At 35.2% G+C, this 72,089-nt stretch overlaps 3 protein-coding genes across 4 annotated transcripts in view; all 3 read right to left on the bottom strand.

Moving 5' to 3' along the window:
• Positions 1-739: 739 nt before the first annotated feature.
• Positions 740-53,218, bottom strand: LOC142337950 (heat shock factor 2-binding protein-like). Its single transcript, XM_075387583.1, has 5 exons — positions 53,162-53,218; positions 52,583-52,750; positions 26,173-26,330; positions 23,514-23,656; positions 740-1,095 (listed from the first exon to the last, which is right to left on the bottom strand). The coding sequence occupies exons 1-5, from the start codon at positions 53,216-53,218 to the stop codon at positions 740-742; spliced, it is 882 nt and encodes a 293-aa protein (XP_075243698.1).
• Positions 53,219-65,031: 11,813 nt separating this feature from the next.
• LOC142337952 (uncharacterized) lies at positions 65,032-67,834 on the bottom strand. The gene is made up of 2 exons (XM_075387584.1): positions 67,350-67,834; positions 65,032-65,145 (listed from the first exon to the last, which is right to left on the bottom strand). Exons 1-2 carry the CDS (start codon positions 67,575-67,577, stop codon positions 65,032-65,034), a joined length of 342 nt encoding a protein of 113 aa, XP_075243699.1. The 5' UTR covers positions 67,578-67,834.
• Positions 67,835-69,335: 1,501 nt separating this feature from the next.
• LOC142337409 (anaphase-promoting complex subunit 10-like) overlaps positions 69,336-72,089 on the bottom strand; it is a 273,473-nt gene continuing 270,719 nt past the window's right edge. Inside the window, exons 5-6 of one of the 2 annotated variants that reach the window (XR_012758946.1) lie at positions 70,167-70,684; positions 69,658-69,746 (exon numbers count right to left, since the gene is read on the bottom strand). Coding sequence is in view for 1 of the 2 variants with exons in the window: in XM_075386588.1 (XP_075242703.1) it covers positions 70,502-70,684 (183 nt within the window). In the remaining variant the exon portion in view is untranslated. Of the gene's footprint in view, positions 70,685-72,089 lie in introns of both variants that reach the window. The other variant, XM_075386588.1, reaches the window with a different exon arrangement.

The raw sequence follows: 72,089 nt of genomic DNA on the forward strand, positions 1-72,089 counted from the left end.
TACAAAGATTTCTGGCACTAAAATTGTTAACATTAAAAAGTATAATAAAACAAGCTAATTAACTAATCACGTCTGAAAATAAACAAAAGACTAAGAATTAATGTTGAACAAACTTGTGATTTAGAGTACGTGAAATTTAAAATAACAAGTTTGTATGCAATTTAACATATTTTGTAAACCAAGGTCACAGATCAGTTATTGAAACCGACATCAAGATAATGTTGTTGAGTGCATAACTATTCGAACTGTGGTTTTTCATACTTTGTCCCTTGAAACGATCATTTTAGTTGGGCTCCAATTGGAGTATAATGCTACTCACATTATAAGATCAAAAAGCCTCGGTTGCGCTAAATTCGTCATAATTTTCAGTGGAAGGTCTGAACACAAGCTAAAATTTGCAATTCGGTCTGATCAGTACAAAAGTTTATATAACAGATTTGGGTAACTTTTAGAAGCCCTTTAGAAACTTTTAGTTGAGATCCCATCATACCTAAACCGAGCTCAAAACAAGGTGTGCTTCCAGGCCAAAATTACGGAGCCTGAAAATCAGTTTGAGCTTAGAGCAGTGTAGACAAGGGCCTGATTGGGGTCTGATCAAAGGTCACTCGTTCATTAACCTCAACGTGGGTATTCAGTGCAAATTACTTGAACGGTTAAATTGATGTTGTTTTTTTCAAAATAACGTCAAAAACAAAGACTAACAAGACTAAAACTTTTCATAATTCAATGACATTGCTTTTTATTGTTCATACTCGTGAGCAGTCTTTTGATCAAGATAGCTCAGCAGAGTCTCAATGACAAATGTCAGTTCTTCGTTGTGGCACGACTGTTTCACTTTTTCAAAAGTTATTTTTGGAATTGAGTTGAGAATTCGGACGTCACTGATGCAGATCGCCACAGAGTGAACCAATTTGCAGCTGTTGATTTTCAGCTCCTTGTCTATATCTTTCAGTTCCAACCAAGCAATTGTCGACATCAATAATTCTTCGAAATGTTGGGTCAGAATACCAGCGCCGTTTGGAAGCAAACTGAGGTTGAACAGAAGCATAACTCCAAAGCCTTTGGCAGTCAGAAAGTCTTGGGGCTGAAGGTAGTCTGTAAGAAAATTGAGGTTAAAAAATGATGCGCAGTTTAAATTATTGGAGCACTAAAATCCTCAATTTCAATTCTGGAATAAACAGACTAATTTCTGTGCACGCAATATAAGAGTATATTAAGATCGTGGATCGCAGCTAATGGATCTTAGGTATTGGTCATTCTAACATCAAAACAAACAATTGTAGTTAACTTTTGCTAATGTTGTCAAGTTTTTTTGGAAAATGTTTGTGATTTCTCATGTTTTTTTTCTAGCAAATAAAACATCTTTATATTTTAAATATAGGTTAGTATGCATATTGTTGCAACATAATAGTGGTTTTGAAGACGTTAGTATTGAGAAATTTTAGCGAATTTCAAGGAACGTTTTTCGAGTTGTGTTTTTAGCCCTATTTGTATCTCATATGTCAGGCAAGGTTTCCGTTGGCCTATAAATCGTTTATACTGTAGTACATGATTAGATGGATTTGATTTCAAAAATAGTATATGCTATACTAAGTTATAGTAAAAAATGCAATATTCAACTTTTATCTCTATCTCTTTATCTTTCTATCTCTGCTTGGGCCTAACGGGCTTAAGAGGATTTTTCTGAGCTGTCTTGTTATTTTCAACATAGAAAACATTGCGTTTTATAACTTTTAAAAGATTAGCAAATACAATTAATGATCTGATATTTTTTAAATCATCTTGATGAATACTTTTTCTCACTCTCACTGGGTTTAAATGATAGAAAAAATGTGTTGATAGATTACAGTACCCTGGATTTCTACGTTCTAGTTATTAAAACACGCACGGTGTACATGATCTCAAAAGTTTATTCATAGAGATGGGTATTGAGATCTAAAAAATCTTTTAGTACAATGCTTTCAAATGTTTATGACTTTCGTTCTCAATTTTTGGATATTTTTCCATGGTATTATGTTGCTTTAGGCGAAGCAAAAAATCTAATTCATTCTTCACCTTGTGTTTTTGTTCAATTTCTTGCGATACCTATAAAATTTTAAAGCAAAAATAAATATTTTATTACGCATTTTAATTGTGCTCTGCATTTAAAGTTCCAACTTCATTCTTTTCTGGATGTTGGACGGAGAATTTCAAATGCTGGCCCAGTTAGGATTTTTCAATTGGCCCATTTAGTTTCCTGCGATTTATTTTGTTATCTGACCCTGCTATGCCTTTTATTGCAAGTTAAGTTGTTTTCACACAATTGTTTGATGCATTTGACATTTTCAAGCCAAGGTTTTCTCTCACAATAGATGCAGAGAAGAAAAAATTGTCCATTAAAACTTAAATTGACATAAAAAAAACGAACGTTTTCGAACATTTCGTTCATTTTCAGGTTTTAAAATCAAATAAAATCATTTACAAAGTATATAAACCAGTTTTTGACTGTAACTTTAAGAAATGAGTTAAAAAAACGAATTTTTGAAATTATTTACAGTTAAAAGCACATTCACAACAATTTATTTACACTTATTACAATAAAATTACTTCAATCTTTATTCCGGAGTTCTTGAAAGAAACCGGGTGCATTGTTTTCTATTCCTGAAAGAGTTTTTACTTTCATTCCTATCTGTTGTTATTTTTTACTTGTTGGGGTTGACGAAATTTCGAATCAACCTGTACCAGAATAATTTTTGAATTTCGAAAGTCAAAATTTTTTGCATTTGAACTAATACTTCAATGTCAATTCCCACCCCCGGGACTCGTCATGCGTATTTAATTGCCGTTTCAGCTTTTTGATATAGATCGCGTCTATTGTCATTAGTTTTTCAACCCCGCGACATGCATCTAGGAGCTCCCATTCAATACAATGCGCTGTACCACAACATTCAACGAGGTGCTGTCCCACAGGGATTCCTTCTTTTGATGCTCCGAAATTCTAGTAGTAACATGTCGGCTGGTTTGGCCAACATAGATGGAACTGCATCCATTACATGTAACTTTATATACTACATGGGATTTCAGATTCTTATCAAAAGTTGATTTTAGGGTGGGCAAGCAAGTTCTTAGTTTTCTCACAATAGAATTTAAAATGCGATTTTAAAAGTAAATAAAACAAAGATCTTGTAGCCCTCCTTTAATTCAGCTGCTTTCCTTCACAAGCAAACAAAAGCAATAAATGTCTGAAAAACAATTATGTAACAAAAAGAATTTGTAGCGCAGGAAAGCTTCAATTTAAGGAAACACGGACGAAGAAAATATTCACATTGGATTCCACAATAACAGAAATTATAGAATTTTATTGTTTTTAATTTTAGAAATCAGATGGTTAAAATTAAATTTCAATGCAGAAGGTATATGACAAAACTATACAGAAAACTTAATAAAAGGATTTTTAAAAAATTACTCAAAATGTCATGCAATTCGGTTTTTTCAATATAATTTTCAATTTTTCGAAATAAATCCGATAAAACAATTTACTCAATCGGTCTAATTTAGACTTAACAAGACCAAACTGAAGCAATGAAAACCGCTTAAGCTAATAATTTCAAATGGAAATCCTCAACGTCCATCTTAAACCTTTATTTGGCTGAAAGGTTCTATTTTCAAACAGCTGTAAAAATGGGTAAAAACATCAAAGATAATCCAAAAGAACCAATGCATTCGTTCATTTTGCAAATATCTTTACTTAATTGCACTTTACTTCTTGATTGCATCTACCGCAGCAACGGCTGAACTTTATTTCTTGTTTGTTTTCTGTAGTTGAATTCGTTGGAACGTTTTGTGCCACGGATCTTGTTTTCTGTCTTGTTTTCAAAAAGATAGGCAGAAGTGAAGAAGAAAGACTCAAACAGGCTTGTGAGCAGCACTCACGGTTCATTATTCTACGTTTTTGACACAAAGTAATTAATTTTGCATTAATTTTATTTTCGATATTTTGTAGTATGAATTTGAAGCAACACCAAATTTGACTATTATAAACAACAGAAAATTTGTAATTTACTTTTTACAATACATTACTACGGTAAAAATAGCATGAAAAAAAGTTGTGCTGTGAGAGTAGTAGATAAAACAGGGAAACCAGCCACCAGCAAAATTTGTTCCTTTTCTCCTAACGCTAATCGCGCACGTCGAATGGAACAAATTTTACTGCTTGCTGGTTTCCCTGTTTTATCTACTACTACATATTCACTCTAGGTCTAACATTAAAATATGAAGTGTTTTAATTCTAGAAAAAAAATATACAACTCACCAAAATTTTTGTTTTATTTCCTAACACTAATCACAGGAAATTAACCAACACTAAAATTTGTTCCTAACATCAATAGCAGAGCATGACCGAAGGTCTATCCATGAAGTGGTTGGGGAAGGGCAAGCCTTGTTTCACCAACCAAGACCGAAGGTTCTTCCACCAATGGCAGAGCATGACCAAAGGTCTATCCATCAATAAAAAACTACATGACAGATAAATTAATATTATACTTATAAACATGCTCCTTGAATTGATTTCTAGTATGGCCATATCTGTATCTATGAAGATAAATACACAATCTACACTTAGCATTTCTAAATCTATAGTAAGAAATATGTTTATTAACCCCACACATACAACATGTTAAATATAAATTCTTATCATTATAATGTTTTCCTAAATGTTCAATATAATCCTTTACTTTGACTACATTCTCACATATATAACAAGAATATTCTAATTCTTTACAATTATCACAACACTCTTTCCAAGGCTTATTTTTACACTTATCACACTTCATTTTTTACTTTCGAAAAATTATTTTTTTTATAATTTTCCCTAATAAAATACACCATGTCTCGTTCAACTAACAGTAATGTAAACCTTTGTGATATATGTGATTTATCCTTTGGTTCAAGGAAGGATTTTCTCAAACACACTTTAACAAACCAGCACCAGAAAAGAGCTAGGGATATTATTATGGATCTTGATGAAGCTGAAACTAAAACTAAGCCTAAAGCCGAAGATGGTAATATATACTCTAAAATTAGGTATGAGTGTAAAGAATGTCATGAAGAATTTAGGAATAAAATAGCTCTAACTACTCACTCATATAGTCATAATCGTAAGTATCTAGAAAACACAGAAGACTTTGATATAAACTCCAGTCAGAACATGAAAGAATTTTATATTACTGATAAAGGAGGGAATTACATTAAAGATATAGATGAAGCAACTAATTACTCTTTAGAAGAAATTAAAAACTGCTATCAGTTTCGTAGAGTTAAGAGTTTTAAATATAAGATTACAGTCGAGTGTGATTATAAGAAGAGAACCAAAGAAGACGTTAAGATTGCAAAAAATATTTTTCAATACTGACTATATTAATACGCAATTTATGAAAATGGAGACTTCACTCAATGGCTAAACTTCGAAAAGGAAATATATGAAGGTTATGGTTATGATTTCGAGTTTCTTGGAATAAGAAGTATTCAGTTGAACATTGAACCAACTAAAGCATCTATTGGTACCCATATAGATTTACCAGCTGATCTCAAAAACTCTAAAAAGCTCTAAATCGATATTGAATATACGAAGTTATAAATACAATTGCTTGCAACTAACTATTACTGCTTGGCTATATCCTGCCACGCACCATACAACTCGAGAAAGTAAATATGTAGATAAACTTATTGAGCCAAGACAAAAACATGAAGATGACTTCGGATATATATTAAGAATACAGAAATTATATAATATTAATATTTGGTTATACACACCTTGTGGTGGTGGTAAAGTGGAATTGTTTAAACCAGTGGATGACCTTAATAAAGATAGAAAAGATGTAAGAATACTAGTTTGGAGTAATGGACAAATAGAACACTGTGCTCTAATTAAAAACATAGAAACCTTGTTAGATCGACCAAATAGAATGAATCACAAATTCTATTACTGTGATAGATGTACATATTGGTTTGATTCAAAAATTAAATATGACAAACATGAATGCAACAACTCATTCAAACCAGAGATTGTTTGTCCTAAGAAAAAACATATTACTTTTATAAATGAACACAAACGTCAGAATATAAAAAATAATATAACTGCCGATATAGAATGTTGCATTGTTGAAGTCTCAACTAATGATAGTAAATATGTAATAGCTGAACATATTCCAATAGCTGTGGGTTACACCTGGCAAGGTAACTTCAAGCACTACTTCGGTCTTGATTGTATCAAAAGATTTGCTAGAGATCTGTTAGAAATTGAAACAGAAAATAATTTCAAACACAATGAAAAGATGATATTCACAGAAGATAAATTATACCCTGAAACTAATAACACTTGTCATATCTGCAGCAAAACATGTATTAATCCGCGAAGCGGTTACACCGATAAAGTAAGAGATCATTGTCATGAAACTGGTAAATATAGAGGACCAGCATGTAAGATATGTAATCTGAGGTATAAACAACAAAACTTCATTCCTGTAATATTCCATAATGGCTCTGGCTATGACTTCAACTTACTATACAGTGAACTCTTCAAACAGAATAATGATAAAAGAAAAGTAGATAACATACCACTAGCTGCTGGTAAGTCTAAGATGTTTAGCATTGGTTGTCTCAAATTCTTAGATAGTTATAACTTCTTAGCTATGCCTCTAGATCAAATGGCAAAGATATATGGATGTAAAACTAAAACATTATATCCATATGAATACTTTGGTTTAGACTCCTGGGGAACCACGACAAAGTCGTATAAAAATCTTATAGGTAATCTAAAAATAGAAGACTTCAAATCCTCACTACATAATAAATTACCAACACAAGAAGAAGTAGATAACTTTAATAAAGAAAACAGTCATAAAACTGGTAAAGATCTAACTATAGAGTATTTACAGAATGATGTGGAAATATTAGACTATTGCATGAATGAATATGTTAAATTAAGTATGAAAGAATTCAAGCTCAACCCACTACATTACGTTAGTCTCCCAGGTTATAGTTTTGATTGTTGGTTAATGTCAAGTGGTGTTACACTAGATACATTGCAAGATAAACAAATGTTAGATGATTTTGTTGGAGCAAAGAGAGGTGGTATATGTGGAATAATGGGTGATAGATATATTAATAATCGGCGAAGGTCCATATGGTACATAGACGCAAACAACCTATATGGTTATGCAATGATGCAAAAGTTACCTTATAAGGATTTTGAGTTTATTACTACTACTACTCTAGATCCACGAAGTGGTTACACCAATCCGCCAAGCGGGTTCCTCGATGTAATATTGAATACTCCAGATGATAGTGATCATGGTTATTATATAGTTTGTGATATTGATTATACTAATGAATGTAAAGATAGAACAGAACAACTAGCACTAATGCCTAATAAGAGAAAGATAAATGATAATGAATTAGGTTACAAGGAAAGAGATGGGAGCGAAGCAAGATCCGCGAAGCGGTTACACCGATCAGAGAAATTAATCTTAGATCAACACAACAAAACAGAATATATGGTTCATTATAGGATGTTAAAGTTCTATGTTAAGATGGGAGTAAAAGTAACAAAAAAACATAGAGTAATTAAATTTAAACAAGACTACATATGTAGAGATTATATACAAAACAATACTAACAAAAGAGCAACAGCTAAAACTGAAGCAGAAAAGGATGTAAGGAAATTAATGAATAACTCACTATATGGAAGAATGTGTATGAATCCTCTGCATTTCTTTCAAAGCAAGTTCTTGCATGATGAAGAAAAAATAATGCAAAGTGTAAGTAAACCAACATTTAAGAATATAACTAGATATAGAGATTATTGTCAAATAGAATATATAAAGAAAAAAATAGAATATAGCTCACCTGTATATGTGGGAGTAACAATACTCGAACTAAGCAAATTTCACATGTATGATGTATTCTATAATATTCTACATCCATCCCTCAAAGATCTAACACTTCACTATATGGATACAGACAGTTTTGTATTAAGTTATAGTGAAGGTAAAGTTAGTGATGAGCATATGGATCTATCCAATCTCGAAAAACCAATCAAGACAAATAATAAAGTCCCCGGCAAGTTTAAGCACGAGCTTGGGAGTAGGATTATTGAGGAATTTATAGTCTTAACACCTAAGACTTATAGTTTGGTTACCCACGGGAACAGCCCGTTTAAAGATAGCCCAAAGAATACTAAAGAAAAAGGAATAAAGAAGCATAATAATGCTAAACATGAAGAGTATTATGATGCATTAATGAATAATATACAGAGAACAGTAGATGAATGTAGAATACAAAAAGTTGGTAATAACATGACAACAACAAAAACAACTAAGATTAGTTTAAATATATTTGATGATAAAAGGTTTCATGTAAATAACATTAAAAGCTATCCTCACGATGAGAATCTATATCTATTCAAAAGAGATCTAGTAAATAAAATCTGTGCAGCAGATTTAAATTTAAACAAAGACCTACTTATCTGTGAAACAGCTTCGCTGATAAATAATATTAAAGAGCTAACCATTGATGATGATAGAAAGTTAATCCTCGCTGCAATTACACTATATAATGATTTATTATAATTATAAAAAATGACTAAACTAGATAAACTTATAGAATTGAACAATCTAGAAAAACAAAACAGAAGAAATAGATTAGACGATAAATTAAAACAACAAGAGTATTATGGTGAAATAGAAGAGTTATTTGATCCTTTAACTAAAACACTAAATGCAAACAATGAACAGAATCTAGCATTAAGTGAACAAACATTAAGAGCAATAGATTGGCAAAATCAAGAGTTAGATAAACAAACTAAGATGATCAGTGAAACTGCTTCGCAGATTGGTGAAACTGCTTCCAAGATCGAGCAAGTTGGTTCCCAGTTTAATGAAGCTTTAATGAAGTCCAATGGCAAAGCTGTAGAGGAAGCTCGAGATAAACCAGGAATGTTAGTAGATAAAGACACAGCTCAAATTATTAATTTGATGTCAGTTCAATCTAATCCCCAATTAAAGTTAAAGTTCGGAAATTTAGATATTGGTGAATTTGAAATGAATGGTGTTAAACTAATTTACCAAGAAAATTCATTTATAGTTAAGGATAATATATATGAGTTGTCAGATGAACTTATAAACTTTCTTACTAACCCTAATATAAAACATGGTGAAATCGAGGAAGATGAAAACAAAATAAAAAGGTTTTTAAAGGATATTAGATATGATTTAGGAAAAGGGGATAAGAAAAGTGCTAGATATAGAACAATAAAACGTATAATGGGGGCAAAAGATGATGTATATGGTAGGGGACTAAATAGCAACCCAAATAATTTAATCTACGAAGCAGGTTCCCTGATAGAAAGACTAGAATTATTAATACTAGAAACAAAAGCTGGTCATGATGGGTTATATGACGAAATGCTAGATATATCTAAGCAACTTTTATCTATGAATATTATTAATCAAGAACAACTAGATAATTTTGTTTTTAACTATGGTAAATGAATAATGATGGAACAACAACAACTCCTAGCTAAAGAAGTATTTAGTCCTCAAATAACAAAGTTTAGAAGAGAAAGAATAATACCATTATATAAAGATGAAACATGGTCAGCTGATTTAATTGATAAGTCATCTTTAAGTAAATACAATAATAATTATAAGTTTATATTAACAGTTATAGATATATTCAAAAAATATGCATGGGCTATTCCATTAAAGAATAAATCTGGTTTATCTATAACTAATGGTTTTAAAATAGTATTAAGTGAAAGTCCACAGGGTGGCTCTGAAAGTAGAAAACCAGAAAAGTTATGGGTAGATAAAGGTAGTGAGTTTTATAATAAAACATTTGAATCTTTACTTAAAGAATATGAAACGAAAATATATTCTACTTATAGTGATTTAAAAGCTGTGTTTATAGAGAGATTCAATAGAACATTATTACACATAATAAATAAACCAATGTTCATCAATGGTGATGGTAATTGGGTAAATATATTAAATGATGCAGTCTTAACATATAACAATAGCATTCATTCAACAATTAATATGACACCAGTTGATGCTTCTAATAATCCTGATAAGGTTAAATACACTTTTAATTTTAAGAATATTAAGCCAAAACTTAAAGTTGGTGATTATGTTAGAAATGCAGATAAACGTAATATCTTCTCTAAAGGTTACACTTCTAATTGGAATAGAGAACTGTTTAAAGTTAATGAAGTTCTAAAAACACAACCACCAACATATAAAATAGAATATACTAATGGAGAGATAATAGAAGGTAAATATTACGAACAGGAACTATTAAAATCAAAGTTTGACTTTGAATCTAATAATAAAGTTTTGGAAACATTAAATATAGACCTGCGGTCAGCTACGAAGTAGATATTTCTTAATATAAATAATGACAAGAAACAGATTCAATCAGGCTAAAAATCAATCAGGGAACTCACTTCTCGGATCAACAAACTACCTAACACTAAGTAAGGCTCGTGGGTTATTCCTAGAAGATAATGATAATATTGACATGAAGGATACCTATAAAATTACAAATGTTCATCCTCCAATAGAAGAAAAGGATGTTGTTAATAAAGAGTATTGTGACAATAACTTATTATCCTCTTCTAATAAAATTGATATTTTAAGTAAAAACATAACTGAGCTAAGAAAAGGTGATTTTGATAAAGTTACAACTAAAACATTACAACTAAATGAAACACAAGTTAATGAAAATCTAATTAAAGAATTCATTAAATCAGCAAATGAAGTCACAAATGTTGTTAACTTTTGTAATAAAGTTGCTGCTGATACTATCTCTAAATATAATCAATTAAAACAAGAGATTGATAATAATAAGTTTAATCAGAATATTACCAACATACATTTAGATGATATGTTTACTAATGGTCTAAGGGAAATGAAAGAATACAATAAATCTCTTAGAGGTGTTATAGTACAATATATAATTTCTATACTTTTACGAAGTAAGTTACTTGATAATAAAGAGCAAGATAGACTTGAGATGCATTATGGATTTAAACAAGAAGATATAACGAAAGAAATAGAAAGTTTTTTTACTAATGAAAATGAGTCAGCCAACAGCACCGAGTGAGAGCTTACTGTATCCAGATTTATCATCAGTATCGGAACGGTTGATGCGCGAAGCTGCTGCTGTCAATGAACAGCAGATAAATGAAAAGATTCAAGCTAATAATAAATTTAACAACAATATTAACATTATAAAAGATATTAGAAATTATTATGAAACTGAAACTAATAATTATGATAAGAAGTTAAGTAGATATAAAAATTATATTAATGTGGCTGAGATAACAGAAATACTATTATCATCAATTGCAACAACGGCAACAACAACATCAGTTGCATTAACAGGTATAGGATTACCTTATTCTATACCCACAGCTTTTGCTACAGCAACTGTTTGTGGTTCATTATCAAAAACAATTAATACTAAAATAAGAAATAAAATTATAAAGTATTCACAAATGTATATTCTAGCTAAACAGTTTAGTGATAAATTTAATAAACTATATACTAAATCAATGAATGATAATAAAATAGATAATGATGAATATAATGAATTAGTCAAGGTATATGAGGATTATAAGAAGAACAAGAAAAATAAATTAAGTGTTTTTTTAAACTAAAGTTATTAGTGTTTAGTAATAACAATGTCTTTAGTAATAATAATATTAGTATAAATATATACCGATAATCATAATCATAAACATAAACATAAATATAATCATAATCAAATAACTATCTTTTCTTTGTACCTAAGTATAAACCTCTTCCTTTTTGTACTACCTTTATACCTTCACCAGTAGTTGCAAATTTAATTAAATCAGGTGTGGCTGATAAAGCAGCTCTAGGGTTTCTAGATGCCGCTGCAGTTCCTATTTTACTTGCAATCTCTAATGCTCTTATTGGATTATTAGCAACTTTCTTTCCAAAGTTAACTGTAGCTCTACCAACACTTTTAAAGAAATCTTTCAATCCCTCTGCTTCTATTGTTGCATCAGATACTGTCATTGATTTATTCCTTCCACATTTAGTGCAGGATCCTCTTAACATTTTAGTACCTTTTGGTGTAATAGCTCCTCTTATGTTATTAGTGCCACTATAATGTCTGCCACCAACACAATATGAATTGGTTTTGAACTTATTTAAAAGACTCATTTCTATATATAAAAAATAATGGAAGTTAAAAAGTATAATCCTTTTGTTGTTATGAAAAAGTCTACGGGTTTCACCCGCGAGCGAAGCTCGAAGACTAAGCCTAAGACAAAGCCTAAGACTGAGTCTATGCCTACGGGCTCTGCCCGCGAGCGAAGCTCGAAGACTAAACTTGAAGCTAGAGGCTTATGGCGTAGCATGGACGGAGTCCTATCTTTAGAGAATAAAAAGAAATTAGATACTATTTATGCTAAAGGTTTTGTTAAGACTAGTAGGAAATAATGATAAGGACTTTAATTATAATTATATCTATGATATGATATCAACCATCTTATTACCATCACTACTAACACTAATAACCTTTCTAGTTAATACTAATGCATGACATATAACATCGGCAACTGCAGCACTAAATTTAAAATTAAGTTGTATTGGTTGTGGACCTATATGATCACTTTGATATCTAGTATCAAATACATATATTCTATAACTACTTTTGAATGTTCTATGATTTATATACGGTTTTATATTATATGGTAGCCCATTATAATCTTTATTAAAGCTAACAATCTCTTTAAAAGCCTCATTATAATTATTAGTGCCATAATTAATATTCATTCTATCTTCGGGATAAAACTCACTACCAATCTTACAATAACATTCAGTAACATTCATTATATGAAAGGTACTTGCATCATGAGTTTGTTCATTAACATTATTATTTTCAAAACCAACTATTATATATTGTGGTCTTTCCATACCACTTTCCATACCTAGATCAAACAAGAAATTAGTAGCATTAGGTACGTTCTTATAAAATGTTTTTCTTTCATAATAACCGAAGTCTATATTATTCTTTTTATTTAATCCTTTCTGTACAATAATTCTATTATCATTACTAGGATCAATACTAGGCACACACCATGATATATCTCTAATTTCTATATTACCATCATTAGCTACTGCATCAGCACCAGCATTAATTCTATATAGAGCTCTATCATTATTATTTCTTTTTAATATTAGTTTAAATCCTAAACCATATATAATCTTTTTTAAATCATTCACAAAACCAAATAGATCACTCATCTTAACCATCATATACATATGACCTCGTTAGGCAGCAGCATGATCACCTTTAAGTTGACTATCTCTATTACCTTGATTTCTAACAAAACCACTCTCATATTCATCATCAGTACTAGTTAATAACTTATACATCAATAGATTAGGATGACAATGATCTATATATTCAATGGTCCTACCACCACTAGTTTCAAGTTTAACTGAACTAAACAATGCCATCATACCATAATTAACTAATCTAATATTAGCATTATTAGCAAATACACCCCCAGCATCATCTGATACAACAAACTCTATCTCTAGATATGAATCGTGTATATTTAAATGATTCTCTTCTCTATTGAGTATAATATTAATGTTAGTATTGATTGTATTCATTGTTGCCAGATTATTTGGTTTATACTTTATAATCTTACTTTTGTGTATATCCTTACTATAACCATAAGTTGTATCCAAATTAAAATTCATTTTTATTAGATAAAAAATGACTGATAACTTAATCTTATGGGAACTACAAAAGATACATGATGCTTTAACTAAAACTAAAGAAGAACACACACTTAACTTTAGAATGATAAAAACAACAGAAAAGTTTAACTTTAGTGAACCTATACTTAATAAAACAAAATTAGGTTTAATTAGATTATCAGTTTATAACTCAGTGTTTAATGTGAATAGAAGGAATAATCAATTTTTATATGCTAGTACGGTTATAGATGGTAATAGTGAAGCATGGGCGAAGCCCCATGATGATGTGGCAGAACCTCTTATATCTAACAATAACAATAACACTGAATCTAACATTACATCTGTTCTTAATTATAATTATAAAGGAATCCCATTGTTATATTCAACTATTACACCAGGTGCATATGAATTATATGAAATAGCAGAATTAATAAAAGAAGAAACTGATGGTAATGTTATAATAGAACCTGATAAGAACACAATGAAATGTATAATGGAAATCAAACAAGGAGCACTTAGTTTTGATGTAGAGAACTCAATAGCCTCATTACTAGGATTTAGAAAAATAGTATATAAACAAGGTAAATATACATCTCAAAAGATTATTGATATTATGGGTTTTAGTAATATTAACATTCATTGTAATGTGATATCTGGAGTTAAAGATAATGGTAAAGATACAGATATACTATATACTTTTAATCTAACTGAACCACCAGGTTACTTGATAAATATTATACCAACTAATATCTTATATCAAAATGTAACTAAAGATAGAATAGAATATATAGAGTTTCATATTAAAGATGAGCATGGAAGACCTATAGACTTTAATGGTGATGTATTAAGTTTTACTTTACATCTGGTGTAACCAGCAACAACTTCGTTGATCTAATATAGTTAGCAGACCGAAGGTCTGTTTGATTTAGTTACAGACTTAGACTTAGACTTTAATTAGACTTAGGCTTAGACATAGTCATCTGCGAAGCAGTTCCTGATAGATTTAGACTTAGACTTAGACTTATCTGCGAAGCAGGTTCCCTGATTGGTGTAACCACTTCGTGGATACTTAAACTAAACTACAAAACTCTCCGATCCCAATTAATTCTTAGTTTACCATTAATATTTTTATTTTTAGTTATATCAATGACAATGTAATTATAAGGCTCTTTCCATACCTTATTACATATATTAGCAAAATCATTATAACTAAGTTCCACATTATTAAAGAAATCTTGATATATAGATATGAGGGCTTTACCTCTCTGTTCAAATAAAATAAATAGATTACAGTTCTCTCTAACACTCTGCCTATCCAGAGAGAACAGGTTTTGATTAAGATATATCATATTACAATTATTATGTCTACCCCTACAAAAGTATTCATTAATAACTGGTTCTTTGGCTCTAACATCATCGAATATCATTAGTTTCTTTAAGTCTTTGGGTAGTTTATCAGGAGATGGTAAATCTTTTATATCTTTAATAAATTCAACATCTGCTTTTGGGTTTATTCTTTCTATACCATGGTACTGATCACCAGTAGGTCCAATGATATATAGCTTATCAAAGTATATACTAGCTAGAATTAATTTTTTCAATAAGAATGTCTTACCACATTCACTAGGACCAGATATTATACATCTAAATTTATCTGGGAATGCGGCTTCAGTAATTATATCATCATCATTTAACCATGAATATAGATCATCATTTATATTAATGGCAATAGGACTTGTTTGGATTATATTACTTCTTGGTGGTGATATATCCAGATTAGGACTACTTCGCGGATTATAACTACCCCCTTGATTATAACTACTTCTCTGATAGATAGTCTCATCATTATAATTATCATAAACATTGACATTATCATTATCATTATCATTAGCATTAACATTATCATTATCATTATCATTATCATTATCATTAAACTTAACATTATCATTATCATTAACTTTATCGTTATCATTAATTTTATCGTTATCATTAACTTTATCATCTGTGAAGCAGGTTGGCATGCCACGGACGGAGTCCGTTCCCTGATTATCATTAACTTTATCATTATCATTAACTTTATCATTACAACCCAAACGGAAACACTCATTATACATTCCTGGATATTTACATTGATTAACTAGAATATTCAATGCATTGTTAATTCTAAATCCTCTATCAATAAGATAGATCATGTATAAGCAATAAGCCCCACAATAAGATTCATCATATTGTTGTATTCTTTCATTAGAGCCTAGATTGACATACTCTTCTAAGAATAATGGAGGAGTTTCTATACCAAAACTATCAAAGTAATACACTGGACCACCTTCTCTTCTTATAACTAAAACCCAATGTGTACCTTCAGTTGGATGTGAATTTACAATAATGTTGGAGTTGGGTTCACTTACGTTATTTGGAGTTTGATCTCTCATTACAATTTCAATTGGTGTTAGACTTATATCATTACCTATATCTTTTAGTCTGATATCACTCATAGCACTATTATCAATATTAAATTTATTATTGAATTCCTCAAAAGTTAGGATAAGCATTTTCTTATAAATAATATTAATGTTTAATTATAACTCTAATTATAAGTCTAAATATAACTCCAATTATAGTCTAATTATAAGTCTAATTATGGCTAAGCATCGGTGGAACCGTTACACGGATGGTCGAAGACCCATAAGTCTAATTATAAGTCTATATTTATCTATGTTTTCATTTATAAAAATGGAGACAGGTAGCGTGGTTATAATTGTTATTTTCTTAATTATATTTTGTTTTATAGTATATGATTCAATACCGAGTAAATATGCAAAACTAGAAGAAAGCTTTGGTGGATTTATGAATAGGAGTCTAGTTAGATTTGAATATGAAAAGTCACCATTACACACTATTGTCTATGGTGGAACTGGTACGGGTAAAACATATTTTGTTAGACAATACTTAAAATTATACTCAGTCCAAAATCAAGATCCGCGAAGTGGTTACACCGATCAGGATCAAAATCAAAATCAAGATCAAAATCAAGATCAAAACCAAGATCAAAATCAAGATCAAAATCAAGATCAAAATCAAGATCAAAATCAAAATCAAGATCAAAATCAAGATCAAAATCAAGATCAAAATCTGCGAAGCAGTTTGGTAAACCACGAACAAAGTTCGTTCACTGATCAACCAAAAAATATAATTATAGTGTGTAAAGATGACAGAGACTGGATAAATCCCGAGACTAATAAGTTTTATACTGGATTTAATAAATGTGATATGAATATGATCACAAAAAACAATATGCAAAAATTTCGAAATTGTGTAATAGTACTTGATGATATGGGTGATAAGTTAAATAAGGATATAGGTTATTATTTTACTGAAGGTAGACATTATAATATTCAAATGATTGTAATGTGTCATAAACCAGCTCAAATAAATAATACAGCAAGAATGAGTTGTGATACTATTTATTTAACAACTTATAATGGACCTGACCTATTTAAAAACTTTAATGAGATATATAAATGTGAACATGACTTCAATAAAATAGTTAGTGAATTAAAAAGTAACTATTATAATTGTACAGATGGAATGTCAGATGAACTTCGTTATGGTATAATTAAGTATAATAAGAAAGAAAATACTTTTATTATTATTAATACTAATAGAACAATGATATATGATTCAAGAGTTGGTTTCCTTGATTTAAAAGCTCTCAGTTTAAAAGATGAGTTAGGAAGAGAAGATATAAATAAACTTATAGCATATATGAAACCACTCATGATAAATGCAACAGATAGAAATGTTATTAGTCATGATAATTATCAGTTTTATTTTAATAAACTTCTTACATTAAAAGGTATTAAAATACAGAATGATGTTTTAACTCAGGAAGTGGTTAAAGCAAATGGTCTTCGATTATTTTCAACTATTTTAGGTATTATAAGTTCAGGTTTAATGATATATAATTTCATGAGTCCTGATATAACAGTAAGAAATGCCGGACATGTGGCAACTGCAGCGAGTACTATGTTGAATAGAACAAGTACATTATTGAACTATGGATTTGGCAGAAATCAAGATCAAGATCAAGATCTGGAACATGAAAGGGAATATACAGATGGAGAAACATGGTCGAAGACCCATCAGCGAAGCAGTTACATTCATAAATATACTGGGATTTTAAATAAAGAGGGACGAGAGAATTTAAACAGTCTATATGTATATAATGAAGAATTTAGAAATGAAATTATAAATTATGTTAAAAACAAAATGCAATTAAACCTTGAAGCTATTTTAGATAAGAGATGTAAAACTAATATACTCAATACGTTAGGAAATAAATATTTAGCAGAGTGTATCAAATCTAAAGATAATACTAAAGATGTAATTGAAATCTTGGGTAAATATGTTGAGTGTAATTGAAATCAGTGAACGAGCTTTGTTCGTGGTTCTCCAACGAACTTTGTTCGTGGTTTACCAAACATTTTCGCAGATTTGACCAATTATAAATGGTTATAAAATGTTTAGAGTGTAACTATAAATGTGGAAACATTGCTTGTTTAAAATATCATTACGAATCATGTCATAAAGATAAAATTGATAAATGTATATGTGGTAATATAACAATAAGTGCTATTTGTGCTAATGATTTTTCTCCATGGGGTTGTTCTTTAAAAAATGAATCTAGCTCTAGTTCTGGTTCTGGTTCTAGCTCAAGTTCTAGCTCTAGCTCTAACTCTAGTTCTGATTCTGGTTCTAGCTCTAGTTCTGGTTCTGATTCTAGTTATAACACTAGTTCTAACTCAGACCCTAACCCTAACTATAACTCAGTCCCTAACCTTAACCCTAACCCTAATCCTAACCCTAACCCTAATCCTAACCCTAACTATAACTCAGAAGTTTTAATCAGTGAAAGGGACGAAGTCCTTGGTACCCCAACTGCCCCGCAGATCCACGAAGTGGTTACACCAATCAGAGAAGCTGTTCCACAGATCAGAAATTGTAATAAATGTAATTATATAAAACCACTAACTGATTTTGATGAGAGTAAGTATACATGTAGAAGTTGTACTTCAGCTAAAGTTAATTGTCCATATTGTGCTTCTATTGTGAGATATGATGGGATACGAGCCCATGTAAAGAAACAGCATCCAGGTGTAGAATTAACTAAAGGATTTAGTAGAAATCTAACTGAAAAACAAAGTTCTAGAACTGAAAGTACTTTAGCCATTAGACAAAATGAAGAAGATTGCTCATGTAAATATTATGATTTTGTATTATTTCTTATTAATAATGGAATAAATATAGAAAAAGTAAAAGAAAATATAAATTTATTAAAAAGTATAGATAATTTGAAATAAAAGTATAAAAAATATAAAAATTTATAAAAATTTATAAAAAGAGGGAATCACTCCTTAAGAGTGAAAAAGAGCAATATTTTCTACTGGGGGATCACTCCGAATAAGAGTGAATCGCTCTTAAAGAGTGAAATGTAAATTTTGCTTTGATTTTTTAATTTTTTTATCTTATTTTTAATTTAAATTAATTTCTGATTAATTATTGACCCAATATAGAGAGAATATAGAGAGAATATTCAAGAAGACATTGAAAAAAAAAAACACTTATCACTGTGTTTCCATCGATCTCAGTGTTTTTGACTGTATACCCATCACAGTGTGTCCCATATACAGTCTCACAGCAGGGATCATCCTTTTTAAGAACTGTGAATTTGGTTTTTTTTTGTTTTTTTTTTATCTCACTTAGTTTTTTTTTCATCAGAATCCTGAAAGGCGGCATCGCCTATCGGGGGACGTTCACTGGAGTCAGTGAGGAAGGAACCCCAAACCTTCCGTTTGCTAAAGCAACTTAACTAGACTCGATGATTTAACCACTACGCCAAGTGAGACAGGAAGTTTTAGTTTTAGATTGGTTAAAAATTGATTAGGGGAATATATGAAAATTTTAATTATTTTAATATTTTCATTTTTTGTTCAAGTTTTTTTCGCAATTTGGTTTTACGTGCTTCGTAGTTTTATACTAGTACTGGGATACGTCCACCGGAGTCGGTGGGGATAGAACCCGAACTATCCGTCTGATAATGGTTAATTACCAGCTTAACTCTGTACTAGTGGTTTGCACTAAATGAGACAAGAATTGATAGTTTTTAATTGTATAAGAAGTGAATATAGAGTGAATATACAGTAGTAGATAAAACAGGGAAACCAGCAAGCAGTAAAATTTGTTCCATTCGACGTGCGCGATTAGCGTTAGGAGAAAAGGAACAAATTTTGCTGGTGGCTGGTTTCCCTGTTTTATCTACTACTTGTGAGAAATTAAATATGAATCAATATGTTTTGAAAACTAAGTACAGCAGTAAAAGTAGAGAAACAACAACACTGATCCATTGCGCTAAGAGCAGACAAATTAGCGCAAAATGATCAAAAAACAACTGCTACGATTAGCACTGTAAAAGTCAGTTCTGAAAGAACATGTTAACAATTGTTGTTCTTGTTTTCAAAAAAATGAAAAAGTAGAGCAGTTACAAAAACAATAGAAAAGCTAAGGAATTGTAGAATCCAATTAAGAGTAATTTCAAAAATTAAAAGAACGCTTAATCTTCTTAGGTTGTTCTGATTTTTTTGATTGTTCTACAGTTTTACATGTTCTAACAAATTCTAATAACTAATACGGTGATACTTAATGGATAGTAGAAAACCTGATATTAGTAACCCTATTAGTCAGAACCCTGAACGTCTTATGGCAAGCGAATGAACGAGAACTTTAGATCATGCAGACCTAAAAAACTGAAATGCGCAAAAGCCAATACAGTCAAGCGAAAATGTTGCATAAAAAGACGAACACTTTTACAATAAATGCTTCCAACTTCGTTCGACATCAAATAAAAATAAAGCAAATAATTGAATGCTGATTTGGCACTGAAGGAACGTTGCAAGGGAAAACAAATTAATGAAAGGTTTCCAAGAAAAATTTTAAGATGGCTTTTAGTAAATGACTATTACATGTCTCTGATTCTTATTGTTCTGTTACAGTTACTGTTGAAAAGAACTTCTCTAAAAAAATCGCTGATTTAAGTAGCTTATCAAGCTCCAACAAGAATCGTCAAGACAGAGTCAGACACTTTTCAACACCGAAATCATTTAAACGCAATATTCAGAGCATATAAAATTGGGCATATAGAACACGTATAGAAAAAGTAAGCATTATGCAAATAGCTAACTTCATAGAGAGCTAGTGTTCCCTTTTTTGTTTAAAGTTTTTATCCAGCATCATTCGCATTGCAGCTTGACCATAAATATCTTCAAAATCGCTTGAAGTTATCAGATCAAAGCAGAGAAATTATTGAAAACAGTGACAACTGCGAGTCGTTGCGTCAGAAACATTTTTCACGTTGAACATTAATTAAGATTCATTACTTCTGACAATTGAACCCACCATACCATATAAGCCCTCAACTGCATACTAGTGTCCATAACAACCTCTTCATTCAAAGAGCTTTTTAAAAATTTTTTGGGTTATGCTAATATGATGACAATTTACTTCAACATATGAAATTAAGCAGAAAAAACTGAGCCATTTTAAAATTTTGACGCTCAATTCAAGATCACTTACACCATCGAATTGAATCGGAATTATACATTCAAACTCAATTAGCAGAGTCAGAAGTCATCTTAAGTGATGTTAGTCAAGTAGGATGTAAAATCTTAGATGTCAGTCAAGTGCTAGTTGAATAATTAAGAAAAATGAAGTCAACAACAAAAATTCATTTGCTGAGAAACAAAAATTAAAAAGAAAATGAGAAAGTAGCTGCTTTAAGCATTTGAAGTTAAAATAATTTGTATACTTTGTGAATACTGAGCTTAGATTCATTAAAAATACAATTCTGGAAAAAAGTTTTTCTCACTGGTTCGTTGAGAATTAGACTTAGGAACGCAAAGTTCTTGTGTTTTAATGTTGTTTGCGTTTGGGGGTTCAAGATCTAAGGATCTGATAGTACCGACCATCATTCTAGTGCTCGCCGACCATTTCGGTTTCTAGCCGACGCCCTCCCGACCTATATGAAGTGTTTAATTTACCGAAATTCACTACTGAAATTCACTAATTTACTGATATTCACCTACGAATACAAATGATTAGAATATGTTTTCTCACTGCCGGTTGAGAAATTTACTTTAGACAGTTGATCAATTGCTCATGTGTTTAGTATTTTGTTTTTTGATCGTTTGTTTTCCGACTAAAACTTCTATGCATCTTTCCATTTTTTTCCATTTTTTTGAATCTTGAAGGAAGGCATTTTCAATCGGTCCCCTAAAAACTTTGCACTCAGTACATACTCAGCTCATACTCAAATAAAATTAACAAAGTACTTGAAAACGTTTTCCTATCAGTTCAGTTATAATTTGATGGTAATAAATATTTCCAACAGTTTCTCCGAAAATTTTTATGCTGTTGCTTTGCTTGTTGAAAAACTTATAGTAGATGGTTTCTCAGCTCAGTTTACAAAACATGTATTAGGAGTCAGTTGGGAGCGGGTGGGAGGAGTTCAAACCATTTACAAGCACCCCTAACAATTTGAAATTTTGTCACCTCAACAGCTTCGGTGAATCGCATACCTCAAAACTAATAACTCTAAGAGAATTGCTCAGTAAATTAATGCCCTCTGGGTTTTACCTGTTTCTCCTTTTTTCAGGACAAAAAGTCAAATGGTCAGTCAAAAAAAACTATCAGGCGAAAGAAGAATTGTCGGCAGTATCAAATATCGTTATCAATCGTTATTAAATTATAGCGGTAGAATACCACAAACGACTCGACAATTCGTGCAACAAAATCACTGAAACTAACCTTACCTAAGTGAGAAATATCAACGAGAAGAAATTAGAAAAGCTAATTGCCTAATGAAATTGTAGAAAGTGCCTGAAAAAACGCGTATACAATTTTTAGCTTAGGAATGTGGTGGCGGGGGGTTGGTGGGAGCTGCTGGGGAAGGGGTCGGCGGGGCGATGAGGGTGGGAGTCCTCGGGCAGGTAGGTGGGTTGATAGGTAGGTTTGAGTTAATTTAGGTAAGTTGGTGGGTAGGTAGAAGGGGGTAGGTAAGGGGGGGGTAGGTGGACGTGGGGGAAGATAGGATAGGTGAGGGTTTCTGTAGGTGGGATTTCTTGGAGGGACTATTTCAGGAATGAAACTTCTGAAAAGGTCCCTTCGACCTTAAAAATTACCACCAGTTCCTCAGTCTATTCATTAGAAACTAAGCTCCTGTTAAGCTCTACGTCAACGTTCTAAAATAAAAGTCAATGTTAGAAAACAAAGACATCGAATTCAGGTCAAACAAATTTGCTTCAGCTTAGAAAACCCTGTAGAAAACCAATATCCCTCTTCGGGTCGTTAAAAGACCAGCAGGACTAATATAATTGCTGCAACCTTTCGTGCTATATCGTACTGCACGTGCTATTTTATACATAGTAATGTGCTGTATGGCAACACAATTTGTAAGTAGGGGCTTAAAATACACTTTAAGCGTCCACTAACAAATTAGAAGGCGAAACAGAATATATTCGAGAATCTTTAAAATCTTACAGGATTTGTTCAAACAATCCTGGTTCAGACTTGATTTTGACTTCGGGTAACCTTCAACGTGTAATTCTGATCAGTATCTTTGGGGACTTTTTAGAATCTGGATAACTAGGGCATTTTACTAATCTTCTAAGATGAAGGACTCACCGACTAACTGGACAACAGCTTGAATCAGTTTGGCAATGTCTTTGTTAGACATTAGCTCCGCTCTGCCAGTCTCCCGTGCTGCTATGTTGGTTAGGCATCCTACCAAGCTAGTAACGAAGCGAGATTCGTCACTTGAATCATTTCTGTAATAACAAGTATCATAGAGTACTTTCAGCGCCCCAACTACAGATAAACTACTGTAAATAAGCATGTACACGTGGGGGTTTGCAAATAATCTGTTCTGCTCAAAAAAAGTTCTCCGTGGAAATTATCTCAATCAAACGTCTGTCAATATTATCCAGATCTCTACAAAGACAAAACGCGTTGCCTCCAAAGCCCAATCGAGTTGCCAAATGTATCCAATATAAGGCTCCAGACCAATGTGACCTCTGATCAGACCATTTCCGACCAAAGTGAGCTCTAATAAAACTCGACTGAGAAATTGTCCAAAATTTTCTGTGACTATGGCGCAGACTGTTTTCAAGACACTGTTCAGACATGCATACGCAAAAAATGTCTGATAAGATCAAACGTTTTTGCTACATGAGCCAATGCAATCAAGATCAATAATCAACTCGTGGATTTGTACCGATAAACTATAAACCTCCATGATCAGACTCTCGTGTGATGCAAGTACGCTCAACGTGCGCTTTATTATCAGACTCTATTCAGACAATTTTCCAGTCAAACGGGGTCTGATCAGAGGTCGCCTTTGTGGGGTACATAAAAACTAAACTTCGTTAATAACCACTAAAAGTATAAGAATAGTTATGAATTTTTGATAAATACAGTGAGAACAAATTACAGCTAGTCCTAAGGTTCCTGTAAATAACTACTCCGGACGTATTGATCTCGAACGACAGTCGAAGGGTTCACTGTGCTTGCAGCTAACTTAAGCACATGTTGGCTAGCCTCAGGGGCGAGGAGTAAAAGCGAGGGAAGGGGCAAGGGGTAATGGGAGGGGCTTAAATAGTAGGAGAAGTAGTCCAACATCTTCATCACAGAATTAAAATCCACCCCCCTCAACCATTCATCAGCAACTTCGGTTAACCGTAGACCTAGAGCCTACTAAAATTCCCAGAAAGCTGCTAAGACTCTTAATGCCCTCAGGTTCTGCCAGTTTATCTCGATATTGGAAACAGAAATATAACTTAAATCTCTCAAGCGAGCAAAAGAATGTTGTCGAATGTTCTAACTAAAGAATGAAAAAAAACAGTCACGTGGAACCTTTGCATTACTAAAATACACTCATGTTTACCATAATTGTCTCAAATTCTCGAGAAAAATTAAAAATTGAGCTACCAATGCCAATTAACTTTTTGAGGTAATTAACTGTTTTGAAGCTGGTTTCCACTTTAACTTGCATATTGACTAATCAGTTTTAAGAACTCACGTATAATTGAGGGCAAAACATTTTCAATCGTGATAATTTGTTCAGTTGTAATAGTTTCACAACAATTCCAACGGCCGCTTGAACATGGCCATGGTTCGTGAGTCATGGACGCAGGCCGTAATCTCATGTCAGGTTGAAGGCAACACTTAATTTTAGGCGATGACAATCAAGATATTTTTCAATCTAAGCTTCATTTTTTCCCATATATTGTCCATTTTTATTTTTTTACTGACAGATGCGGTTTGTGTTGAGATTCAACAGTACAGCAGCACTGTGATCAGAACACCACTGAGTCTGTTGGGGTTGATCAAAACCAAGGCGTCCAGATGCTGGCAACTGCCAGTCACCTCATGAACAGATTTCGAATCACTGTAGATCAAGACGTCATTATGCAAAGCTGTCTAAGTTCAACTATTCGTAAAAAACATAAATTAATGGCATAGTCAATAATTTTTTTTCTACACTTGAGTTTTCTTTTCATTAGCAACACTTTTAGAAGAGACTTCGTTAGTTGAATGAATGATTGAAAACGTCAATTTTCGTGAAATGAATATATTATATCAATATTGAGAGATTTCTTCAAGTTCAAAATCATTCTCTGATCAGACTAGTTTGAACGCACTTTAGTCTAATAAGATCCAACTTCGAGCGCACTTTAGTCTGATCCGAGGTGGTTTCGAGCGCACTTTAATCTGATCATAGGAAGTTTCGAGCGTGCTTCAGTCTGATCACAGGCGATTTCGAGCGGACTTCAGTCTGATCAGAGGAGCATTCGAACGCACACTAGTCTGTCTAATCAGGGAGTGACTTTCGAGCGCAGAAGTCTGAGCAGAGCCGGATTCGAGCGCACAAGTCTGATCAGAGGTGGATTCGAGCGCACATTAATCTGATCAGGGGTGACTTTCGAGCTCACAAGTCTGATCAGAGGAAGTTTTCGAGCGCACTTTAAGCGCACACGGAGCTTCGAGCGCATGATAGTCTAATCAGAGGACAATTCAGTCTGGGTCGGTCTGATCAGAGGTCGCATTTGTCGGGGGGTGGTCTGATCAGAGGCCATTTCGGTCTGGAACTCAATCTGGGCAGCCACCCACTTTTGTATCTTACACAATGCACGGTGAAATTGGACTACCTACTTATACTTAATCCTCTCAATTGGCCGGTGAGTCGTGTCCAATTTCATTGAAAATGGCCACGACTCTTCATTTCGGTTCTTCATTCCAAATCTTGGCTAAATGCACGGGAAAGGAACGTCTGAGAGCTAGCTACCTGGGATCAAGTTTCCTCGGAAATTGTACTCCGCTGAAGGAAGTTGAAGCAGTGAGTGGGGGCGACACAAATTTTCCAATCACTTTGCCTGACAAATTGACCAATTCGCTGAGATCAGAGCCACAGAGAGATTCAAGTGCATCGTCACTCTTCAAAGTCTAGAAGGTAAACAATTACTTCTCGATTTAAGTTTTACAGCCACTACTTTTCAACTAATGAATTGATTTAGAAACCTCATGGGAAAACGTCTCACCTAATGTTAAATTCTTGAATAAAAAAAACTGGAATATCAAAAATAAAACTGAAATGAATACATTTATAATTTTCTATTTGACTAAGTGTTGACTTTACTGGGAAATCAAATAACTGTTTTCACTCAATTCGTGAAAATTAATATGCCTGTCATGTACGTATATTCAGTTTTTTGTTTACCGCTTGAATAAACTTCTTTCAAGAAAAAATAATAAAGAATCAAATCGTGACGTAAGTAGTGATGTGTCTTTCTGGGCAAACTACGGGGGGGGGGGCATAAGTGTCTTCCCGTGAACACTACGGGGGGGGGGACACAAGTGTCTTCCTGGGCAAACTACAGGGTGGGACACTTTGAAATTCTTTCTCCTTATTTCCCCTGCCATGCATGAAACTAATCTTAGGAAACCATTTTCCCTCCACTTGCGCGACTGGTTTGCCGCTCTGGGCTTGAAGCCATTTTAACTACCACCGCTTTGAAAGTTAATTCGTCATATGTCTGCGCCAGGGTACTTTAATCTTGTTTTGGTCTGGGCCCATTTCAAAATTTTACCCACAGTTATACAGAACCTACACACCCAATACCAGAATACGAATTCCAAATGCCACCAAGGCGAAAACGTTGCTTGTTGGACTGCTTTCTGTGTCGCTCCAAATTTTTAAATTCTAAAGATCTTTTTTACTCATTTTGAAGAAATACACCCCAACAATTTTAGATATCAATGTGAAAACTGCAATCAGAAAAATTGGCGTTTAATTGACACACGATACCACCAGTGTGAAAATTCAGCAGTTATTGCGCCCCCTCTAATTATCCAAAACCCTGTTTTAAGGTGCAGAATTTGTTTCAAAGTTTTTACCCAGCAAATTGGTTTGACTAACCATGTTAAAAGTCATTCCCCCAGGGAAATTATTCTTAGTCGTCGTGGAATCCCGATAAAACGGCGTTAGAGAAACCTTTTATTTTGTCTGCTTTTTATAATAAAGTTTCAATTTTTACATTAATTTGTATTTAGTTTATATGAATGCTTTTTATAATTTATCCATGCACTTCAACTACAACTAAATGTAAGTTATCAGTTATCTTCACTGCTTGAATTGTATAATACTAGACGTCTGCGTTTTGGTGTTGGTTCTATTATAAGACTATTACTTGAAGATAAATCAGACATATCACTATTATTGCTTGCCTCGCTTTCAAGTGCTTCCAATTCTAGAAAAGAATTGTCAAGGGCTGGCGGGGAAATTGCGTAGGGTTCATTCCAGTCAACAATATCTTGATCAAGCTCACTTTCTGAATAATCGGGCTGATTGAATCCTGGATCGGGGGGAGAAAAAATATTGTTTTCAGATATCACATTTTCCGGGGTTGGTTGTGAAATTGAATCCAAGTCGCTTTCGTTTTCTGACTCCCAATCCCAATCATTTAATATAACATTGTGAAATGCAAATTCTCTAATATTTTTATGTCCAAATGGTAGGGAGTTTATTGGGTCAAGGTAAAACCGCTTGTCACAGTAGGCCGAAAGCGCAACTCTGTTTTGTTCCAGTGTCATCAACTCATGTTTCTCTGATTTGATGGTCACATTTTTGACGCGGACAATTTCCCCGCTGTTCAATACTCTCTTGAAGACCTCGTGCTTTAGTTGTTTTTGCCCCTCGTGTGTTATTCCCTTTGCACTTTTCTTCTGACAGTCTGAAAGAACATTACAATCAATCCATTTTCTATTTCAATCTATGTGCTTTCCTAATCTAGGTTTCAATGTTCCTGTTATATTAAAAAGACGTTTCCATGAATTTGGTTAGTTTCAAAACTGGAATTTGCTTTAATAAGATATAATGTTACACATACCCTTCGTTTGTATTGAATACATTTTGGGTTTCAAGCCACAGAACTCTTCCATTACCACCCCTGCCAGTTCGTCTTTGAATTTGAGAGTTACCATATGATTTTCTGTGTTGTACAATGTGTTATCAGAAGGGTAGTTGGAGAAATCGAATTCTGTGTTGACTTCTGCTCGTGCTAGCTCCTCATACAAGTCATCACAATCAACAGCATAGGTAAGTGAGTCCGTATCAGAGTATAAAAGTTCACACTTGAACCACTGTTTCATATTCTCGTAGTGAAATCGAAACATGAATGCTTTTGAAAGATCCAGAATTGAAGCACCAACTATAGTAGGTTTCACCCAGTTGATTTTCGTTTTTCTTGTAGTCACGACTGCCATGTTTTCATCAAAAAATTTAAAGGATTTCATGTTAAACTTATCTGTGTGGTTGAGGAGAGCTCGTTCATCTCGGACCAGGAAAGCGTTAACTCGATTCCGCATGCTTTCACAACACTTTCCAAAAGCAGAGTTGTTCATGAGTTTGAAGAAGTTTTCAGCAATTTTGCTGGTTGCTGCTTGCCGCAATCTTGTGTTCAGTTCGATATACTTTGCCATCCACTTTGATTGTCTGAACTTGAGCACCTTGTGCAGTTTTGAAACTTTAAGGCCGTTTCGTTCATAAATCTTCAACGTTACATAGTGTAGTGTATAATCCTTCTTATCATAGAGTGTTTGAAGCAGTTTGTTGCACTTTGAAACTTTTGGGAGATGATATTCTTCCAAAAGGTCCAACTGGTAACTACCCAACCAAATGCTGTCCACAGGTTCTCGGGTGGGTGCCATTGGAAAATCTTGGTGAGCATCGTGAATTGAGTCGGGGTAGTCCAAGTCGACGCAGACGATATATCCAAATTCAGCGTCGTCTGGAGTTTGCAAAATTTGTTCAATCGTCACTTCTGTGTCCGTCTGGAAGGAATTGAGTGGCAAGCAGAAATCCTTCATGATCCCACCATAGAGGTTATTAGCATCTATGGTGAGACCATATGTTGATTTTTGCGTGTCATCAAAACGTTCCAGATATTTGTTGTTTGGCGTGAACAGTCTTTTTGTGTATACCGAGGACATACCCCCTCGCAACAATTCTTCTGCTATATCAAGATGGTTGCGATCTGTGAGAAGTTCCAGGTCGGGTTGACATATCTTCAGAAAGGCATCGCCCGCTAAGTGTGGTGCTGATAGATATTGAGCACAGTCCAAACTGTACGAGTCCAGACAGACTGCTCGTAGCCGCTCAAACCAACAGGCGAGCTGTAGGGTGTCGACTGTCAAGTACAGATCGTGATATTCACCCATGTTTCTACAATCAAATTTTTCGAAGATCAGCTTTGCTTTTTCGTAGTCAGCTTCCGTTATTGTCACTTTTCCTGATTTGAGTTTGTCGACCCAGCACTTCTTAGGCGGCAATTTTTTTAGCTTGAATTTTCTGAAGGTGTCCATGTAGGAGTAGGGGTAGAATCCTTTACCGTGCAGTAGTTTCACATCATTTTGGTCACAGTTTTCAAAATGGTTATCGAGTATATCGAAACTGTCTTTATGCAAAGACTGAACTAGTTTATCTAAAGACGACTGCATGAAGCGAAGAGAATCGATAAAGCGAAGTTCTTCGTATATGGGAATGACGTTTTGGATTTTTATTCACTATATCTTTGATCCAAACTTTAAAGCTAAAACTGATATAATTCTCATCAGTTTGAGGTATTATTGAAAATTTATTGTTAGGGTTGCAGTGATGAAGACTCTTTACAACATGATACAAGTCATATCCTGACAAATTGTGTGCGATTATGGGGACGAAGCTCTGTGTTCTGCGCTGTAGGTTACACTTTGAGTGAGCCCAGCCAAGAAACTGATTTGAGAAATGGCAGTGATCCAAGACTTTTTCGTTGTCCGCAGAGAAACTAGTTTCGCATATCCAACAGTGAGTCGCAAGCTCTTTTGCTTGTCCAACTGCTCCTGTGAAGTACCTGTGTTTTTGCTTTTTCTCGTAGATATCTTTTGCCAGTGTCTCCATTTGCTTCACAAAGACTTGCATGCAATCTTCACCTCTGTACAGATGGAAGAACTCCAAATTTGGACTTCCATGTGAAATGGCTACATAACAGTAACCGCTCGGAATGTGTTTGTCCAACACACGAGTCCCTGAAGTCTGTGGGTTTTGTTCAACTGATGATACCGGAACAATGATTGACTCTAGGTCAAAATAGGCAACCAGTGGAAGAGCTGTTTTTACTTGAAATTTTTTGAAAGCGAGACTGTTGCTGTCTGGCTTAGGTAGCAGAACTTGACAAGTTTCGAATTGATAGCAAAGTTTTTCGTGTTTTTGAAGCGTTTCGTTGTTCGCGCAAACATGAAAACAGTTGCGACAGATTTTTGCGCGTGCATCAATCTGTCGCCCTTGCACTTTTCGAACTAAGTTTACCAGGTCCGTTATCAGCACGAGTGATAACGTTCACCATCAGTTATCAGTAGGAGATCAACGACAAAATCAGAGTTGTGCTTTGAAATGCGGAAAGGATACAAACTTTTCTTTTCGTATCGAAAAACGTTCACTTTTACATCATTACATCTTTCAAACGCGCTTATTTTGTCAATTGGCATCGGCATCGGGAAATCTCCTACTGCTTGATGATTTAGAGGGTTTGAGCGAGCGTATGTTGCTGGGTTTGTTTTTTTGCTGTACCGATCCCCAGGTTGCGTGAGGGGGCAACTTTTCCCCTGCAAATGGTAGGCAGTCGTGAAACAATACAAGAAACAGTTTGGATCGTTAAAGTTTCGGATATTGAGCAGGCATTTTAGAGCGCTAAGTTCAGTTGGAAGTGCTATATAGGTTGATCCCCGAATAGGGTTGAATTTTACAAATCGAATTTCGAGTTTTTCTACCTTTTCAATAATCCAACCACTTCCACTTGTGGCATACATTGAAACCACAATGACAATATGCTGCACGGACTCAAAGAACTGTTCTTCGGAGAGACCATCCGTGTACACAATTTGCATTTCAGCGTTAGCGTAAATTGTTACGTGTTTTTCTTCTTCATTAATCCCCTTAGTGAAAGTAATGATTAGAGAAAGTTGAACTTTCTGAGGACCTTCAAGGGTCTTTTGACGTACAAGTTCATTGATGTGATATCTCGATGAGTTCATGAAAGACAAAACGTCAGTGTGATCATTACCTTCAATCTCGTAGATCTCCAGAGCACCTCGAATTGCCGACTGTACTGGTACTGCTTGGTTATTGCTTTGACCTCTGTTCCAAACAGGCAATCCGTGAGCACTCTTCAGATGTTGATGAAAGTTACTCTGGTTGTTGAAAACCAGAGTGCAGTAGGCACACTGATTTTGGACTTCTCCACCGTGCTCCCGTCGGGTGTGTTGGTCCATTATCAGAATGTTGTGAGTCTCAAAACCACAAGTGCTACACTCCAAGGCTGGGAATTCTGGTTGAACTCCATGAACGCGCTGTTTGTGTCTTCGAAGGCTTCTTTTGTCGGCCAGTTCCTTTGCGCAAATTTCACACGGTTGGGTCATTTTTGAGTTTTTCAAATTTTTTCTTTCGAAAATTCAACTGACAGCTTTACTGAGAAAACGACTGAGCAAATGAAGTCAAATTGTAACAACAGTTAACTGGTACAATTATAGGGAGTGTTAGTTGGTTGAAAGTTGTGTTTTACACGAGAACAATTTCCCTTTGAGGGTGTGCTTGCACTTTGACACAATTTGCCAGGTTTGGAACGCAATTCTTGGTAGGAGTGTAGGTCAACTTTAACCCATGTTAACTTTTGACCAATAAGCGGTGTGTTCCTGTTTCAGAACTACTCATTTCCATTATTTCCATGAATGGTAAAAGGTTATTGTGTAGTTTTAGTTATATCTGTTATCTACCACAACTGAAACATAGCTAACTTAGTATACCTACAATATTCTCTTTTCTGTCGGGAAATAGTTCAAGTGTTCAAAATACTCTTCTACAAAAGTTGTTTTAAACTTTCTCTACTCTTCGAGGGTTGTATCGAAATTCCGTTCTATTTTCAACCTTATTATCAGTTTTCACTTTTAGGTTTCTGGAATACTTGGCAGTATTCTTATACTATTGACTAAAATTGTTCTAGACTGCTATTATCAGCGTGTTTTATGTGAACATAATGTAATTCCATGAAAGACACTCTGTCTTATCATTGTGCAAAAGTAAATTGTAGCTATATATAAGACAAAGATAGGTCGAAAGCAATTGAAATTAAGGATTTGATATTTACCACTAGTACTGATAACATATTTACCAAATGTGATTTGGTGAAAACCATAAATGTGGTTGTGGAATAACTAAATGCATTCTATTTAAAGAAAATGAACTTCTTTAGTGCCTAAAAAACCTTTTTTCTACTATATGATGAATAAAATAAAAGTTTTTTGTAATTACTTAAGTAGTGAGATTTTTGCACTTTTACAGAATTCCTACATATGGAAATTGACTTTTCACCATTTAAAAACCTTTTTTTACCCTATGGTTAGTAAAATAAAAGTTTTTTGTAACAACTTATGTAGTGAGATTTTTGCACTTTTACAGAATTCCTACATATGATAATTGACTTTTTACCATTTAAAAACCTTTTTTTTACTCTATGTTTAGTAAAATAAAAGTTTTTTGTAACTACTTAAGTAGTGAGATTTTTGCACTTTTACAGAATTCCTACATATGAAAATTGACTTTTTTCCATTTAAAAACCTTTTTTTACCCTATGGTTAGTAAAATAAAAGTTTTTTGTAACTACTTAAGTAGTGAGATTTTTGCACTTTTACAGAATTCCTACATATGAAAATTGACTTTTTACCATTTAAAAACCTTTTTTTACCCTATGGTTAGTAAAATAAAACTTTTTTGTAACTACTTAAGTAGTGAGATTTTTGAACTTTTACAGAATTCCTACATATGAAAATTGACTTTTTACCATTTAAAAACCTTTTTTTTACCCTATGGTTAGTAAAATAAAACTTTTTTATAACTACTTATGTAGTGAGATTTTTGAACTTTTACAGAATTCCTACATATAAAAATTAACTTTTTACCATTTAAAAACTTTTTTTTACCCTATGGTTAGTAAAATAAAAGTTTTTTGTAACTACTTATGTAGTGAGAATTTTGCACTTTTACAGAATTCCTACATATGAAAATTGACTTTTTACCATTTAAAAACTTTTATTTACCCTATGGTTAGTAAAATAAAAGCTTTTTGTAACTACTTATGTAGTGAGAATTTTGCACTTTTACAGAATTCCTACATATGAAAATTGACTTTTTACCATTTAAAAACCTTTTTTTACCCTATGGTTAGTAAAATAAAACTTTTTTGTAACTACTTAAGTAGTGAGATTTTTGCACTTTTACAGAATTCCTACATATGAAAATTGACTTTTTACCATTTAAAAACCTTTTTTTTACCCTATGGTTAGTAAAATAAAAGTTTTTTTGTAACTACTTAAGTAGTGAGAATTTTGCAGTTTTACAGAATTCCTACATATGAAAATTGACTTTTAACCATTTGAAAACCTTTTTTACCCTATGGTGGATAAAATAAAAACTTTTTTGTAACTACTTAAGTAGTGACAGTTTTGCACTTTTACAGAATTCCTTCATATGAAAATTGACTTTTTACCGTTTCAGAATCTTTCTTTCTTCAATATGTGTCTTAAACAGAACTTTGCTTGCTTGCTGTGTTTTTATGTTGACATGTGAGATTTTCTTCCAACTTTCACTAGCTAACATTTTGACGGAATACTTTTTTGGTTCTGCCTTCTCTTTCTCGTTTTATTCTCCAAACAAAAAAAGAGATATTATGATTTTCAATTAAAATTACAATTGCAACTTAATATTTTTTTTACACAATCACACCCAAAAAATATTATTAAAGCACACACTTTATTTATTTACAGATTCATAGAAATGGTGACAGTTTAAAAAGTTTCAGTTCTCAGAGTTTAGTTTAGTCCTCAAATATATCTATAAGTGGTGTTCGATTGGCACGTTTTTTCTGTGGAGCATTGCATACTTTGGGAGTCTCTGAATTCAAGGGTGTTGTGTTGGTTGAGGTTCTGTACGTTTCAAAGGATACTGTAGCATTCTCTGCACTCTGCGTTGGTGTCACAAAAGTTGTCTCTGAAAGAAGAGAACTATCGAAATTCGGTTCGAACTGCTCGGTTGACCCCATATTCCAAGACATTTTGTCCATGATTGAAGCGATGACTGTTTTTCGTTTTGTATCTGTTGTTTCCGGCGTAACAATGGGGCTTGGTTCGTTTGTTGCCGGTGATCCAATTGGTGAAGTAGCTGGTGAAGTTGGCGAAGGTTGAATTCCCCAAAGTTGAGCCAGTTCTTCAATTGCCTGGAATTGGCCGAGTTGATTCTCAAAAATAGGCACACAGTCGCAATCGTATCGGTACAAAAGTCTCTTTGTGTCTGGAGAAAGTGTGTCAATGTCATAGGGGAAAAGTAGGGGCATTTTCCGAGGAACACTGTATCCTCCAGCTGTTAGCACAGTTTTCGTGCCATTGTCTTCTGTAGATACGTATTTATCTGGTAGTGTTGCAACAAAATTCACGAACATTTTTGGTATGATGCAATGTTCAATTGATCTCCAACAGCCTTTTTCGCTATTTTTCTTCTGCTGTATAAAAACGATGTAGTTTTCGTATTGAGTGTGATACACAATACTGCGCTCCCAAGAATCTTCAGACTCGCAAAGAATGTGGTAAGACATTATTTGTAAAGCTTTTTTACAGTTTGTTCTCTTGAAAATGGAGCAGATTTGAACAACTATAGTCTTGAATTTAAAACGAATAAATAAAATCCGGCAAATACCAACATTAGCAACACTTGTGTGTGAAATTTGTTGAATACTTAACACACCCAGGTCAAGGGTTGTAACTGCAATTGTGAATGTTTACTCTACATGAACTTGTCTGTGTTATAGTTTTATGTTTTTGTAACTAGTTGCAAAGTGTATAAGAAAGTCTTATCTACACAGACTTAAACACAATAGTATTCAGTTTTATTATGTTGATATGTATACTAGCGTTTATAATGTATGCAATAGCCAGAAGTTTACAGCCAGTTTTGTTTAGTATAGACTGTGTTATATCAAAGGCCTAAAGCCTTCTATCAAACGCTTGCTGTGTAATTGTGAGTTCTTTCTTATCTATGGACACACCCAGAGGTCACATTTGTTTTCCATTAAATTGTACTAGTTCCTGCTCTATGTTGAGTAATATTATCCAAATATAAACTTTATTACCAACGCAATAACACAGTTTAAGTGAGGGTCACGAGTTTTCTCTTACATTTTGACAAAATTGCCAAGTTTTATAACCTAGACTTACATTCAAAATCAAATCAGAAGCTTAAATGTTAACCAAGAGCGCTCTTATCAGTAGTAAGCAATTAAAGTGTTGTTTGTGTTTTGTGTGTTAAAGGTACTTGTAAATAATAATCATTTCCGAAAATTTTTTCAAAACAGGTAGTTTGACACAGTTTGAGTACACAATTCTTGAAAATGCCATTTACTGCTGATAAGGACGCAGAGTTTGGAGACGTGTATTTTGAAATCTCTAGAACAGAGAAAAGATTGATACGCGCAACAGTGAAGTCTTATGAAAATACGGGTGCCTATGTATTTCTCAAGCTATTTAAAAAAGTTGACAAGGAATATGAACTTCAACAACGAATTACTCTAACTTTAGATGAGTTTGAGCTGTAGGTACAGCTACTGAAAACGACCAAGCTAACAAAGCTCCAGCAGCGAAAAGACGTAAAACTAAAAAAGACGACGAGCACGACAATTCAGACTAATTATAATATATTAGAAAATGGTGGAAGCGATGTATGAGCGTTCTCCGGGTTTCTTCAAGCAGTTTCGGAAAAACTTTAAATATTTCATATCGGAAGAAAAACCTAATTTTTCTTCTCTCAAGAACTTTGCCTTTTGCATGCATTTTGAGAGTGTCCACTGTGATTATAACCCTACTAATCATTACCATGTTCTTATCGACGTGTCGGAGTTCTCAGCAGACTTTCTCAAACAAACAAAACCGTGTTCAGTTCCGTGTCTTTTTACAACTTTCAAGTATCTGTTCTCGTCTTCGGATACACTGGAGGCAAAGGGAGATGTTTTTCAAAAACTCTTGCTGGCAGTGGAGTACAACAAAAACAATTTCAACGGATTCTCAAAAGCAGACACTACTGCTTCCATTCAAAAGCGTATGCCAATTTTTACGAAAAACGTCACAAACAAATTTCAACAACCTGACTGCTTATACCGAAACTTTGCTGGACACAAAAGTTTGGAATTAAATGCATCAAAGCAAAAAAATCAACCAATTCAAACTGATCAACTAACAACTGAAACTCTGAAAAGATTTCAATCGATTCTCTCTGGACCGCATGTTGGTGCTTTTTGTCAAGTAATGGATATTTTTATTAGTGGATATGGAAAGTTGGAAATTGATTCTGATGTTCTGTGTGTTCGTTTCCTTTATGAAGAAAAAATTAAATTTTGAAAAAAAAATTTATTTTCAATATAGGTTAGTAATGTTAGAACATCATATGAAGCGCAAAACGAAGCAAATCAATATCACTCATTTTTACAAGTTTTTGTCCACTGAAAAAAATATGAGCAATATAAATACAAAATAAGCCACACAAAATTGAGTTTTGTTTCTGTATAGGTTGGTTTCTCAGTAATTCATATACGGTATTAACATTAAAGTTTGAGACTATTCTGCTCTGCAAGTGTTTGTATGACGATAGAGTTTGGCCTAAGGGATCTGCAAAAATAATTTTTTGATCTTTTTGGCAGAGAAGAATCCAATGGGTTCCAATTGACGCAGACGTTGAATTATTGACTATAATGAAGCTGTTGTCGGTTAAGTTGGTTGGAAAATTATCAGCCGCATAAACTCCACGCAATTTGTATTTGAGTTCCGAACATCTCTGAATTAGAGAGTTCAAGTTGTCTTCGTCCATTAGTTTGTTAAAATATGGTTCTTTGAAACTTTCCGCGCCGAATCAATATAAATGGTACTTGCTTTTTCCCCAATAATGAATATTTCTACATTATGAGCTAAGGCAGCAGAAAACTTTAGGTCAATTGATACAGAACAATTTGTAAGTTCAGGGTGAATAAAATCGTGAGACGCCTGCTGAGTACTCGTCAGATCGAAAACCATAATAAAATGATTTGGGTAGTCTTCTAGACTGATTCCATGTCCATTGTCGATATAGGCTAGATCTGACATAGTGTTAAAGTAAACACCTTTTGAATCATCAGTTGAAATAGGACTATCAGCAACGGGAAGACCATTACGGTAAATGCAAATTTGTTCCAAATTGATTTTTCTATAGTGAAATGGGTTAAGCAGCTTGCTTCCGAGGAAAGCTTCGTTCGTGTTTAAGCAAATGGCGAGTCTTCTAATGGGTTCTCTGCCAAAAACATCCTCTTGCTTCCAGCTCTGCAAACCGGCAGAAGCTAGAAAAGTTTTTGTAATCGTTTCTAGGTAAGGATAGGATGCTGGACTGGACAGCAGGGTCTTTTCTATTGCTGACACAACATCATCGTTCAGCGTCATTTTCCGTACATATAAGTTAGCTTCTGTAATTTTTATTTTGTAGGATTTTGCAGCGTCATCTGAAATTAAAGAAAAATCGTCAATTGATCGCCGAAAAGAGATTCGGAGTGTTACACCACCACTGAGAAGATGTCGATCACAGGTAAAGAAATCAACCGCCACCTTTCCGTAAAATGTACACTCAGCAGATGCTCTGACTAAAGTTTTTCGTCTGGTGATTTCGGATGCTGCAATTCCCCCGGGGTTTGCTTCATAAGAATAGCCTTGACATGCCAACCACGTGCTTTTGGCATCTTTATTGTGAGAAAACCCGGTTTCGATGAAACTTTTGTGGGCATAGTTACCATTGGCACTTGAAATTTTCAAACCGTTAGCAGATACTGTACAATCGGAAAAAAGTGAATGTAGGACATTGTTACAAAAGTATGGCGCGTCTGTTTTAGTCACATCTGCAGCAGCAGTGTTGTCATATTTCAAATCAGCATCAGAAGACTGTACAATCTTGCACTTGATTTCAAGAAAAATTTTTTGGAGATCAATGAAATTGTTGCGGTCTCCTGCAACTTCAAACTCTAGCATTGGTCCATTAGGGCTGTAAACCGGTCCCAATTTCTGACAAAAACTTCCATCAAATGTAACAAGGAGAGCTGGTTTCTCGAATAAATCTAACGAACTATGCGTTGCTTCGGCTGGTAACATATTACCGATCATCTTTTACTTTGGCGAAGAAGTCCGACCGACTTCTTTTGGGTACTCTTTTTCGTGAAATGGTGGTTTTGCGTTTGGTTGTTTTCCTTGGTCCAGCGCGTAAGCGTTTTGAATTCCTTCTCATTCTTCTCGTTCGTCGCATTCGGAGGGCTAAAGATCCACCTGTTTGTTTTTTCACTGTGTTTGATATGGCGTTCTTTAGAGCTTGCTTTGGTGATTTCTTTTTACCGATAACATCCATCAACTCAGGGACGCTTTGTTGCAACAGTTCTTTTCCGATGCGTTTAGCTGCTGGCAAAACAAACTTCCGAGCAAGTGGCAGTGCAACACGTCCAATACCGCTAGCTAATGCTCCAAAACCACTACCTCTTTGTCTATAGTGACCGGAAAAGTGAGGCAATGATGATGCTTGGTTTGCGTAGTAGGAATCCATTTATTCACCAAATTTTTTAAATTGTAGTGTTAAAATAACTTTACCAGTCCCCGAAAAGGGAACTAACTGTCGCGTTTCAGTTCGTAGCTCAACTGATATTGATTGAATGGTGTTCGAAAGTAGTTTTTTGTAGTCTAAATTTGTGAAAACTATCCGGTGAGTGGGCTCCAACTCACAAACGCTACCGTTTTTCAAACGCTGTTTTGAATCAATGACTCTTAACAATGGTGCTTTCGCATCACCCACATACTGATATTCAATAATGTTTGTGTAAATAAAAATTAAATGCTTTCCAGCGCAAAGGTCTGCTGGAAAATCACCATAATAGGCTTTCGTATCATCATTTTTCATTAATCGGTTCGCTGTTGTGGGAATCATTTTGTATCCAATATGAATTCCGTAACCATCTGGAATACCTTTAAAGCCAATTATACTGGGTATTTCTTGACTTGGAAAGGTAATTCTCTCGTATTTACCAAAAATCATTTCTTATTTCCCACTGCTTTTGATTTCTCGGAAAGAGAAGTTAGGCAGTCCAACTGTTCTCTTGATAGTTGCTAAAAGTTGAGCAACTGTATCATAAGTGCCAGCCATAAACGCTAATTTTTCTCCATTGTAGGGTCGTGAAATGACGTTGGATCCAGTTGCGCGATTTTGTGATTCCTCATATCCCCTGAGACTGAACGCAACCAAATCTCCATTAACTATGTGTTCAATTTTTGTTGGAAAAATGATTTCACTCAGAGCCACTCTCCAGTCTCCTGTGAGATTAATTTCATCATTGAAAAAATTTCTAAAATTTGCTAAAGTGTTTTCCTGGAAAATGTCCATCGAAGCAGATGATATAACGTGTACTGTGAACTCATCCTCAAAACGGTTACTACTCATTTTGATTTGGAGATTCTCGTACTAGTTGTAATTCTGGCTGGTAAAACTTGCCCTGGATAATTTCTTTATTAGAATCAATAAGAGAATATGTAGGTGGATTAAGCGTCGGAATAACGGCAATTTCAAAAACTTCGTCAGTGAAAGATTGCTTGTATCCTTTTCGGAAAGTTTTTTCCTTTTTAACGATTCGAACAAAGTCACCCACGTAAAGTTTTGGTTTTTGACTGCGACGTGTCTCCACTGTTAATGATACAAGTCTTGGTACATCTTTTTTGGTAACTTTGTTAGGAGCAAGTTTGGTGACACGATTAACACGGGAGTTGATAGTTTTTGATCCAAATTGTTAATATAAGAATACGTCCATTTTTCCTTCAAATATCGGTAAATAATATTTTTAAGTGGCCTGATGTTTCTTTCTGCAAACGCAGACTTCTTTTCGCTGAAAGTACTATACAAATGAATTCCTCGTTTTTTGCAGAGTGTTTTGAAAGCTCCCAAAAACTCAGTGCCATCATCCACCCAAACTTTTTGTGGTTGCTTGTGTTTGATCATGTTTCGGAAGGCCTTTGCGGTTTCTGTTGCATTTTTTGTTTTCAACGGTTCAACACGTAGATACCTCGAGAGGCAGTCAACTGCTACGAGCAAATATTTAACATCACCATTGTATTTTGCAAGTTTATCAACATGAGCTAAATCTAAAGACCAGATTTCATTCAGATCGTTGACGATTACTTTTAATCGCGGAAAATTCAACCGCTGTGCACGATATTTTGTGAAGGATGGTTTTGTTTCCAAATACATTTTGACTTTTGTCATTGGCAGTTTGCTGAAATCTTTTAATCGCTTTCAACTTCCGAATGATGCTGGACCTTTAGAATAGAGTCTATCCAGTAGTTTCACATCTTTAATAGTTAGACCATTTTTTTCCTTTCGTCTCCTGCTCTGTCTTTTTGTTTGTTTGATTTTTTGGTTCTGCAGTTTTTGATCCGGAGGCTTTACTTTGACTTCCACTGCTCTGTTCGCTTCTTTGTTGTTTTTCTGATTCTCCTTGAATTTGTTTGGTTTCCTCTTCTTTCTCCTCATCGCTGTAAACTTCTTTGAGAACTTTTTTAGCATGAGTGGTGGATACCAAGTGCGGGGGTATCTTGAGTTTGTGTAAAATATTTGTGTACACGGCTAGGTCAACTTTCTTTGTCGGCTGTTGCAAATTGTACAAAAAAGTTGACACTTTAACTCTCATAGGTTTGTCCTCAATATGAAGGAAACCACTCGGGTCCTCAATGGAAACTGTTTCTGAACTTAATATCTTGTTTAGGATGATTTCCGCTCTTTGGATTTTGCTTTCTTCCATTAATTCTACTTCTGACATTATAGAGTCAAAGTCTGATTGTCTTTTTTTCAATGAGGGCTCAATTTCGCCATCATCGCTAAAGAAAGACTGTACACTTTCACTTCCATCATCCAATTCACTTTTTAAATCAACACTACTTGTTCTTCTTCTTTTGCGCTTGTTCACGATATTAGTTTTATTAGTTTCCTGTTCAATCGCCTCTTTGCTTTCAAAATCGGTTGGGTTGTTTCGTTGGAGGAGTGACAATTGAGCAGCTTTCTGTTTATAAATGGGATTATCTAAAATTTCTGTCCTAGTCGGTTGTCTTGACACAAACATTCTTTTTGGTATCAAGACAAACTCTTCCGCATGCATTGCTACTTCTTCAAGTAAAGGTAACAAGAGAGACTTATGCTTCGAAGTAGATGTAAATTTTTTACCAATAGCTGACGCTTTTTCCTCAAACTTGTCTCTTTGGAAAGAAAATGTCGGAATGATGTTTCGTAGTTTTCAAGTAAACTTTTATCTGTGGGCACGTTTCCATTTATAACATTGAGAAAGCATTCACAGAGAAATTTTATAAATTTATTTGATGATTTTTTGATGAATTTTTTTAGCATGCTTTCCGGCATTTCGAGCATTCGCCTCAGCATACATATCTCTTTCTCTCTCATTTGTGAGGTGGGTAATTACAGCTTTGGAAGATGGCAGATAGAAAATTGTTGGCCCCGGTGGTACAATATTTGAACAATAACGTAGTGAGTCGGTTGTTTTTGGGTCTAAATCAATCAAAATGTGTCCGAATGGTTGTTTTGTTGCAAGATCATAGCTGTCTTTTAAAAAGTTTGTGTTATTGAGTTGTTTTCCAATATAACTTATCTGCTGTATATCTCTGGGAGATTTGAACAAAATGATGTGTGTTGTGTTGAGATCAATTGTTCGAGACCATTTACTCTGTTGAAACAAATTATGCTTAACATAGATAACACTGATTTTTTTGTGGCGTCCAGCTGTTGCAAGTTTTGAAAACTCCTTGTCATTGAAAATTTTCTCGCAAGAATCGTCAAAGACGAGCAAACAGTTTTCCAACTGTGAAATGAATTCAAATCCCGAGAATTTGGTAAAATAAATGTTCAAGTTACGCTCCATCGTTTGAAATTTTGGTTGATCATGTTGATAGAAATAGTATATTGACTTGAAATTAGGGAAAAACGTATTCTTAAGAAGCATTTGAAAACTAATTTAGGTCTTTCCACAACCTGAAGGACCACAGACTGCCATGAAGAGACGATCACTCGTTGACATTATTTTATTCATAACTTAGGATTTGGAAGTGCGTATCCAACTGTGCACGATAGCAATGAAAACCAAAATGTTGATTCTTCACAATCGAGGTGGAAGAAAACTAATTTGGTCAGTGAAACTACAATAAGAAAAACTATTATCGAAACTTGTGTAAAATAAACTACCTCAGAGCGCGGTAATCTAGAATTGCAAAACCTCCAAGACCGTCTCTCTTGGTTTTGATCATCAAAAACCAAGTCAGTGATTCCTGCTCCTCCACTGCCAGCGCAATCTTATTGATCTCCTGATTGACTCATTTTGAAAGCAAATGATTTTCAAAAATGAATTTAATTCAAAAATTCTGTTAGTTTATTATTTAGTTAGTTCACCAACCATTAAAAATTCGTATGTAATAAATTCAGAGTTTTTGTCTTCCTTCTTATATTTTACTTTATAGTTCGCTTGGAATCCGTAGTCATTGCCATAGTAGACAATTGACTCCACCTTTCCTTCTCTGACTACCTCTTTGATTTCATCGGGGAGACTCTCATCGTCCAGGGGTACTGGTACTGGCACTGGATACTCGGGCGTAGGTAAAGGGGTTAGTTTCAGTTTTTTCATTTTCTCTTGTAAAGACATGATACATTTGAAAGTACTCCAGCAGTGAAAGATATTTCTTTAATGTTTCAATTTCAGTAGTATTACAAAGTATTTGCTGCTTCCTCAGTATAGTTTGTCCACGAGAATCAATTTTTTCTTCTTTCAGAAAAGTCACTGTCAACTGGTTATCACTCGCAATGCAACTGCATACTGTCAAATTTGGAGATAAATTCACTTGAAGAACTGAAGGAGTTGCTTTCTCCACACGACGACTCATTGGTTGGTAGTGTTATCCAATAAAAGTACACCTGTGCCTTTCTCTTTGCGCAATGCTTTTTCTTTTGTTTGAATGGTAGTATAGATGAATTAAGTGAACAAGTCAAGTGCTCTACTGGAGTGAAGATTTCTTCAATTTTTGGACATAGCAATGTTTCTAAATTTGTGACGTCTTTTTGAAGGAGTTTTTGCAATGTCTCCGTCTTCTCCTTCCCCTTTGCGTAGAATTTAGCAGTAGGAAAACGAATCTTGATTGCTATAAATATTTGTGATAGAAACCAGTAAGGGTAGCTGCCGCTGTCCCACGAAATACCATGCAAAGGCTTCGATACCCACTGATGCGATTTCCTCTCACTTGAGGACAACGAGTTGAAGGAAATTGGAGGAAGAAAAAGAACCGTGTCTGAGTAGTTGTTTGAACAAATAGATAATTCTTTTATAATGAATCCACTCTTTTTGTGTCGAAAACCTTCAAAATCTATAACAACAATCTCCGGACTCAACATTCCTGCAAACTGAATAAGTTACGTTTAAAAGTTTTCACGAACATGCAGAAGAATAAACCTGTCAGGTGACCAACGTAAGCGTTTGTGATTGGACAAGGCAAAACGTAAGAGTATCCTGGACCCTTTTGGCTATACTCTGCAATAAATCCAGAGGCATCATGAAGAATTGCATGTAAGCGAAGCACTTTAAATGATTTCAAATAAGTATCCAGTGAAGAGTTATCTATTCCAATGATCCCACCATAAGGCCTCAGTTTTAGTGCAATTTCGAGGTTAACATCAGGGTCCAAGTGCAAGCAGGTTGCCAAAAAGTAAAGAAATCTTTCATTATGCTCTGGATAGTCTGTTTTTATTAAATTATAGATTTCATGAATGGTTTTTAAATCTACCGTCGCGATAGTTGTCATGCTGTTTTTGAGCAAGCATTATAGACAAATGAAAATTAGGCGACTTTTGCAGGGTATGATAGTTACTTTTTTTTTGTTTGTGTCTACATGACAGCTCCTTTTCCCCCAAGGTTTTTAAAGTTCTTCCTGGTTGGTTTCCTTAAACTGATTTTTTTTTAAAATGCAAGTGTCCCCCCTCCCCTCCTTAAGACTCAGAGAAAAACAAAGAAAAAATCTAAGTGTCCCCCCTGTAGTTTGACCGGGAAGACACTTGTGTCCCACCCTGTAGTTTGCCCAGGAAGACACTTGTGTCCCCCCCCCTGTAGTTTGACCGGGAAGACACTTGTGTCCCCCCCTGTAGTGTTCACGGGAAGACACTTATGTCCCCCCCCCCGTAGTTTGCCCAGACCAAAACAAGATTAAAGTACCCTGGCGCAGACATATGACGAATCAACTTTCAAAGCGGTGGTAGTTAAAATGGCTTCAAGCCCAAAGCGGCAAACCAGTCACGCAAGTGGAGGGAAAATGGTTTCCTAAGATTAGTTTCATGCATGGCAGGGGAAATAAGGAGAAAGAATTTCAAAGTGTCCCACCCTGTAGTTTGCCCAGGAAGACACTTGTGTCCCCCCCGTAGTGTTCACGGGAAGACACTTATGTCCCCCCCCCCGTAGTTTGCCCAGAAAGACACATCACTACTGACGTAAGGTAAGAGCAATGTGTTCTTGAGACCAAGGATTTATTCAATATTCTAGATTCAGTGTCTGTTGACTCATCAAGACTCACTATCAAAGTTTAACAAGAAGCTTGTTCTAATATTAGTCCCTATCATTTTATTACATTAAAACTTTCACATAAAAAGTTTTTTATTTTTCCAAAAAACTTGCAAGCAAAAAATTCGATTAACTTAAAATATAAGCTCATCGAAATTGAAGAATTTTAAAAAGGTTGAATATTATCTAATCTATGGCATGGTTTAACTGACTTAGGTTGCTAGATATAGTGACTTTACAGTTATATCAACAAGACGCCCCAATAAAACCCTGAAGTTTGTCAAAAAGATCGATTAGCTGTCAGAGAAATGGTTCACCACTTTAAAAACGCTCTATAGTTAGACATATATCTAATACTTGAAGAGATGATACAGGTGTTCGAATTAGTACCAAAAACATTGAACCCGGTAACTAAGACAATTAAGAATAAGTTTCATACACCAGAAGTCCAAAGCTTGTCTTTATATTTTCATCTCCATATTTCTTTCCTATTGATTTCAATTTCTGATACTAACTCGTTTAGTTTTTGATTGTTCTGTTGAGCCACGGTTTTCCAAAGCAAACAGAGTAGGAAAGATCAAAACTACCCAGGTTTGTTTAGGTGCGCGACCCCAGACCGCACTGATCAGACCATTTCCCAGACTTTACCACCTGATCAGACCTTACAGCGACCCAAACGTCTCTGATCAGACCATCATGCGACCCAAAACATTCTGATCAGACTATTGTGCGACCCAAAAATTTCGTACAACTTTTGTGCTACACAAACATTTGTGCGACTTTAGTGAGACCAACGCTAACTCTGATCAGACCATGCTTCAAACTTTGCCCTATGATCAGACCACTCCCGAATACATGTTATAATTAGATGGAAATTGCTTAAATTATTCAATTCAAACGTATAATACTCAAATTTGAATAAGATAGTATATCATGTTAAAGTCAGGACAAATTTAATTGATAAAATTATAAACAAAAAATGATTCTGAAGTGCTTGCAATTTTTATTTTGAGTCATCAAAAACAGTGGTAATAAAACTGCAGTCAAATAAATAGAGTCAGTTATTGCTCTGATCTCAGATTTTGAGGCAACTTATGTCCTTTAGCCCAATTGTTGTCCATGATGATAAAAATTTTAACAGTACCTCAAAGTGTGATAGGAAAGCCTCAAGCAAGTACTTCACTTTGAGTAGGAACGTCCTTTGAGAGTGAGTTTTTCATAAAAAGAGATTTTTCACTAAAAGTTGCCTAAGATTTAAAAAACTGACTTTTTCAATTACCTTTCTCACTTACCTTTTTCTCTTAACCTTAGTCTTCAGAAGTTCTCTTGATTCCAATTCTTTCATAGCATAAGCTTTTTCAGTAGTTTTTTTTAAAGTTGCTCTCTCCCTTACTGAAGAGCCCTTAGTCTTCTTAACAGGGTTAACTACAAAATTTGTTATTGGAAAAAATAGTCCGGATCTAGCCTCTAGAGAACAATTGAAAAATCAGATCCTCATTGAGGCTGATTCTTAACATGAGCTAAATTGACAGACTTTTATCTGAGGCCAAAATGACAATAGAATAATCAACGCAAGATGAAAGCGACTTTACTGAAGTGGGGAATAAAAGGAAATGATTCAGAAAACAATGGCCAACCCCTATCAACAACGTAAGACCTATGATTGTTCTAATTGATCCGAGACCCTCACAAAAACAGTTTGCAAGAGCAATCAAGTCGAACTTTCCAGCAGTCAAGATGAAGCAAATCATAGAACTGAAGAACGAAACCGATTTCATTATTCAACCAGAGGACCTTTATTCAAGAGAATACCTAATGCTGTCATTAAACCTAAAGCAGGCCTAAATGCTAAAGTGAATGCCAGGAACACACTTCCTAAGCCTACAACTAAACCAAGTTTTGTCATTGCAAACGTTCACAGCATGAAAAAAGATGAGGTAAAAGAAGAACTCCTAAATAACAACGGAAAGAATGCCACCAAAGTGTCAAGAATAGCAAGTCGAGCAACTAGCCGACCAACAAAACTAATAAGTGTGATTGAGGAATCAAACAATCAAGTCAACGCAGCACGAAATCATGGCTTCAAAATAGGCTGGCAGCTACACCAATGCGAAGCAAGCCGAGAACCACCACATGTAATGCTATGTTTCAAATGTCAATAATTAGTCCAACTCCGCAAGGGAATGCAGTAATGCAATTCAATGTCTTCGCTGCTCTCAAGATCACAGTATTAAAGAATGCACTGTTGCAAAAGAACCGAGGCACAGTTTACCGAGGCTGTCCAGCATATCAGCACAAGTTAGCAGAGGCCTCGAAAAAGATAAATGAGAATAAATTCTCAGCCGTAGCTGAAAAAATGAAACCTCACGCAAACACTGAGCTAACGCCATCGATTGAAAAAATTGCTGTTCTAGTAGCTGAAGATTTGAGCAAAATACGAAAAGTTCTTCTTAACACTATGTTCTACAGTGACATAATAAATATTGTCTCCAACAGCGCCTCACGCATCCTCAATGATAAAATTGATGGCCAAAGAATACATGACAGCATTAAAAGCGCAAATACGGCTCGTGATATTTCAATTCAGTCAAACAACCTACCAAACAGCCAAAACTTTTCGCAAAATGGATAAGCTCAAAATTTTGCAATGCAACTGTCGCTGCCTACCATAACACCAAAAAAGCTATCTCAATTTTTTCAGCAGAAGACAAAGATGTAATTTGCTTGAATGAAGTTAAGAAGTGGAAGAAATCAACCCCTCCCAACAACTACATCGTTGCAACGGAAACATCGCTCATCATGGCTCTGCTATCTAAGTGAAAAACATGACTGCTTTCAAGCAAACAGAAAAAGTAGAAAAAGAAACCGATAGCAATGGGCGAACACTAGAAACACTAAAACTTTGCATTAAGTTGCCCTTTTTTGATGATTTTTGGATAATAACTGTTCACAATTACCCTGGAAAGCCACTGTCAACCAAGAAAATTTTTTCAGGAAAGTTGGAAAATGTCTTCGTTTGAGGCGACTTCAATGCTCCCCAACAAGAACTAAACTGCTCCTATTAATCTGAAAATGGAGAAAAGCTTCCAAAATATAATGACGAGGGCACTTTTAAGCTACTGAACAACGGTTATCACAACTGTCAGTAATTTGATGGAAAATGAAAAAACATGTTAGATCTGCACTTTTGCGATAATTCACTCTTTACGCATTTTAACGATTTTCAAGTATCAGAAGATCTAGGCAGTGATCACAAAATTACAATTTCCACAATGAAACTAAGAAAAGGCAAAATTTTCAGCTAAACTCGAAAATGAACTGCAGACAGTTTAGAGAAAACGCGCAAAAATTTAACAGATCATCAAATCTCTGGCCTGCGACGTATCCAAAAAAGGATGAATTAAATCAGTTCAGCAGCAATTTGGTTGAATTAATACACAAATCTCGAAGAGTCCTGCATCAACAAGAAAGGTTTCCCCTACAGTGTTGAAACACAAAAACTGATAAAACTGAAGAGAAGAAGGCAAAAAGAGCTCAAAATTGCTGTTAGCGATCACTGTAGTTCTCTAAAAACGGAGAAAAACTACCTACAGAAAGAAACTAAACGATCAATGAGGCGGCCAGAACAAGAGCAAAGGTCTTGGAAAGTGCCTGTGATAAGGGTAGCAAAGGTTTCTGGAAAGCGATAAAAAGAACTAACCAATGAAAACGAGCCCAAAAAAACAGCATAATACCCAATTATTCTACAAAGATTGCGCGGCGGTCACAGACAGAGAAAAATGAAATTTTCATACAGCTGCTAAAAGACACAATGAAAAATCACGAAACAAAATCATCAATATTTTCTGAACTTTGCGACAATGTTCAGAATGAAACCAAAGCAAAACTAAATACAAATGTAGATTTTGAACAGCTTGCCATTGTGGTTACAACAAAGAAGGAGTTTGATGAAATCTCAAAAGAGTCGAGAAAAAAATGCCCTGGGCCGGATAAGATTTGCTATAAACTCCTAAAAGAGTTGCCTAAGAAATTTTAAAGCCCTTGCCTGTCTCCTCATATCTAGCTCCATTAATAACTGGTATATTCCAGTTAACTGGAAAGAATCCCAGATTAAAATGATAGCAAAACAAGACAAAGACCGGTCGAAGTTCAAAAACTACCGACCCAATAGCCTTACAAATTGCATAGCCAAAATATGTGAAACTGTTAAGAAAAACATTGTAATGGAACATTGTGAAAGTCAAAATACATTCGGCGAGACTCAGAGTGCTTATAGGAAACACCGCTGCACCACAGACAACCTCATTAAACTCAATAAGCCCGTCAATGAAATCTTCCAGTGGTCTGAAATGGTTGGTTTCGTATGCTTGGATGTCGAAAAAGCGTTCGATGTATGGCGTTTAGGACTTGTTCACAAATTAAATTCGATTGGGCTGAATATTTAAATCATAAGGTGGATTAATTCATTTTTATCGCAACGGAACCTTTTCGTGAAGATAAAATTTACTGTCAGTGATAGTTTCAAACCGCCAGCTGGAGTACCTAAAGGGAGCGTGTAATTGCTCCTATCCTCTTTCTCGCATACGTCAGTCGTTTGCCTCAAACAAAAGCCCACATCTCACAGTTCGCTGTTGACTTTACTCTAATATAGGTCACGATCCGCTGAATTAATTCCAAAACGTCTCCAATCATCACTGAACAGTCTAATTGATTGGTGTGACTCACTGAAAATTAAAATAAACCAAAAAAACTCAATACCTGATATTAAAAAAAGCCTCAAAGAAAGAACCGTCTCTTGAACTCAACATATCAATTCAAAAGACACAATCGATAAAATTTTTGGGTATCACTTTCACTCCACGACTCAAGTGGAATGAACATTGCAAAGATTTAGTACGAAGAGCGAACAACCGGCTATTTCAAATCTGGAAGCTTAGTAATCTAAACGTTAACGAAGAAAGTTTAATTTTAGTTTACAAATCTCGGATCCGACCCCTATTTCTGTACTCAATTGCTTGCTGGCTGGATCATTCACACGCACTTGTCAATTAAATACAAAACGTGCAAAACCGAGCTCAACGAATTTGCCTTTGAAAACTGAGTTGGCACCAGGTTCAAAAGCTCTACGCAGAGGCAAACATGAAGTCAGTCAGGGAATTTCAAATAAAATTGGCAACTGGTATATTCAAAAGGCAATAAAACTTAACATACTGTCTGTATCTGAGCTGATAAATAACAAACGATAGTTACCCCTCAACTCTTGAAAAAGCACTTCTGACCATCTCCAATACAAAACCTTGTAGCCGCATACACCAAAGACTAAGCGCTAAAATGACAGCTTAAAATAAAGGATCAATCCCAGATTAATCCCGGAAATTCAATATCACCGACCATAGTCTTTCAAACAACAGAAAAGGGCTCAATGACAGGAAGAAAGGAAGAACTGAGAGCACAAAAATAAAATCTAATGAAGCAGTGAAAAAACCAATCACAACAACAAACTGGAAAACCGAGAGAGATAAATAGATAGTTCAAATGAAACACTGGCAGTCAGATCGTTACCGAATGGCACAGGGGCGAAGAGAACAAAAATGTTTGAATAAAGTACACACAACTACGGTTCCAGTCCAACTCCAGCATCTTTATATTTATTTCCTTTTATTATCCATTACAATTGCAACAAATTTCAAACGTCTTGAAGAGGAGGAAAAGGGCACAGTGGTCAACAAAGCGTTGAAGAATTAACTGAAGAACGAACATTTTTTTCTCCCGACTGCGGTTCGAGTCCAACTCAATTACTATATAAAAGAAACACAACATGAAAAGCAACTGAATAATTAGAGGTCATAGGAGTATTCGGCCAGCCGCTCGTCTAGTCAATTCGGCGCTGAACAGCTGTCATTAATGTATTTATGAGTAAGAAATGACCAACTGTTGCGCTTTCTGTTTATGCCTTTCATTTCTACCTTCTTATTATTTTACTATTTTCCTCAACTTTCCACTTAGTTAAAATAAAACACCTGTCAGATCAAAAACAAACAAAAACATTCACTATTGTACTGTGCATGGTGTGGTTTCATGGTTTAGGTTAGCGTGGCATTTTTAACAATTTTTTAATATTGTCAACTTTAATTTAAGGCTTTTTCAAGTCAGAAACAACGCTTTTTTTTAATATACATCTCCCTCTCTTTATTAAACTTAAGTTTCTGTCGTCTCCTCAATATTTTTCGACATCGAAGCAGGATTATCCGAGAACATCACCAGCGATCTAAGGCCCAGCTATAATTGCATCAGGCGGAGAGTTAATACATATGAAAGAAAAGCTGAACCTTTTCAGCGTTGTACATGACACTTAGCGCGGCTTGCTAATACAACATCACAACTGGGAGCTTCAGTTCGAAACCGTTCAAATCAGTTTGCCTATCTCAATTTTAAAATTTGCGACGATTTTAAAAATGAAAGAACAAACCTTTCACACGAAAAACTTACACCTATATAATTGCAGTGAACTATCAACTAGAAGAAACAGATCATCAACACAAGTGGGTTCGAGTCCCACCCACGGCCATTCAACTTTAAATATTTCACCATTGGATTTTAGTTTTTTTACCATACTTACCTGAAGAATTTGTCCTTCGCCTTTAACACAATTTCCACGAAGCTAGCCAAGGAAACGATATATTATCATTTTTAAACGTCAAGTTCAGCCAGCGCAAGTCCTCTACGGTACTTGAAGTGGCTGAGTGCATCCGAAGCAGAGGAAGTCTTTTACTACAGTTAGAACAATCAGTTTTATTAAGAACTTCTCAAACTCAATTTTATAAACTCAAACTCTTCTTTCTGTGTATATAACTTCTTTCACCTCTGGTTGTACATAAATTGTATTGTATATAAGGTCAGACTTTGAGGCAACTTATGTCCACACTTTAGTCTTTGATCAGACCGTAGTGCGATCATTGCGCAGACTTTAGTGCGACTCCAGCGTTTTCCAGACCATGTTATTTGGGTCGAACCACGCGACCGGTGTGCGACCCAATTGGTCTAATCAGAGCGGTCAAGGGTCGCGCACCTAAAACTGGGTCTTGACCCGTAGTTTGTTTACTTAATCATGGGAAACTTTAAATCTTTGGATATAGAAAATTTTGAGTGATCAAGACAATACCACCGATTTGATTACTTGTTTGTTCCAAGATATCGGTTATCAAATTATCGGACGCCTGTCTAGTCAGAATACCACTCGAACATTGACCGATTTCCAAATAAAATTTTTAAGATTACCTATCATGATAACGCTAATAACTTCCGGCATAAAAAATGATTGGTAGTGATATATCACGAGTTTCTCCATTGAAAGTATCGAATTACTCGAATTTTCAATCACATCACCAGCCGAATCAATATAAAAAACACTTGGTGCATAACTATTTTATCTCGTCTGCGCTGATCAATAACCCTATTTTTCTGAACTGGACTAACGTTCCACAGTATGTTTGCAAAGGTGAATCCAATTTGGTACGCTGGCCTGTCTGCATCTGAAAGTTGTGCTTGTAAATTGTACACTTCCCAGCAAAGGTTTCTTCTTTCACTTCTCAGGCACTGGATTGTACTCTCGCTCTCGGAGAGACGACTATGTAGCTCATTGATCTATGTCAAATCATTACGATTCATTACAGAATTTCGATGATTAATTTGAGATTAATGCTTGCATCTCAAATTGGAGAGCATTTTTCCCACTCGATGTTTGCCTTTTAAAATGATCACTCGATATTTACCTTTTAAATTCGATATTTAGTTTAACATTGTTTCAACTGGCGTTGAATATTAGCGGTTGTTCATTGTCCACTGTACATCAAACTTTGAACGACAGACTTCAGAAAAAACGCACATGAAACAAAGTTCTCATTGAAGACATTATGGGTATTGTTATGAAACCAAATTTCCAAATTGTTTCCATTCTGATAAAGGTGAAAACCAGTATTTCGAAACTCCAATTTATTGGAATATTTTTAGCAACGTTTACATTCGAGTACGAAGATAGCAACGCATTAAGCTTGCATCGATGACAGCTACAAGTGGTTCAGACGGCGACGGCAAGAGATCTTTATCGCTCATTTTAATGGGAATAGTCTAACTTTATACTTAACATCAAAGCCGGTCACAATTCAGCACAAAACCGTACAAAAACCGAAAATCATTATGTATAAACACGCCTTAATTGATATGTTCAATGCTTAGTGTAGAATTTTGTACTTTGCTTAGGCTGACTAGCTGGGGGACTGACTAGCGCCCAAAACTCATTGAAAGAGGCGTTTTGATGGCGTTCGGACTTCTATTGGAGGGTTCTTTTATCCCCACGCTGATCTTGTCGGCTGTAAGAAACTCTAGTTGGAATAAAGAATTGATTCGAGTAATCAAATAACATGAAATGAAAGAACAGGAAATGTAAAAGATCACAAAACTAAATCAAAATCCGAGCCGAGATTTATTATAAAAGACGGTTCACAACTTCAACTTTGTAATCAAATTCACAACTAAAGAGCTACTATTCTCTATCAAAACAGAATTTCTCAGCACATGAAGTACTCCAAATTGCTCTCAATTAAGCCGCTTGATCTAACAGCGGTTCTCCGTTGTTCTCTTTTTATCGAGTCAGTTCAACTCTCTCGATAATGTCTTCGTTATTACAACTTCTCTACAGGTCAACTTCGAAGCGACAGCTCTGTTGCGGTACTCTTTTGGTGATGTTATTCAACAAATTACAAGAAAGTTCAAACGAAAGAATCTGTTCACTTCGCATTATGTACCGCATTAATTATGACTCTCTTACGTAAAGTTTTTCATGACTTCAAAAGAACAATTGAATGATCTGAACGCCTTCTTTATACATTGCTAAGTAAAACAAAAGCAGTATCAGACTTAAGACGATACCAATTAATCAATCGTCAACCACTCAATTCAAGAAATTAGCCTTTTTTGGAAGTTTGAAGTCCCCTCACAGTAACTATAATTCTCTAAAAGTGACAACGAGGGAACTTGCCCCGTGGAATGTACTAACTCCCTACCCAATTTGATCAGGCTAAGGTAAAGACCTATCTGTAACTAATTTTAAAATCTTGATCCACATCAGAAAATCAAAACTGCACTCGTTTAAATTCTAAAACATCCTGTTTTTGTTCTATAAATGTCTGATTTGTCAAATGGCATTGAATCGCAAGCCAACAGTCTTACTACTAACTTGTTGATGAATGATTTTTGAAATTCAAGTTCTATAACTTGCAATTGCGACACTTTTGTGAGAAAAATAGGGTTTCCCAAACTATGCACTCCTCCCTTCTACACTATTATTCCCCCAAGTGATTGCTACGAAACCGTTTGATCTCATTCTCCAACCTTGTTTAATCCTAATGATATTTCGTTTGTTTATTCTCAGTATTACATTCCTATTATCAACCGCTTTCGTTGCAAACACATCTTTTCCATTATTAGTTCCACAACACCCCGCATTGAACATGTTCACCTACCGTAAGCCTGGTAAACTAGTTTGTGAACCATCGATAACTACAAATAATCAGCAGAACTACTACTCCAGCACTTTTAACAAATTACAACAACTTAAATTGAATCACAAAATCTAAGCACTACTATTGAAATTATTAAACGAATTATATAGACTAGTCTTTTCTCTGAAAGTACTAAACACATAACAAACAAGCTAAACACCAAAAACTCCACGACAATTTCTTTTAAATCTTATCTGAGTTAAAAGAGCTAGTTGGACCGACAACCTTTTCCATCATTTACCCTGGCCATCCAGTCAAAAATTCTCCTTCAAACATATCACATAACTCGAATTCAATAACTCATGGTTCAACCCACCTTTCTAATAAAATGTCAAGGTTAGTTACATACAACTAGCTTGCTCTACACGAAAAATTAAAATACAAACATCAGAAAGTTCCTGTACGCAAGCACTGCTTTCCTTTTTCTTTTTCACAACTTCAGGTTTTCGGATGTTTTGAAATCAATAATACGTTTTTATGACCACCATCATCAATGCTCAATCCAATTCAACCTGGTTGTAACTTAGACCACTATTAGTTAATGACTAAACATCGGAATTCAAATAAAACATAAAAAAGACCAGCTTGATAAGAAGTGACCATCATGAAGTAAAGTTACTCAACTTTACTCAGCATTTTTCAAATCGTTTTCTTCGTCGATGCTTGAAGGGATGGCCATCCATCTCTTCGCTGGACCATCTTCTCCCGTCAGGTGGTCTCCTTCTCCAGTGCCATCTCATTGTCAGCTTCAGCTTCGTCAATCTCTCCTTCCCAATTGTCTCAAGCCACATCGATCCTCTCAGCATCGTGTTCCGAGCACCGTTGGGCCAGACTTCACTTTGACTGGTCTCCTCCCTTCTGTGTACCGAACTCGTTGCATTGATCAACAGGTACTGCAAATCTACCAACGAATGAAACTCCTGCTGTCTGTTCCAATCTTCATCCCTCCACGATAAGATGAAGCAGTGCTTCGAACTCTTACCGCTTTGTATGATTCCGTATGCAACTTTCGGCTTGATCAACTTAATACCAGAGTCTAGCATTGCTGGAAAAAATGAATTTCAAACTTCGTTTGTACCGTCCTCACCTTCTGTTACATTAGTACTGTGAATCAGCTGATGGCTTAAACTTCTAACTTGACTTCCTAGCCACTTTGTTTGCTCATCAGTTGCTAAGTCCTCCGTTGAACAGCAAGACTCACTCGCTTCGGCTAACACCTGACAACTCCTGGATCTCGAGTCCTCACTACATGAGCCGCTGACTGCTCACTGCGACATAAGTCGGCCTCCATTCTGTCTTTCCCCACTCTCAGATGTCGCTTTCTGACACCGCTTTCAAAATTTCTGCTTCAAATAGCTTTTTGTGTACTGAATTCCCAAAACCAACCCTCTTCCGCCTAGCCGTTCTCCGATGTCCTACATTTCGTCCTTGATTTGACCATTGAAAGGAAAATTTTTCTCTTAAGCCTATTTGGATTTTCATGAAACACTGCTCCAAGGTCTCATAATTTCCTCAACCAAAGAAACTTAAGCTGTTCTCCAGTTGTTATGTTAAGTTAAGACACTCAGGTTTTCTCCAAAAATTGAGGTAGTCGATAAAATCTTGTTTACTTGGGCGTCCGATTTGCGCTCACTATCACTCTCTCGCATCGGGACAGTCCCTTCCATTCGCATATTCTGGCCAAGGGTCTTCAACTCCAGACAGGTTTTTTTCCAGTCTGGCCCGAAGCTCATGTGATTAAGCACGACTGGTTCTCAAGACCCAATGTACGATGATAGCTTCTCTGTAAATCTTGACACTCCTCCGATTCAAGCCTGCAGGCCTCTATTACTCCCTTATTGTGAACAGCTATTTTCATTACGTCATTAACTGAACAAACATCAAATCGTTCTATTACTTTAGGGAAACTGGGGAGTTGATCCCGCTCTCTGGTGGAAATCTCTACACATATACCCTCAATAGGAGTGTCGATGAGTTTTGCCATTCGAACTCTGCGACTTTGCCTTAGGGCAGCACTTGTAATCTGCAACCACCAGATCTGTTCCATGTGTGTACCACTGAAACCACTGAAGTGCAGTTATGAGGAACTTGAGCACAGTCAGCTTTAGACGTGTGTGATACTGTTAAATCATAAGATCTGAAAGTGCACTGAATTATTAATTGTCCTTATATCATTTAAGTTTACGTTTAACCTCCATGTCATTCACTTAGGTAAAGTTTTATTTCCGACTATGAAGTCAGTATTCAGATGTGTTCACACTCCCCACTTTTGTTATTAGTATCATTTTCATTCTTTTATCAGTTGATCTTAAATTCAGTTGCTTGTCAATCTCTCCTGTTTTGAATTGAGTGTAGTTTGTGTTGGAATCGAGTCGGCATTCCACATCGTTAGAATAGAGTTACATTTGTAACGCTATTGCTTAGTAGTAGTAAAGGCTGTAATCGCAAGCTACACAAAATACGGTGGATTCGCACCACGAATCCAACTCTACTAAAGAAGACAAGCATTCGTCACTCAATTGCATACTTCCAAAGTAAGAGGTAGCGTATGGCGCAGTCAGCTCCAAAAGAACGAGCCTTTCTGGGGATAGAACCATTTTGGGAATGGCCAACACTGGAACCCCCTTTGAGATGAGAGCGTTGGAGAAAAATTCTTAAGTTGGCAATACTCGCAAAAGAGGGTATTTCAAATGATATACTACGTGAGGCACCTTCCGATAAGGTCACTTTTCCCCCTGAACCAATCTATGCCCATTTATGAAGAAGATGTGTACAACAGCACGGCCTAAAGTGAGAGAGATCGCAGAATTCGCAATTAACAACTTAAAAATGTATGGCTCAACAAATGCCAGAAAATTGAGGCAGCAGGTATATTGTGCGGGATAGATCGCGAAAGTTCTGTGATACCAAAGCTGTCTCACTAACAAATCTCAGTCTTGGCACGGAGTGTCGTCGGATCTTTGGTTCCCAAGAACCAACGATACAGATTAACAAAATTTCGACATAGGACATTTGGGATAGTTTGGATGACGTCCTCACTAAGCAAAGAAACATAAAATTTGACCGTTATACAATTCTAACACGAAAACAACTCAAAGGAGAGCCAGTCGAGAAGCTTTACAGATGCCCTCGAGAACTATCTCTGAACTGTGACCTTGGTAGCAATGAGGAATCCATAATTCGAGACGTTATTATTGCCAACATGCAAGATGGAGAAACACAGAGAACTACTGAAAGAAGCGAGGTCGGCCGAGAAAGCGTTGGAAGTGGCAACATACATTGATATGGGTATTCAAAATCATTTGAAAATATCGGGAACAGTTGCATATACTGCCTCAAAACAAATCGCAAACACCTCTATTAACAGTATTCAAAACTCCTGGAATAGACACGGATCGACAACGAATAATTACATGAAACCTACAATTTGCCCTAATTGTGGTTGCGCTTGGTCGGCCAGTAATCGTTAGAACTGTCCAGCGCGTGGAAAGAACTGCTAACATTGTGCGATTGCAGACCACTTTGCCAAAGTCTGTCAAAAGTCGAACTTTCAAATGAAACCAAAACCACGTGTAAACAATGTTGATGACAACTCTTCTCAAGCTGCTACCATTGGTACATCTGCAACGGTAGGGGAACAAGTGAATCAAGTTGAGGCTATGATGCAAAAACATAGTATATATGATGCTAACTATGACTCTGATTATAACGATTTCGACGGCAACTGTGTAGCTGTAATCTCTGATAGTGACAACATTAGGGAAGTGGAGCCGTTAATCATGCATATTCGATTTGGAAACACTGAGACAAAAGCATTAGTGGATTCGGGGAGCGTTTGCACTGTCATTAGCAACAGTCTAGTAAACGCGGTGGTATTGAATTGTCAAGAAAGCTACAGGGTACAATCTCCGGAAAATCACGACCTCAAAAGTTTCTCGAATTAATTAGTCAAGACTATTGGTATAATCAATACGTCGGTGAAATGCAACGATTGGGACGCTAAAAATGTTATCGTCAGGTTCTTTGATGATGGTCACAGACCAATAGTTGGGCGAGATTTGTTCCCACAACTCAGACTTTCACTTACGCAAACTAAACAAGTATTAAACATCAATCAAAATCAATGTTTAATAAAGAAACAAAAAGCTCTTGACTTTCCTGGCCTAATCTCTAGAATCGGTAAATCATTAAAACACACAGTTAAATCTACATTTCACAAACATTTTGCACCAACCCATGAAAAAGGGCGACGAGTCCCTATTAATCTCCAAACCTCAGTAAAAGCAGAAATTAAAAAATTTTAGACGAAAAAAAATAAATACCAAATGCTAATATTGATAACTTAATTGACACGATACAATAAAATTTAAATACAAATGATTCACATGAAACAGCTTATTTCTTAACATTGGATTTGAAATACGCATATAGTCAACTAAAATTAGAACCGGAAACCTCCCACCATTGCAACTTTAACATAGTTAGTGGCGAGATTAGTAAAGGCACATACAGGTTTAATACAGGATTTTCAGGGTTAACTGACAGGCCGGCAGCATTTCGAAAAGTAAAGGATTACACCTTAGTTGGACTAATTATTACCAATTGTTTTTTAGACGACATCATTCTTGTTACTCATTGTTGTTACTCATTGTTTTCGTGGCTCAAAGGAAGACCACTTAAAGTTAGTCTACAAAGGTCTTCAAAAACTAGATGAAGATAATTTGAGAATAAACCGACCCAAATGTCACTTCGCTAAAACAGAAACAGAATGGTTAGGTTATAAATTTACTCAATCCGTAATCGCACCACTCGATACTAAAACATAAGCAATACTAAACTTAACAACACCGAAAAATTTAAAGCAATTACAATCAATTTTGGGATCCGTATATTATCTAGGCAAATTCATACCTAATTCGTCACAACTATGTCATCCTCTTCAGGCACTTCTTAAAAAAATAGTGAACTCATTTGGACTAATGAACTTAAATTTCATTTTCAACACAAAGGAAAAAGTAGCAACCGCCACGGAAAACACACATTAAAACCCACACCTGGATACCCGAATCAAACGCGATGCCTCTAGAGCTGGATTAGGGGCTGCATTAGATCAACGTTCAGCAACAGGTTGACATAGTCGCATTCAAGTCCCGATTCCTTAATTCAAACGAAGAACGCTGTAGTGTAAACGAACTAGAATTATTAGGAGTAGTATGGTCCATTGAATATTTTAAATATTATCTATTTGAAAAATCATTCACTATATTACTGATCATCGAGCATTACCATCAACCATGAAAGAACATAGATCTAACAAATCTTAAAATAGTCGTCTAACCCATTGGATAGATCGCCTATTACCCTTTGATTTTAATATTGAATATAAACCAGGCGGGAAAATGGGGCTGGTAGATTTCATTTCTCGCCAACCAAATCAAAAAGCAAAAATTACAAACAAATATAATGAGGAATTTGCGGTGGCCACAATTACCCGCAATCGTGACGCGATTGCATCAATTTATATTAATTCCACACCACAGAACTGTCAATCACAGCACTTTAACAGCGTAAATCAAACACATTCCACACTTGCCTCAATTGCTCAGCAAACAAACAATTCCAAATTGCCTTCTGCCTTAAACTTTCGAACAAATCAGTTGCTTCTCAACACCAGTGTAAACGATTCACTTTTCCACTCTGATAACAGTTTCAACATGAGTGCATCTAATAATACCCCGCAAACTCCATCAGCATCTACAACTGGCCGGGTCACATTCCAATCAACTCCCAATTCAGGGGTGAACTCCCCTCACTCGCCAAATGAAGGCCCTGCATTTCAAATCTGGAACTTTCAAAGGAGGAGGATATTGAAAACAACCTCACACAACTCTTTACAAAAAAATTTCTTGCTGCGGTGACGAGCAAAGACGCGGTGCTAAAAGAGGTCAGGGATTGCATTCTCCAAGTAGACGAGCAAAGATGCAAGGACATAAACCAATACCTCCACTCATACTGGAGAGATCTACACGTCCGTTCGGGAGGTGTTTGCATTGACTGAAGAGTGGTCATCCCGAACTCGATCCCAGACGCGGTACTTGAGTCACAACGTCTGACTCACCCAGGAAGTTGGGGGCATGATCACCCTCGGAGAGTATGCATTTTGGCCTTATATGCAACAGGAAATTCTAAAAAAGGCTGCAAAGTGCAAACCATGTACTGAGATTGGTAAGAACCTTAAATCCATAATACCGGCGTCGAAATGACAGCGTCTAGTAAATTTCTCCGAACCTAATGATGAAATTGAAATAGACTTGGGTGGACCAATTACAAGTGAAAAACAACAAGATATACTTTTTTTGTCATTTATATATCGTTTTTCTAATTATCCAACAGTAGAAATCTTTGATAAAGCAAACGTAATGTAGTCAAATTCTTAAACGATCATATTCAAACACATGGAGTTCGTAGAAATATTAGAGTAGATCAAGAACGCTGTCTAATAGGAAATAAAGTTCAAAACTTCAGCAAACAAAATAATATTAACAATATTACAGCGCCTGCTAACAATCACAGAGCGATTTGATTAGTGAAGCGTTTGATACAAACAATTAAAAGACGACTAAGCTGCATGAAAATAGAAAAAATACATTCACAATTAAAGATGCAATAATGTCAATAGTGTATCAGTTACGTATATGCAAACAAAAGACAACAAATATAACACCTTTCCAAGCACACTTTGGAAGAAAACCAAATACACAACTTAGTAATATAAGTACAACCCCAAAAAGCATCAAACCTTCCTTATGAAAATATTCCAGATCTTTATTTAGACGCAGACACAGTCACAGTAAAGGATTGTCTCGACGATAACGGTTAGGTGACAGGGGAACGCAGCAGCATCCTATTTGAGGAGGCCATAACGAAAACCCAAGTGGATGCGGGCCGGCGATAAAATGGTGGGAAGTACAAAGCGGTATGCCGTTTCAGTCTTCAGCCAAAGCTCTCTAACCCAAAACCCCGAAAGGAAAGATCATTAGAGCTGAAGCTGTCTAGAAAGGTGTCGAAGAGATCAAAACGAGATTTACGAGGTCTCTGGAACACATTGGCGCCTGGAAAAAAGGTTTACGTACGTCACCAACAACAACAACGGTATTTAAAGAACCAGGTGTTCCTGAAGTAAAGGTCTGCAACAGCCACATTACAGTACAGTACACTCGAAAGGATTGAAGAAAAAGTATAGAGGCGACATCAAGATCCGGCATAGTAAGAAGAACAATACGTCGGGGATTTCGTCGGCGAACAGCAACATATCTAAAGCTATGTCCGCACGAAAACCATCAAAACCCCAATCATCAACAAGTCTCAGCCGAAAATCGTCTGCAACACCGAATACGTCAGCCGCATCGTCAACTTCAAGCCCAACAACTTCAAAAAGTAAACAAAATTGCCGAGCTCCAGATAACTATGGATTTGAGAGCTCAGCGTGCTCTAAGCAATCAAGAATCAATCCTAGCCCCTAAACAAGCGCGAACTACTAATCCTGTCACAGAGACACTAATCCAGGAGGAAGCGTCGCTACCACCACTAGTAGAAACTTCGTTCCAACCCTCCTGTTGTTAGTCCACCGGATCCACGAATCCAACCAATTGAGAAAACGTCTTCTGATCAGGAATACGACTATGACTATGCTTACTATGAACGAGAGGTCAGCATGAGCGTATTTGATGCAGAAATTCAAATATAAAACAATTTCACACTATTGATTTTAAATTGTGCATTTAATTTATTTTGCAATTTCAATTTATTTGTTGATGCATTAATTTTTCATTTATGATCAATACTTGTTGTCATGTTCACTTAAATGATGGCAAAAATCTTATGTTTACGTAATTCAATTGTTCACTGTTCAGAAACAAGTTGCATTCGTGTTACATTTGCTCTTTAAATTTCGCGGTTTGGTTAATTTATTCTGTAGATACTGACTCTTTATATCTACATCAATTCCATTTGGAAAGCCATAGCATTTCCATGTCTCATGTTGTTGTTGGAAACTTAACGTTATTATTTATACTTACCAGTAATATGTTATTTATATTTAAAAATTTGATATCTTGCAGTATTCAAATTTTCTGTTAAAGTCACGGATATATGATACGGTTATATCATAAGATCTGAAAGTGCACTAAAATAATCATTGTCCTTATATCATTTAAGATTAATTTTAACTTCAATGTCATTCACTTAGGTAAAGCTTTACCTCCGACTAAAAAGTCAGTATTCAGATGTGTTCACACTCCCCACTTTTGTTATTAGTATCATTTTCATTCTTTTATCAGTTGATCTTAAATTCAGTTGTTTGTAAATCTCTCCTGTTTTGAATTGAGAATAGTTTGTTGGAATCGAGTCGGCATTCCACATCGTTAGAAGAGAGTTACATTTCTAACGCTATTGCTTAGTAGAAGTAAATGCTGTAATCGCAAGCTACACAAAATACGGTGGATTCGCACCACGCATCCAACTCTACTAAAGAAGACAAGCATTCGTCACTCAATGGCATACTTCTACCGTTAGAAGTACCGCAACGTGCTTGATTCACTAACTTCAAGAACCCTTGTTGTTTCTCATCAAAAGTCTATTTCACAACCCCTTGAAAGAATTTGAATCATATCTCGTCTATTCAACTTTTGGAGTCTCTGGACTGCGCTTCTATCTTTTTGAAAGCCCAAAACTGCCCGTGTACTAGTGTCTAACTCTGCCTCAATTTTTGAACCGATGTATCCTATTGTGGATTAATAACTGCACACAGCTTTAACTCTTGTCTGATTTTTACTCTATAAGTTGGGGTCCAAATCTAACCCTTGCGGGACAAACAGAACCAATACTTTTCTTTTTGACTTTATTTACATTTCGAAAAGACTCTTCATCTCTAGTTACACCACTTCTTGGGTCTTAAGTCGCTGACTTCTTCCAAAGCCTCTTCAGTAGGCAAAGCATCGACGCCATTTCTTGATCCTCACTCATTTGTAACAAATCTACAATGCCAAGGTAGTACATTCTGCACTTCTCTCAATTCACGAATCTCTGACGGAAAATACTCAACAAAAGAAAACGCACTCCACTCCTTTTTTTCTAACGTAATTTCTCCTTTTTCTACTCTTCGTGCTCCTCAGCTCTAACAATTTCTACTACCTCTAACAATCCTTTCTGTCTGAGAAGATTCCTTAGCCGCTCACTTCCGCTAAACCTAATTCCTCCACTCGTATCAGTAACTACTGTTCCTCTAATCTGACTTAATCTGCTTTGCCACTCTACGCTGAAGTCCTGCTGCTGTTGAGCCACCACTGGTCCCCTTTGCAAACTTCTCCTCGCTCTCTCTCAGAGTTAAGCTTTCAGACTCGTTTTCCTCCAGTATGAACAGAAATTAAAAACCGGTGGAAATCTATCGCCCTCTCTTTCTCTCTACTCTCTACTCTCAAACCTTACACTCACAATCGTCACAGGCCAAATACCAGCTTACCAACATCATGTTTCAAGCTCTCGATACTCTGAACTGGCCTTCTTTCCTCAAGAACAACTAATTACTAACAAAAACACTTACTAAACTTGCTCTCTCAACCTTTCTCACTTTAGACTACCTCTACTTCTCACTTCTCTCTACCTTGTCTCACAAATCTCTTGATCTCGGCCGCGGCCCCGTAACAACCTTTGCTATGAAAGCCGATACCCTACTCAACCCTCTGCAAAAACTCAGCTTCAAGCAAATTAGGCTATTGATTCAGTGAAATCTCACTCTCAATATTCTAGTCTCAAGAAAAGCTTAGCAACAACAATACCAACAGTCGTGCTCCAACTCAACTGGAAACTGCTCTGCGCCATCACACACTTTCTCCCTCTCAGTCAAGCTCCAACTTGCCTCTGTTCACGGGTTTATTTTTTTTCAATCGTCGTCGTCAAATCTCCTTCACTCTCCTGTTGTTCGCACTTGCAAAGTCCAACGTCGAACTACTACCACCACAGGCGTGTTTTGATGGCTCTCGGACTTCTATTGGAGGGTTCTCTTGTCCCCACGCTGCTCTTGTTGGATGTAAGAAACGCTAGTGCGAATAATGAATTGATTCGAGTAATGAATTAACATCAAATGAATGAAAAGGAAAAGTAAAAGATCACAAAATTAAATCAAAATTCGAGCAGAGTTTTATTATAAAAGATGGTTCACAACTTTAACTTTGTAATCAAATTCACAACTTAAGAGCAACTACTCATTATCAAAGCAGAATTTCTCAGCACAAGAAGTACTCCAAATTGCTCTCAATTAAGCCGCTTGATCTGACAGCGGTTCTCCGTTGTTCTCTTTTTATCGAGTCAGTTCAACTCTCTCAACAATGTCTTTGTTATCACAACTTCTCTACAGGTAAACTTCTCAGCTACGGTTCTCTTATTGTAATGATTTGGTGATGTTGTTCTACTCCTTGGTAACTAAACAAGCAACAACGTACAAGGAAATTTCAAACAAGAGAATCTGTTCACTTCGCATTATGGGCCACATTAGTTACGACTTTGTAACCTTAACTTTTTATGACTTCATATGAATAATTGAATGACCAGAGCGCCTTCCTTATACAATGCTGACTACTAAAGCTATTCAAATTAAAACAAAAGCAGTATCAGACTTATGAAGCTACTAGTTAATCAATCGGTCAACCACTCAATTCAAGAAATTAGCCATTTTGGGAAGTTTACAGTCCCCACACGGTATTTATTAAACAAATTCTCCCAAAAATGACAGCGATGGAACTTGCCCCGTGGTATGTACTAACTCCCTACCAAGTTTGATCAGGCTAAGGTAAAGACCTGACTAACTATTTTTGAAATCTTGATCCCCATCAGAAAATGAATATTGCACCCATTTAACTTCTAAGACCTCTTGTTTTTGTTCCATAAATGTCTGGTTTGCCAAATGGCATTGAATCGCAAGCCAACAGTCTTAATAACAAATTGTTGGTCACCGATTTTCAAAATTCAAGTTCTATCACTTTCAATTGCGACACTTTTGTGAGAAAAGTAGGATTTCCCAAATTCTACACATAACTTTATTGATATTGTATGATTTGCTATTTTTCCTACCGTTTACGTATATTAGAACGTATTATACGCATTTCAAACGCTATTTGTATTTGTTAGAAACTGTTTATTTACATTGTAACACTTTCTCCCGAAACAATATTTTGCTGATGATCAAAATATTTCTATTCAATTTTTTTTTTGAAAAAATCAGAATCGATTTTTATTTATGCTTAACGTTAGATTACTTGTGATAATTTATTAAACAATTTGGGCATAGTTATCAGCCTCATCATCAGAATCACATCAATAAGATCACATCAGTTTGGGATTAATTAGGGAAATTTCCTAAGCAAACTAATTTGTTTTTGCAGTTATAGTTTTTATAGCATTAAAAGATGTAAACCAGTCAATGCAATTTTTAAGCAATCATTAAACTATCAATTTTTAGACGGGAATATTCTACTATGGGGACAGAAATCAATTTTTTCTCGAAATCCCCACCATTCTTTTTGATTTTTGCAGATAGCAGATTGTATTTTTGTGGCCGAGAAAATCAGTCTCCAAAATTTACAACTACTTCCAGCTTTTTTACATTTCCCCACCACAATATTTTCACATTCGTGTTTATAATTTCAAAAACCAAAGATCGGAGGATACAAAGTTTTACCCTCAACGAAAAATTTATGTGCACTGAAGCAGAAAAATTTCTTTTGCTTAATATTAGCATTTCCTTAAACAGGGAGCCATCTAATTGAGAGAAGTTCATGAATCAATACGATTCAAAAAAGCGCACCAAAGATTCATCGGGCGCTTTCGTAAGGGAATTTTAACAAAGTAAATTGGTTGCAATGAAAAATAGAGATACTTTAATGAATATAATTGGGCAATTCTGATGAAGCCACTGAAATGTTGAGATGCGATACTCTAGTTGACGCATATATTTTCTTTTTTAAAAGTTTATTAAGTGCGACCCTAGATTTTGTAACGCAAAATAAAACACTTCCAAAGATAATTTAGATTTTCTCTCCAAACGAACTTAGGGAAGCATATTTTATTGTTGCTCAAATCAGGTATAATCCGATGGTATCTCTGATGCAGGCATCTCTGCTATAAAACCATTTAAAAACCAAGCAGAGTCATATTTTTTTTTCGAAAAACTGCAGTATTTTGAGTAATATGCTCTCGATGATTAGCGTGAAGACTTCCAGCTGTCAGCGGTAGCCAAGTCAGCGGTACAACATCTCATGACTGCAGAAATTATTCAACAAATTTTAAAGAAAGATCTATATTTTGTACACAGATATAGCTGATTCCTATTTTCAAAAGAGATAACCCAACTACTGCGAGCAGTTTTTGTTTTGCAACAAACTAATTGTAGACCTGTTTCTTTGGTCTCAAGGTAACTATAAACAAGTGTTTCGAACTACTATCAGTCTCAAAGAGCTTCAAGTGCAATTGTATCAAAACTACTGTTTCCTTTTTCTAATCGTGACGCACAATTACGCCAAATCGTACGCAAAAATTATTTTTAAATCTTAAAAGATCCAAAAATCAAAATCATATGAAATTCGTGTCGTACCTTCTGTATTGTACCCTCATTATTAATATCTGCTTACCGTTTCAATTTCTCTATTTTCACATTTTTCGTCTTTTTCTTCATTCTTCGCCTTGATTATACTGCAATTGGATTTAATCAACTCGGAAGTGTAATGAGTTGCAATCTTGATTTCTCTTTTCATCATGGCCAATTCGCGTTTGGACACTACAACGTGTTCTGCCTTGTTGATTTTTCCTGCCTTGTTAATTGCCAAGGCTGTGCCAGATTGTACCGCGTTCTTCTCCATTGCAATACGCCTTCACTTTGCAGAGGTTGATTACGTCTGGTTTAAAGAGCTTACCTTACTGAAAGTCAGAAATTAGCTGGTGAAACCAAACCCAACAAGGAGGCTTCCTTATGTGCAATTGAACATAATGTTCCGACCTCACTGATTCACAATCTTGTCTCTATTGTCTAGCAATTGAAGATATGAACCGCTTTGAAAAATTAGTTCATATTTTATTTAAACTTTGATAGGTTCTTAAAAACAGGCACATGTCTATACACAAAAGATCAAACTAGTGATATCGAATTTCTTTATTTCATTGGAAAGAACATTGAAACAACGAAACGTCAGACATGAAATGAACTCTAATGCAACTGAAGTAGAAAAATGCAATTTTTCATGTGAAAAACTAATTTTGCCAAAAAGGAACAATTGAGTGCCAAAAATGAACATCTCTCCCAAGTTCAAACTGAATCTGAAACGGTAACGAAGCAAGTAAATGTATTTAACAAGTGGCCTTTATTTAATTTCGATTAGATTTTAAATTCTCAATAATTCTTAATAAGTTATTAAAAAAACCTCTGCACTCGACTGAAAATTTAAACTGAGAAAGCAAAATCTGATTCAAGCAGAGTATACTCCATGAGGTGAGTCACAGGAAGAGATGCTAGTCATGTTTGCCCAGGAAACTTATCAAACAATTGTTCCGGCAAATTGGTTTCATATTTCAATACACACACACACATGCGAACGAAAATAAAAACAGAAAAAATCCTGAAAATTCCGATAAAAATTTTTGATGCTATATTTGAAAAGCAACCTCACTGTAAACTCAGAAACTACAATCACTCCTCACACACACAATCACACACACCAGGAGACAGGAGTAGAAATCAACTAGGACATCCTGCTAATATTATTTTACGATTGGACAAAACAATATTGAAGGCAAATAAATTCTTTCCAAAGCTGTTTTTATTTTTGAATCAAAATCCAAAAACACCAAATTTAACCAAAACAAAAGCCAAATTTAACCAAAAACAGCATGCGATCGCAAAAACAAAAATCGCCGTGGTTTAAGGATATAACTGGCGTCATTTTCCTATCTACGATTAGCTATCAGTTGCAAATTGAAATCTGTTCGATGTGGCAATTTGATCTTTTTAAAAGATTATTTAGTTTGAACATCTTAAGAATACCCTGCTTTAGGGAGCGCAGGAGAAAGCATTCTTATAAACTTTTCTCATTTACTCAAATTAATACTCTGATTTATCATATTTACTCATTGTTTCTTTCTTTCATAAAATGACCATTTAATAGGTTGCAACATTTCCTGTAATAATTCTGGCCGATCTCCCTTTATTTATATCAGCTCAAATACTTTTAGCGGTAAAAAAATCCCTGAAACTTTACTGCTATCAATACGTATGTAGAATAGCCTGTTGCTTATAGTGACAGTATTTTTTACAGAATTCAATACGTTTATTTGGAAAATAGATAATAATCGGCACTAAAAGTTTAAGCAAAAGTAAGTATCACAAAATTTTAACTCAGAATTTGATCAAAATTTTCTTCAGATCTTGCCATTGTGTATTGATAATCGACTATCCAATTTTTCTGATCACGACTCAGCGTAATTCCAATTCCTTAGTAGTTTCTCGGCATTTTAGCAAATTTTTCATCGTAACTGCAAAATATTCCATCATCGGCCTTCAGCCGAGATTCCTCAAATTAATTTATTAGTTTTGACTTCAAATGTTGCTATGCAATGAGAAAGTACACATTCATGAAGAATAAACTGTCCCAATAAAAACGTCACAGAACCATTAATCATTATCAATTAAAATTCGCAAACAGTTTCTCAGAATGTTTCTTCAGAATTTTTTCAAAATTACTGCACACAAATGTTTGCATCGTCATTCGTACGCAATATCGAAGTGAGTTCATTCACGCAATATCGAAAAGGTTTCATTTGTCTCCGGAATAAAATTTAAAGATGTTCTTTTCCATTATAACATGTAATGCCATCGATACACACATTTTTCAAAATTTTGAGCACGTCATTCAATATTTGAACTGAATGTTTATCTTGAATATCTTGATTGCCATCGTCACAAAGTTCAACAGTTTCGCTTTTCGGGTTTGAAATCCTTGCATTTTCCCATAGCGATTTCCAGATTTCGGATTCGTCTAAAACTTATAAAGCACTGAGAACGCTTTGTAAAAAAAAAGTAGAAATCAATTTTTAGTTTCTTTTTTTTTTACTGAAATAACACAAACTCAAAAAAGTCCATTTCGGGAACCATCTTGTTTCCGCCAGTTTTATTAACTCAAGTTGGCAATATTCCAAGTCATTTTATCGTACTTCATTTTTATTTGTCAAATCAAGCCAACGTTTAGCCGATCAAGTAATCTCGCACTTCATTTCAAACGAGTTATTACAGCATCTTGTTGAAGGCAATTTAAATCTCATTTTGTTGAAATTCTAAATAGTTGTCCTCATTGCATTGTAATTTTTCCATAATAGCAAAAATTCGTCACTCAGCAAACATTTCTTTTATTTTTACAGCATCTAAAACTTCGATCGATAAGAATGATCGAGAAACGTACAAGATACTCAAGCCATCCCAAGGTTCAATTGATACAAAAGATTGCAGCATCTTTTCACAGGTATTTTTTAGATCTCCATTCTCGTCTGAACAGTTGTCCTCAAAATAGTTTTCCTGATTGAGTTGCAAACTCTCCATCGTAGCACACATTTTATCAACACCATCTCAATATTCGATTGATAAGAAGACGCCGTAACACATTGTAATGTGCTCAAAATAGTTTTTGTGATCTCGTCTGAAATAGTTAACTCATATCTTGTCAAACAACAAACATTTTAATCACACCATCTCACACTTCGATTGATAAGAATAGAACACTCGTGAGGCATTGTTCTATCATCGACATACAGCATACATGCTCATTTCTACAGAGTTGAACACGGGCATAGTATCGAGTGAAGACAGACTGTTGTGAGAGCAGGGAGAGAACACCTTCACTTGTCTGACGTGAGTGTCTCGTCCATTCTGATGGTTGCCCTCAACTGAGATCTGCACCATGAACGTCTTTATAGGCCTGTCCTGTGAATCGCGCATCAAAAATAGATATAAATGCAATCTTGGCAAGCGTTGCGTCCTTTTTTCACGGACCCCATGAGAAAAATGGATCATGAATATTTGCGGTACCTAATTATTTGAACTATATAGAAAAACATAGCAGCCAGATCGCCAGAGAAAAGCCGCGATAGCTCTGTAGTCGCACAAACAAAATAAAAACAGATCAAAACGAGAATTTTTTCTTCTTTCTAGTAATTGCTGTCATATATGTTATATTTTGATTAAAAATCTGTATGCTGCTATTAGCTGCTTTGAAATAACCTTCAATAAGAAGGACACACTCAGTTGACGTTATCTTCATGAAATAAATGAAACAAAAGTCATTTCGAGAGTGAGTTAAGTCATATATGACCAGGACAGATTTCGAGTAATCGTGACTTCATACGGTCATACAAAAATCTTGAAATAGAAAAAGACAGAAGGATGCCAAAATTCGGTAAGTTTTTGAACACAGAGATGGATCCCTACAAACACTAACTACAAACTCAAACAATTAGTTATTGCCTCATTAGCAAACGATGAGAACCGTCAATAATAGGACTAGTATTAAGACAAAAACTACTTAAAACGGGACAAAACTAAAAAATCAGAAAATAGCCGCAATAGCTTCGTAATCTTCATTGTCAAGAAGATAAAAGAAACAGAAAAAATTCTTTTCATTAATGCTGAGACGTTAAATTTTAATTAAGAATCTGTTGAAGTTATTTCTGCTTCTATTAGCTGCTCTCAAATAGCCTTCAATTAGAGTGATACGGACTCACTTGACCTTATCTCTTTGAATTAAAGTAAAGAAAAGTCAGTTTTAGAGTCAGGAAGTCATTTTTGAGAGCTAGGTAATTCACGCGTGACCAAAAAAATAATCACGCGAATGAACAAAAACTCGCTCCAATAAGAGTGAAAAATGACGTCACAAACTAACTTCAGTTCAAATTGCATGAACGAATGAACAAACAGCAGATTTGAAGTGGATACATTCGAAACAAAAATCTTGAAGACGAAATAAAAAAAACATAGCCGAAGGAATTCCGGAACTGACTCAAAGAAAGAAATTGACTATCCTCGCTGACCTAATGCACATTCAGCATAATCATACAATGCATTTTGAAACATCAGGAAAAATAACATGAAAAAAATTAAACAAAATGTGATATACCATCTGATAAAAAACTTTAGTTATGACTCAAAAAAGGTAAAAGACCAGTTAGTACAAGTATTTTCTAACCAAAAATTAATAAGTGACAGACAAACTCATAAAATGGATTCATAAAGAGAAAACCGAGGAAAGGGAAATGAGACGATGACGGACAAAACCGAAAAAAAAAATACTCTCCAAATTAATTCTCTACAAATGCTAAAAGCAACTTCCGAA

This window comes from Convolutriloba macropyga, chromosome 4 (genome assembly GCF_964194025.1).
Source record: "Convolutriloba macropyga chromosome 4, txConMacr16.3, whole genome shotgun sequence".
Taxonomy (NCBI): domain Eukaryota; kingdom Metazoa; phylum Xenacoelomorpha; order Acoela; family Convolutidae; genus Convolutriloba; species Convolutriloba macropyga.

What these genes read in the sequence shown, in the direction of transcription:
- LOC142337950 (XM_075387583.1), bottom strand. Translation starts at nt 53,218, where the DNA reads ATGAGCGATAAAGATCTCTTGCCGTCGCCGTCTGAACCACTTGTAGCT. An exon ending in CACTTGTAGCTGTCATCGAT is followed by an intron (nt 52,751 to 53,161) that starts GCAAGCTTAATG and finishes GATTTGACATAG; the next exon opens with ATCAATGAGCTACATAGTCG. An exon ending in AGCTGTTGTCCAGTTAGTCG is followed by an intron (nt 1,096 to 23,513) that starts GTGAGTCCTTCA and finishes ATTTTCTTACAG; the next exon opens with ACTACCTTCAGCCCCAAGAC.
- LOC142337952 (XM_075387584.1), bottom strand. Translation starts at nt 67,577, where the DNA reads ATGGAGAAGAACGCGGTACAATCTGGCACAGCCTTGGCAATTAACAAG. An exon ending in AAAATAGAGAAATTGAAACG is followed by an intron (nt 65,146 to 67,349) that starts GTAAGCAGATAT and finishes TTGCTTGTTTAG; the next exon opens with TTACCAAGGAGTAGAACAAC.